The sequence below is a fragment of the Taudactylus pleione genome, unplaced genomic scaffold (genome assembly GCF_031769625.1).
Source record: "Taudactylus pleione unplaced genomic scaffold, aTauple2 ptg000428l, whole genome shotgun sequence".
Lineage (NCBI taxonomy): Eukaryota > Metazoa > Chordata > Amphibia > Anura > Myobatrachidae > Taudactylus > Taudactylus pleione.
In genome coordinates, this window is record NW_028284830.1 from 1920277 (window position 1) to 1992365 (window position 72089).

The 72089-nt window shown below is 46.9% G+C and overlaps 1 protein-coding gene across 1 annotated transcript; it reads right to left on the bottom strand.

The window, feature by feature from the left end:
* Positions 1-21873: 21873 nt before the first annotated feature.
* Positions 21874-39936, bottom strand: LOC148506083 (uncharacterized). Its single transcript, XM_088447287.1, has 12 exons — positions 39894-39936; positions 39421-39477; positions 31164-31526; positions 30738-31055; positions 29388-29576; positions 28638-28721; positions 27487-27689; positions 25860-26046; positions 24907-25196; positions 24559-24604; positions 24222-24449; positions 21874-22007 (listed from the first exon to the last, which is right to left on the bottom strand). The coding sequence occupies exons 1-12, from the start codon at positions 39934-39936 to the stop codon at positions 21874-21876; spliced, it is 2142 nt and encodes a 713-aa protein (XP_088303413.1).
* Positions 39937-72089: the final 32153 nt, after the last annotated feature.

Genomic DNA, 72089 nt, shown 5'->3' on the forward strand with positions numbered 1-72089 from the left:
CCTGCGCATATATCACAAGGGGACAACGGAGAGGGATCCGGAGCACCCCTATCCAGAAGAATTTGCTAAATCGTAGCCCATAGGCTACTATAGGGTAACGCCATCTGGACGTGACGTTAACCTAATGGGGCCAAGCTCAGGAGTGTTTCACAATGTACTAGTAGAAAAGCCAGGGCCACTTGCTTGTGTTTGCCCCCCAGGCTGAAAGTTGCCAGCCAGCCCCTGAGGGCAGTTCTCCCAATTTTAGTAAAGGTTTCCTCAGGTGGTATTACCAGCAAAAACAGCCTTAACACAAATGCTGTAGCCATGGAACAAAGCTTCTTTTTTAAAGTAGTACAGTGTAATACATATTTATGAATTTATTACAGATAAAGGTACTTGAAAAAAAATGCTCAAACCGGTAAAGTCTTTCACTTTCACAATATTTAAAAGTATAACATCTATAACTTCTATAAAAAATGTGTCAGTGGCCGAGAGTTACACTGCCTGTCACCTCCACACTAATACATGGCATGTTATAATCCCATACTAATGCCTGTCACCTCCACACTAATACATGGCACGTTATAATCCCATACTAACGCCTGTCACCTCCACACTAATACATGGCACGTTATAATCCCATACTAATGCCTGTCACCTCCACACTAATACATGGCACGTTATAATCCCATACTAATGCCTGTCACCTCCATACTAATACATGGCACTTTATAATCCCATACTAATGCCTGTCACCTCCATACTAATACATGGCACTTTATAATCCCATACTAGTGACTGTCACCTCCACATTAATACATGGCACTTTGTAATCCCATACTAATGCCTATCACCTCCACATTAATACATGGCACTTTATAATTCCATACTAATGCCTGTCACCTCCACACTAATACATGGCACGTTATAATCCCATACTAATGCCTGTCACCTCCACACTAATACATGGCACGTTATAATCCCATACTAACCACTGTCACCTCCACACTAATACATGGCATGTTATAATCCCATACTAACGACTATAACCTCCATACTAATACATGGCACTTTATAATCCCATACTAATGCCTGTCACCTCCATACTAATACATGGCACTTTATAATCCCATACTAATGCCTGTCACCTCCATACTAATACATGGCACTTTATAATTCCATACTAGTGACTGTCACCTCCACACTAATACATGGCACTTTATAATCCCATACTAATGCCTGTCCCCTCCACATTAATACATGGCACTTTGTAATCCCATACTAATGCCTATCACCTCCACATTAATACATGGCACTTTATAATTCCATACTAGTGACTGTCACCTCCACACTAATACATGGCACTTTATAATCCCATACTAATGCCTATCACCTCCATACTAATACATGGCACTTTGTAATCCCATACTAATGCCTGTCACCTCCATACTAATACATGGCACTTTGTAATCCCATACTAATGCCTGTCACCTCCATACTAATACATGGCACTTTATAATTCCATACTAGTGACTGTCACCTCCACACTAATACATGGCACTTTATAATCCCATACTAATGCCTATCACCTCCACACTAAACTTTCTGACATGGATGATCCCATACAGCTCAGATGGGGTACGACTCCTAAATATGTATCATCTATTCATTCATCTTTTTATCCTACTTCTCTAATGATGTACATTCCAGGAAAGATCACCAACAATGGCATCTTGATAGGATGTTATGAAATGCTTAATTGGGTACCTATATTGGCTGTATTTCACTTACCTAATTCTCTGTGTGCCACCATTGTTCATCTTCATACATAAGGTAAGTTGTACTTCTATAACCCAGCGTATTCAGTGATGTGTGCCTGCACCATCTATATGCTAATAGTACTCCTCATATCCCCCTCACATCTAAATAATGATCACAGCAACTAAACTCTCTTACCTCCAGAACGCATACTGGCGGGGTCCACGCTGTAGTTCCCAATAGAGGAATTACCGTCTCTCAGTGCAGGATATAAAGTGTTCACCATCTGACTGGATGAAGGGGCATCTGAGGCATTTGCAAATGATGTATTCATGCTTGTGATCAGTGATCCCCGACTATAAAGAAGAGGCAACATGACAGGGTCATAATCCCAGTATATATAGTGTAATAAATGTCACAGCAGTGCAGGGTACACATGGTATAAATATCATTACATGATAGAATGGCCTGTATATGCCAGTCATTCTCCTGTCACACTACTGTGCAGCTAAGGAAACCTCTGTCCATAACATCAGTGATCAGATACAATAACCATCGGCTCTAGTACAGTAATTATACACTTACCTAAATCTGATAAACGTTATAGTAATTATTCGAGGAAAATATCTCCTGAAGAACCAGAAGAACTAAAGGAAGAAATAGGCAGAAAGTGTGTCAGTAATCTGATGTACAGTGTAATAATGGTAATAATCCTACATATATATCTGTAATCTTTCATCTGTAAATCCTAACATCATATTTCACCGACAGTCTATTTATACAAGCTTCCCTTAGTTTCCAAAAAAGCTTTACCCATCATATAACTGCAGCCTCAGGATGCACTTTAGCTTTCTACTACAGGTAACACTATAGGAGGGCAACACAGTGGGGGCAACAGCTACACACAGCAGAGACAGCAAAAGTGATGTCACTTGTTCCCATTCATAAATATGGGCTTAGGGCCCGATTCAGAGCCGCTCGTAAGCGGCCGCTCGTCCGTTCTGAGCGATGTTTGTCCAACTGCGCATGCGTACGGTTCGTAATACGCATGCGCGAACCATTCATTGCGGTCTGAAATCGAGTGCTCTCAAAATAGCGAATGCCTGCTAATTTGAGTGACAGAATGAGGCGTTTGTGGGTGGCAACGGGGGAAGGTGCTTGAAAACGGGGAGTGGAGATCGGAACGCAGGCGTGCCAAAAGGTCAAAACGGGCGTTTTAAGGGTGTGCATAATTAACACAGCAGCGTCATCGACCACGTCACTTGGTTGTTTCTTAGCCTGAACTGAACGCAATATTGTGGTAGGAAAATCCAGACCACAAGCACTGCGAGCAGTTCAGATGCCTTTCGATGTACTCGATTAATCTAATAAATAGCGGAGATGACGTAGGATGCGAGCGGCCAGGGGGCGTATTTTTCAAAATTGCGAGCACATGCTTCGTTCGCTCATTGACATAGAGGCGTCAACAGACCGCAAAGAGCGAGCGCTCTATTTAAATAGCTAGCCCCTTTTCAGAACGACCATTCGCATATTGCGTCTGGCTCTGAATCAGGCCCTTAGCCCACAACATGGCTGCCACCATTGCCTGACGTTACATTATCAACTTTTATTTAAAAACACGTGGCTGTTGTTCTCTACTAGTAAAAAAACCTAGTGACAGGATAAGCCACATATGGTCAATATGGTCTGGAAACGCTGGACTGTAGCTAATTTCCCAGAAAGGGCCTGATTCAGAGATGGATGGAAATGCAAAGCCGCACACAAGCGGCCGTACAATTCCGTCCATCTAAAAATTAAAATGCAGAAACAGAAACCTCCTTCCTGCATCTGCCGTCCCAGCGCTGCAAACGAGGTTGCAGGCTAGGGTCACCATGGCGACCATCTATGGCAATGCTTGCTCCGTTGGCCATTGTGTGGAAGGTGAAGCTTACTGCAGCCATGCACCTGCTCTGCCCCCCAAACGCCACAATCATGCTGTGGGAGGAAGGCGCTGCAAGAGAGATCACAGGACCCGTTCTGCACATGCACAGAACCCGAAACATCGAAGATATGCGCTAACCATCGGGTTTGCATACATCTCTTAATCAGGGCCTAACTCTGTAAAACACTTTGCATTAAAGGAGTTTTACATAGCAAAACAAAATGGTTCTGAGTAACAGAGATTATCGCTGTGTGTCTGGTGCATCTATTAGTTTGGATTTTCTGTAGTAACCAGATTTTCATGCTATGTCTGGTTGACCTAAACCTTTATTTACCCCATGAACTATTGATTTTTTTTACTTGTTCCCATGTTACTGTTCCCATCTGTTTATGTACAGTATACTTTACTATGTTCTATGTCATTTTACTAAAAAGTGCAATTGTCTTCTGCTGACAATTACTCATGATCATTATGTATTAGCGGCTGAATTTTCTATGCAATAAAGCATTCATATACATGTAATAAAAAGCTAATGGATACTCACTGCTTCATAAATACGAGGTTGCAGGCTCTTGTATTCATTCGACTGCGTATCCGCGAGAGGCGCAGTGTAATTTTCATTTAAAATTTTTACTCTAAATGGCACGTCAACTGTATTAGGTGTGGTGGTAATTCCAGTTGTACTGACACCAGGTGTGGTGGTGACTGCAGGAGTTGTACTGGCACCAGGTGTGGTGGTGACTGCAGGTGTTGTGCTGGCAAGAGGTGTGATGGTGACTGCAGGTGTTGTGCTGGCACCAGGTGTGGTGGTAACTTCAGGTGTTGTGCTGGAAAGAGGTGTGGTGGGGACTCCAGGTGTTGTGCCGGCAAGAGGTGTGGTGGTGACTGCAAGTGTTGTGCTGGCAAGAGGCGTGGTGGTGTCGGCAGGTGTTGTGCTGGTACCAGGTGTGGTGGTGACTGCAGATGTTGTGCTGGCACCAGTTGTGGTGGTGACTGTAGGGGTTGTGCTGGCACCAGGTGTAGTAGTGACTGCAGGTGTCGTGCTGGCAACAGGTGTGGTGGTGACTGCAGGTGTTGTGCTTGCACCAGGTGTGGTGGTGACTGCAGGTGTTGTGCTAGCAAGAGGTGTGGTGGTGACTGCAGGTGTTGAGCTGGCACCAAGTGTGGTAGTGAATACAGGTGTTGTGCTGGTACCAGGTGTGGTGGTTACCGCAGGTGTTGTGCTGGCACCAGGTGTAGTAGTGACTGCAAGTGTTGTGCTGGGAGCAAGTGTGGTTGTGACTGCAGGTGTTGTGCTGGCACCAGGTGTGGTTGTGACTTCAGGAGTTGTACTGGCACCAAGTGTGGTGGTGACTGCAGGTGTTGTGCTGGCACCAGGTGTAGTAGTGACTGCAAGTGTTGTGCTAGCAGTAGGTGTGGTAGTGACTGCAGGTGTTGTGCTAGGAGCAAGTGTGGTTGTCACTTCAGGGGTTGTGCTGGCACCAGGTGTGGTGGTGACTTCAGGTGTTGTGCTGGCACCAGGTGTGGTGGTGACTGCAGGTGTTGTGCTGGCACCAGGTGTGGTGGTGACTGCAGGTGTTGTGCTGGCACCAGGTGTAGTAGTGACTGCAAGTGTTGTGCTGGGAGCAAGTGTGGTTGTGACTTCAGGAGTTGTACTGGCACCAAGTGTGGTGGAGACTGCAGGTGTTGTGCTGGCACCAGGTGTGGTTGTGACTTCAGGAGTTGTACTGGCACCAAGTGTGGTGGTGACTGCAGGTGTTGTGCTGGCACCAGGTGTAGTAGTGACTGCAGGAGTTGTGCTGGGAACAAGTGTGGTTTTGATTTCAGGAGTTGTACTGGCACCAGGTGTGGTGGTGAATACAGGTGTTGTGCTGGCACCAGGTGTAGTAGTGACTGCAAGTGTTGTGCTGGGAGCAAGTGTGGTTGTGACTTCAGGAGTTGTACTGGCACCAAGTGTGGTGGAGACTGCAGGTGTTGTGCTGGCACCAGGTGTGGTTGTGACTTCAGGAGTTGTACTGGCACCAAGTGTGGTGGTGACTGCAGGTGTTGTGCTGGCACCAGGTGTAGTAGTGACTGCAAGTGTTGTGCTAGCAGCAGGTGTGGTGGTGAATGCAGGTGTTGTGCTAGGAGCAAGTGTGGTTGTCACTTCAGGGGTTGTGCTGGCACCAGGTGTGGTGGTGACTTCAGGTGTTGTGCTAGCACCAGGTGTGGTGATGACTGCAGGTGTTGTGCTGGCACCAGGGGTGGTGGTGACTGCAGGTGTTGTGCTGGCACCAGGTGTGGTGGTCACTGCAGGTATTGTGCTGGCACCAGGTGTGGTGGTGACTGCAGGTGTTGTGCTGGCACCAGGTGTGGTTATGACTTCAGGAGTTGTACTGGCACCAAATGTGGTGGTGACTGCAGGTGTTGTGCTGGCAACAGGTGTAGTAGTGACTGCAAGTGTTGTGCTAGCAGCAGATGTGGTGGTGACTGCAGGTGTTGTGCTAGGAGCAAGTGTGGTTGTCACTTCAGGGGTTGTGCTGGCACCAGGTGTGGTGGTGACTTCAGGTGTTGTGCTGGCACCAGGTGTGGTGGTGACTGCAGGTGTTGTGGTGGCACCAGGTGTGGTGGTGACTGCAGGTGTTGTGCTGGCACCAGGGGTGGTGGTGACTGCAGGTGTTGTGCTGGCACCAGGTGTGGTGGTGACTGCAGGTGTTGTGCTGGCACCAGGTGTGGTGGTGACTGCAGTTGTGCCAGTTGTTATCATCACTGTAGTTGTTGGGACGGTGCTCGTTGATGGCTCAGTGGTTGTTGTATTCTGCGGTACTGTTACATCTAGAGGAAGTAATCAGAATGAATGTGTGTTGAATATGTTTTCATATATTTTAGTATCATCCCATATAAAGTTTTCAATCCCAGACACCTAATCCAATCTCTTTCCCAGAATCACACAGTTTTTGTCTGAAGGTGCATACACACGTAACGATTTTGTAACCAACGATTTTCTGTCAGATTATCTGTCATATTTTCCTTTGAAAAAGTGAACGATTTTTTGATGTGTATTAAACGATTTTTACAACGATGAACTAAAAATGTTCCTTCCATTAATGAAAATCATTATGTTGGACAGTCTGAAATGAACTGCAAACTTCAATCTACAGAAGGGAGCGCGCTTCAACGATATTCGTTCATCGTTATAACTCAAAAACTGAATGATTTTTTGAACGATTGAACGGTAACTACGTCGTTATAGTTAATTGGTTCATATAAACGTGACCTGTGTACGCACCTTTAAGGTGCATACACACGTAACGATTTTGTAACCAACGATTATCTGTCAGATTATATGTCAGATTTTCTGTCAGATTTTACCTTGAAAAGTGAATGATTTTTTGAAGTGTAATGAACGATGTTTACAACGATGAACGAAAATGTTCCTTCCCTTAATGAAAATCGTTATGTTGGACAGTCTGAAATCAACTACAAACTACAAACGGGAGCGCGCTTGAACGATTTTCGTTCATCGTTATAACTTAGAAACTGACCAATTTTTAGAATGATTGAACGTTAACGACGTCGTTATAGTTAAATCGTAGAAAAAATCGTTACGCGTGTACGCACCAATAAAAGTTTAAATTCTGTCTATTACTTATTTTTGTGAGTTTAACCCTTGAAATTGGCATGTTTACATCAGTGGCTGGCTATGCCCTTGTCCGAGCAGCGCATAACCCCCATCCTTGTCCCTTTACTGGTAACCTTGTGATGGCAATGAGGTCCCCCCTCCTCCACAGCGCTATTCGTGAAGATGGTCTATGGATTGCGTACAGAGGCCCTGATTCAGAGCCGGACGCTCTGACAGAGCGCTCGCTCTGAATCAGGGCTGTCCTTCCTAATTTTAGAGTGGCCTACTGGCCACTCACATAGCTGTGGGTGACCACCCACAGCTATAGCGAGCGGCCAAAAAGATGGTCGCCATGGTCAAGACCATCGTGACCATCGAGCTTGCGACGAGACCCTTGTGGTAGGGTCTCGTTGCCGCAAGCCCTGGAGTGCTTTTGGCTCTATCAGAGCCCAGAGCACTCAAACTGACATCACTTGTGATGTCAGTGGGGCCGGCCCCAGACGGTAGGCGTTCCCATGGGAACGCCTTTGTCTGGGCAGCAACGCCCCCGGCATGCCCACCAAAGGGGGTGTGCTGTCACTCACCATCGACAGCACACCCCCTTTGTAGCAAGACCCATAGCGACGGCTTGGCCGTCGCTATCCGGGTCTCGCGCATGCGCACGATGGAGCCCGCTCCCTTGTGCGCATGCGCACTGGGCCAACATCGACCCGCTTGCGAGCTCTCAGCGCTCGCGAGCTGGTCTGAATTAGGCGCAGAATACTAAAGAATCTGGCACTCTAAAGGGGAAAGGGGGAAATCCAAATAGCTGTGGGGTTTACCTTGCTGGTAATTACTTGCACCGGCCAATTTAATTAGCAGGGTTTACCCTAGTGTGTTGATGTCCAAAGATAGACAATTACAGTAATTAACCCATTCAAAGAGCCCTCGTAACTGTGCAGGGCACTGACAACATTGCACAAGGTATAACGGCCTGTTGGCACATGCAGGGGAGGAAAGTGTGGGAACGGGGGGTTGAGGGTGGGGGCATATATTGAGGGGAGGGCCCTCAGAGATATTAGTGTATCAGGACCTAAGATTTCTGTTATACTCCTTATTCCCCTCTTTGAAAATGACCATGTAATAATACTCCGAGAAACCTTATTCAGAAATGTGGGTGCAGATTGGAATCCCAAATATTAAATGGGATGCGGTCATAATACCAACAGCAGGGATTCCAGTGCTTAGAATACCGGTGCCAGAATCCCGACACCTGTCAAGATTCCAGAGCCGGCATCCCGACTGCTCCAGGTGGTACGTTTTTGAGTTAGAGCGAGGGATAGGGTTAGGGGTTAGGCACTAGGGGGAGAATTAGGGTTAGACACTAAGGGGGGAGTGTTAGCTTTAGGGTGCAGGAGGAGGGAGGTTAGGTTTCCTGTAGGCATTAGGGGGAAGGTTAGGTTCTGGCACCGGGGAGGGAGGAGGGGAGGGTTAGGATACTGAACGACAGGTGTTGGTATCCTAACCCTGTGGGGATGCCGTCACCTCCACACTAATATATGTCACTTTATAATCCCATGGTAGCGCCTGTCACCCCCACACTAATACATGGCACTTTATAATCCAATACTAATGCCTGTCACCTCCACACTAATACATGGCACTTTATAATCCCATGGTAGCGCCTGTCACCCCCACACTAATACATGGCACTTTATAATCCAATACTAATGCCTGTCACCTCCACACTAATACATGGCACTTTATAATCCCATGGTAGCGCCTGTCACCCCCACACTAATACATGGCACTTTATAATCCCTTGGGTTTGATGGAGGGGCCTCGGTCCACCCTTCCTCACTCCCTCTTATCTGTCAGCAGCCCAATCTCTCCAGTCAAGCACATGCTGCTGTGTGCTGGGCCGCAGTGTGGCCAGGAAATCTGCAGCTGTTGAGCAGCAGCAGTCTCCACTGCCTTTGGGGTGAGTGTTCACACTGTTTGCGCACCCTCCCTTTGGTTTTGCCGCTGGCTGAGGAGCTCACAGTGCCCCCCACAGTGCCGCAAAGGACAGCTCTGTCGGTAAGACTGCGATGGAGGGACTTCCATAGCTATGACCCAGAAGCCCTTCCGGCGTCCTTCTGCGCATGCCGCGGGGGGTGCTGGGAGGGATTCGATTGGATCCCTCCATCAGCACTCAGCGGAGAGAAGCCCATAGGGTTTTATGGGTAACACTATCAGGAAGATGGCGTTACCCACTGCAACCAAGTCCCAGAGTACATCATATTCCAGGGCTTGGTGCATATAAGAAAAGAAGTCAAACCCGCATTTTCGTGGTTTACCCGCATTTTTCCCCTTTATGCATTAGAGGGTTGTTTCTGGTATTCTGGACCATGTAAACCATAAATTAAACGGTCGTCCATAAGATGTTCTTGGACTGGACTGTGCAGTGACATTTCACTTAGACTTGCTGACATTCTGACCACCCACAGCTATAGCGAGCGGCCAGGAAGATGGTCTTGCGATGAGACCCTTGTGGTAGGGTCTCGTTGCCGCAAGCCCTGGAGTGCTTTTGGCTCTATCAGAGCCAAAAGCACTACCACTGACATCACTTGTGATGTTAGTGGGGCCGGCCCCAGACGGTAGGCGTTCCCATGGGAACGCCTCCGTCTGGCAGCCACGCCCCCGGCACGCCCACCAAAGGGGGCGTGCTGTCACTCACCATTGACAGCACGCCCCCTTTGTAGCGCACTGGGCCAACAGAGCGGGTCTGAATTAGGCCCAGTGTGTGGTGAACAGCTGTTCACATAACGTGCAGTGCATTATGTCAGAATAAGAAATCAGCGGTGAACTGAGGAGCGTGTAACCGGTCAGCTGATCGGGTCCAAGGTGGGAGGTATGGGGAGTTGACGCGCGTTTCGCCAGGTATGGCTTGTTCACAACTAGTCACCTGGTTTCCATGGTCACAGTCTCCTGTATTAATGGTGGCTCAAACCAATGAGCATTCTTCTCAGAGTGATTGACATCTTGTTTAGGCTATCATGGCATAGTGCTGATTTAAACTAGCTATTGGTCAGAACCATTCAATTGCCAAATAAATTGCAATTTTGGTTCCTAGACCTAATTAAGTTTTTTCTCATTACATCATTAAAGGGATATGTGCAATATCATTAATTAATTTTTTCTAATGTTATTGATTACCTATGTTTATTGCGACTGAACAACACTTGTAATATTACCGTGGACTACAGGTCATCCGAATAAGCACATTGTTTGTTTCCTTTTCTATTCATTCTGGCAGCTATAAAAAGGGAGATGTGCTATATCGCTAGTTGAATACCATCGATAAGCTTTATCTGGGATATTTACCTCTTTGGCTGCTAAATATTAGGGACATGTGCAATATTTGTTCTTATTAAGTCCCTTTCACTACCTCATTTAAGGGATATGTGTAATATCATTTGATGGGTGATGATATTAAATTGTTGACTTTAAGACAGGGGTCAGGGAACTTTTTTACCTTTTGCCCCAAAATATATTTATATACACCGATGTTACTCCCTTGATTTAAAGGAAGGAAATCATATAGTAGTGCCCCCATATAATGCCCCTGTAGCAGTGCCCCCATATAATGCCTCTGCAGTAGTGCCCCCATATAATGCCCCTGTAGTAGTGCCCCAATATAATGCCCCTGTAGTAGAGCCCCCACATAATGTCCCTGTAGTGCTGCTTGTACAAAAAAAATACCTTAATCCCCGCTCCTGCATCCGCCGCCGTCCTGTCTGCCCGGCTGCTCCTCGGAACTATGGAAGAGACGTCATGACGTCTCTCCCATAGTGCGCATGGAGAAAGGTGGAAGCTGGAGTTCAGAAGAGAACTCCAGCCTCTGGCTAACGCGGCGCTGCCGGGAAGGAGCCGGGCGCCTGCTGGTAATAACATCTCATCGGGCGTCCGGCTTAGAGCCTCCCTGCGGCACGGCCGGGTATGCATATGAATCATTCTATATTATACAATGATTCATATGCATGCCCAGCTGTGAGTCCATTAACCCCAGGAATTTCATTTTTACCCCATGTGGGGTAATTTACCCCTGTTCCCTGACCACTGCTTTAAGAGATTGATTCATTATGAGACACTAATTTGGTATGAGACACTAATTTGGTATGAGACACTAATTTGGTGTGTGTAATAATCTGTGTCTTCCCCTTTAACCCCCCCCCATTTTTTCCATTCCCCTTTTTTATTCCTGTATCCCGCTCCATTCCCCCTCCCAATTCTATATAAACTTTTATATTCATTCAATAAAAATTGAATCTTGAAAATAAAAAAGAGATTGCTTCATATACATTGAATGTCATCTGATTACTATCCCCAATATTTAATACTATTTTGGTATCTCATCCTATTTGCTGCTATTATTAGGGAAACATGCAATATTGGTTATAATTGAGACATCAATTGGTTTAGTCACCACTTTAATTAAGGGAATTGTGCAATAATATTTCCTTTGCTGCACTTAGCAAATTATATGAGAACTTGTTTATATTCATTTGCACTTTTTTCCCCTTTTTTTGCACATTATTATTGTCAATTTCCTCCAACCTCAGTCATTAATGTTTATAATCTATAATATCACAGAGTTATAATTTGTGACCGGAATTGATAGGAAGTATCCTATTATTTCAAGGTCATTACTTCCTTATTTTATATTTTCGCCTATTATTTCAATTATTGAACATTTGCCATCTGGCACCAATCGTCACACACATATATTTTGCACATCACGTAATACTACTATAGCAGGTATCTAATAAAAGTTATTTTTTATATACTTATATAATCATATCATAGAATCTTTACAAAGAGTGCCCCAAAAAGGGAATTTTCTTTTTTCTTTTGCCTGTGCAATACTGTATATTTATTAGTAATATATTTATTCCCGGGAGCACCAGCAAAAAAATTACATTCTATTAGGAGTTCACTCCAGTGATTTATTTTCATTGTTGGTTCATCTGCATCCAATAATTTGTCACTTTGTTTATACAAATCCTGTGCATTAATCTCTTCCCAGATCCCTCTTCCCTACTTTTTAACCTTAAAATCCCATGCTAGCACATGACATCCTCACACCGGGCGGAATGTATAAGCATTGCTTCCGCGATGCGGTACATCCCCGCTGACTTTGCGTACACAGTGCGGTTCAGCACTGTCCGGTATCGGGCAGCTCTCCCGATAAAAGCTGTCCTTTGCAATGCTGCCGGGCAGAGGTACTGACACCTCTTCATTCACCGAGCTATAACACCACTGAAAAACTCACTGCCAACGCCATACACCCCCTTCCCTGCAATATTTATTTTATCCCATGCACACCATATTATTCACTGGCTCCACACATTAATTCCTCATAATTCTCAAAATGAATCCCCTGTAACCACTGTGCCCCCAGATTAATGGTTGACTCAGATCCCCCCACTTTCCTGTATCCCTGGCTCTGCATCACAACATCCATAAGTATCCAACTAGCAGCGGGGGAAACTGTACACTGGAGTAATTCATCATTGCTCTGGTGCAAGGACTTTCAGGTTTCGGAGTTTGCTGACTATCAGGTGGTCCATTTGGGACCTCTGATGATGAATGGCTCGGTAACCTAAATATGCGGAAATTAGTGTTTTCGCCATTTATCGTTACTGAGCTCTATGGTGCCACTTTCCACATGTGTATAGCTAATTCCTTTGCCATTAAAGTTGCAGCCTAGCGTCTCTGGCTTTTGTTGCGACTGCGTTGCAACCAGGGGCGTAACTAGAACTTTTTGGGCCCCATAGCAACATTTTTAAGCAGCCCCCCTAACTTCGGTCTTACACAATGACCACAGTAGTACCCCTAAAACATTAAATGCCCATTGTAATGGTGCCCCTTATGCAATGCCCACTGTAATGATACCCCTTATGCAGTGCCCCCAGTAGTAATAATACCCCCTGTAGTAATGCCCCCAGTAGTGAGCCCCCTGTAATAAGTCCCCAGTAGTGAGCCCCCTGTAATAAGTCCCCAGTAGTGAGCCCCCTGTAATAAGTCCCCAATAGTGAGCCCCCAGTAGTGAGCCCCCTGTAATGTACCCAGTAGTGAGCCCCCTGTAGCTGCCCCCAGTAGTGAGCCCCCTGTAATGCCCCCAGTAGCTGCCCTCAGTAGTGAGCCTCCTGTAGCTGCCCCCTGTAATGCCCCCAGTAGTGAGCCTCCTGTAGCTGCCCCCAGTAGTGGGCCCCCTGTAGCTGCCCCCAGTAGTGAGCCCCCTGTAGCTGCCCCCAGTAGTGGACCCCTGTAGCTGCCCCCAGTAGTGAGCCCCCTGTAGCAGTAGACCCTCTGTAGCTGCCCCGGCCAGTAGTGAGATCCCAATAGCTTCCCCCAGTAGTGGGCCCCCTGTAGCTACCCCAGCCAGTAGTGAGATCCCAGTAGCTGCCCCCAGTAGTGAGCCCCCTGTAGCTGCCTCCAGTAGTGGGCCCCCTGTAGCTGCCCCGGCCAGTAGTGAGATCCCAGTAGCTGCCCCCAGTAGTGGGCCCCCTGTAGCTGCCCCCAGTAGTGAGCCCCCTGTAGTTGCCCACAGTAGTGAGCCCCTGTAGTTGCCCCCAGTAGTGGGCCCCCTGTAGCTGCCCCCAGTAGTGAGCCCCCTGTAGCTGCCCCCAGTAGTGAGCCCCCTGTAGCTGCCCCCAGTAGTGGGCCCCCTGTAGCTACCCCCAGTAATGGGCCCCCTGTAGCTGCCCCCAGTAGTGAGCCCCCTGTAGTTGCCCCCAGTAGTGAGCCCCTGTAGCTGCCCCCAGTAGTGGGCCCCCTGTAGCTGCCCCCAGTAGTGAGCCCCCTGTAGCTGCCCCCAGTAGTGAGCCCCCTGTAGCTGCCCCCAGTAGTGGGCCCCCTGTAGCTGCCCTGGCCAGTAGTGAGATCCCAGTAGCTAAAATCCCCCCCCCCTGCGCACACACACACACAAATAAAACAAAACAAAAAAACACTTACCTTAAACCAGAGCCTGCAGCCGTCCGTCCACGGCGCCCGCTCCTCGGCACAATGGGAGTGACGTCATGACGTCACTCCCATAGTGCCCTGCGGGACCCGGAAGACGGAGTGAGCTCCATCCTCCGGCTACCGCCGGGGGTTTGAATAGGAGCCGGGCGCCCGCTGGTAACACAATCTCAGCGGGCGCCCAGCAAATGGAAGGTGCAGGGGGGTGGCGGGCCCCTTAAGCCGCCGGGCCCCATAGCAACCGCACCCCCTGCACCCTCCATAGTTACGCAACTGGTTGCAACCAAGAAAACTTATAAAAATATGGTATGCTACACCTCACGTTACCGAGCTCTATGGTGCCACTTTCCACATGTGTAAAGCGAATTCCTTTGCCATTAAAGTTGCAGCCTAGCGTCTCTGGCTTTTGTTGCGACCGCGTTGCAACCAGGAAAACTTATAAAAATATGGTATGCTACACCTCTAGGAGAGCCTCTGCTGGTCGGGCATCTTGCACCATATGGTGTACGGACAAGCAGTAAGTGAGGACACATCTGTATCTCCTAAAAATACGGCAACTTTTCATTCATATTTTCATTCTATTTCTCTGATAATATACACTCCAGGAAAAATCACCAACATCCAGCATATTTATAGGCTATTATGAAATGCTTAATCTGGTACCTGAATTGTCTGTATTGGCAGCAAGTGTGGTGGTGACCGCAGGAGATGTGTTGGCACCAGGTGTGGCGGTGACTGCAGGTGTGCTGGCGACTGCAGGTGTTGTGCTAACAGCAATTGTGGTGGTGACTGCAGGTGTTGTGCTGGCACCAAATGTGGTTGTGCCTAAAGGTGAGGTGCTAGCACCAGGTGTGGTGGTGACTGGAGGTGTTGTGCTAACAGCAAGTGTGGTGGTGCCTGAAGGTGAGGTGCTAGCACCAGGTGTGGTGGTGACTGCAGGTGTTGTGCTAACAGCAATTGTGGTGGTGACTGCAGGTGTTGTGCTGGCACTAAGTGTGGTTGTGCTTAAAGGTGACGTGCTAGCACCAGGTGTGGTGGTGCCTGGAGGTGTTGTGCTGACACCAGGTGTGGTGGTGACTACAGGTGTTGTGCTAGCACCAGGTGTGCTGGTGCCTGAAGGTGATGTGCTAGCACCTGGTGTGGTGGTGACTGCAGGTGTTGTGCTGGCACCAGGTATGGTAGTAACTGGAGGTGTTGTGTTAGCACCAGATGTGGTGGTGACTGGAGGCGTTGTGCTAGTTCCAGGTGTGGTATTGATTGCAGGTGATGTTGTGGCACCAGGTGTGGTGTTGACTGCCGGTGTTGTGCTAGCACCAGGTGTGGTGGTGACTGCAGGTGTTGTGCTAACAGCAATTGTGGTGGTGACTGCAGGTGTTGTGCTGGCACCAAGTGTGGTTGTGGCTGATGTTGAGGTGCTAGCACCAGGTGTGGTGGTGACTGAAGATGTTGTGCTAGCACCAGGTGTGGTGGTGACTGCAGGTGTTGTGCTAACAGCAAGTGTGGTGGTGACTGCAGGTGTTGTGCTGGCAAGAGGTGTAGTGGTGTCTGAAAGTGATGTGCTTGCACCAGGTGTGGTGGTAACTGCAGGTGTTGTGTTAGCACCAGGTGTGGTGGTGACTTCAGGTGTTGTGCTGGCACCAGGTGTTGTGCTGGCACCAGGTGTGGTGGTGACTACAGGTGTTGTGCTGGCACCAGGTGTGATGGTGACGTCAGGTATTGTGCTGGCACCAGGTGTTGTGCTGGCACCAGGTGTGGTGGTGACTGCAGGTGTTGTGCTGGCATGAGGTGTGGTGGTGACTGCAGGTGTTGTGCTGGCACCAGGTGTTGTGCTGGCACCAGGTGTGGTGGTGACTGCAGGTGTTGTGCTGGCAAGAGGTGTAGTGGTGTCTGAAAGTGATGTGCTTGCACTAGGTGTGGTGGTAACTGCAGGTGTTGTGTTAGCACCAGGTGTGGTGGTAACTTCAGGTGTTGTGCTGGCACCAGGTGTTGTGCTGGCATCAGGTGTGGTGGTGACTACAGGTGTTGTGCTGGCACCAGGTGTGATGGTGATGTCAGGTATTGTGCTGGCACCAGGTGTTGTGCTGGCACCAGGTGTGGTGGTGACTGCAGGTGTTGTGCTGGCATGAGGTGTGATGGTGACGTCAGGTATTGTGCTGGCACCAGGTGTTGTGCTGGCACCAGGTGTGGTGGTGACTGCAGGTGTTGTGCTGGCATCAGGTGTGGTGGTGACTGCAGGCATTGTGCTGGCACCAGGTGTTGTGCTGGCACCAGGTATGGTGGTGACTGCAGGTGTTGTGCTGGCACCAGCTGTGGTGGTGACTGCAGGTGTTGTGCTGGCATCAGGTGTGGTGGTGACTGCAGGCATTGTGCTGGCACCAGGTGTTGTGCTGGCACCAGGTATGGTGGTGACTACAGGTGTTGTGCTGGCACCAGCTGTGGTGGTGACTGCAGGTGTTGTGCTGGCACCAGGTGTGGTGGTGACTTCAGGTGTGGTGCTGGCACCAGTCATGGTGGTGACTGTAGGTGTTGTGCTAGCACCAGGTGTGGTGGTGACTGGAGATGTTGTGCTAGCACCAGGTGTGGTGGTGACTGCAGGTGTTGTGCTAACATCAAGTGTGGTGGTGACTGCAGGTGTTGTGCTGGCAAGAGGTGTGGTGGTGTCTGAAAGTGATGTGCTTGCACCAGGTGTGGTGGTAACTGGAGGTGTTGTGTTAGCACCAGGTGTGGTGGTGACTGCATGTGTTGTGCTGGCAACAGGTGTGGTGGTATCTGAAAGTGATGTGCTTGCACCAGGTGTGGTGGTAACTGTTGGTGTTGTGATAGCACCAGGTGTGGTGGAGACTGCAGGTGTTGTGCTGGCACCAGGTGTGGTGGTGACTACAGGTGTTGTGCTGGCAGCAGGTGTGGTGGTGACTGCAGGTGTTGTGTTGGCATCAGGTGTGGTGGTGACTGCAGGTGTTGTGCTGGCACCAGGTGTGGTGGTGACTTCAGGTGTTGTGCTGGCACCAGGTGTTGTGCTGGCACCAGGTGTGGTGGTGACTGCAGGTGTTGTGCTGGCATCAGGTGTGGTGGTGACTGCAGGTGTTGTGCTGGCACCAGGTGTTGTGCTGGCATCAGGTGTGGTGGTGACTGCAGGCGTTGTGCTGGCACCAGGCGTTGTGCTGGCACCAGGTGTTGTGCTGGCACCAGATGTGGTTGTGACTGCAGGTGTTGTGCTGGCAGCAGGTGTGGTGGTGACTGCAGGCGTTGTGCTGGCACCAGGTGTGGTGGTAACTTCAGGTGTGGTGCTGGCACCAGGTGTGGTGGTGACTGCAGGCGTTGTGCTGGCACTAGGTGTTGTGCTGGCACCAGGTGTGGTGGTGACTAAAGGCGTTGTGCTGGCACCAGGTGTGGTGGTGACTGCGGGTGTTGTGCTGGCACCAGGTGTGGAGGTATCTTCAGGTGTGGTGGTAACTGCAGGTGTTGTGCTGGCACCAGGTGTGGTGGTGACTGCAGGTGTTGCGCTGGCACCAGGTGTGGTGGTGACTGCAGGCGTTGTGCTGGCACCAGGTGTGGTGGTGTCTGAAAGTGATGTGCTTGAACCAGGTGTGGTGGTGACTGCAGGTGTTGTGCTGGCATCAGGTGTGGTGGTGACTGCAGGCGTTGTGCTGGCACCAGGTGTTGTGCTGGCACCAGATGTGGAGGTGACTGCAGGTGTTGTGCTGGCACCAGGTGTGGTGGTGTCTGAAAGTGATGTGCTTGAACCAGGTGTGGTGGTGACTGGAGGTGTTGTGCTAGCACCAGGTGTGTTGGTTACTACAGGTGTTGTGCTAACAGCAAGTGTGGTGGTGACTGCAGGTGTTGTGCTAGCACCAGGTGCTGTGGTGACTGCAGGTGTTGTGGTGGCACCAGGTGTGGTGGTGACTGCAGGTGTTTTGCTGGCACCAAGTGTGGTGGTGTCTGAAAGTGATGTGCTTGCATCAGGTGTGGTGGTCACTGGAGATGTTGTGCTAGCACCAGGTGTGGTGGTGACTACAGGCGATGTGCGGGCACCAGGTGTGGTGGTGACTGCAGGTGTGCTGGCAGCAAGTGTGGTGGTGACTGTAGGTGTTGTCGTGGCATCAGGGGTGGTGGTTACTGCAGGTGTTGTGCTAGGTGTGGTGGTGACTGTAGTTGTTGTGCTAGGTGTGGTAGTGACTGCAGGTGAGCTGGTGGAAGGCTCAGTGCTGGTTGAAGTCTCTGTGCTGGTAGATAGAGTTGTGCTAGTTGGAATCATGACTGTAGTTGTCAGGACAGTGCTCCGTGGTGGATGAGTGGTTGTTGTATTTAGCTGTATAGTTTCACCTAGAGAAAAAAATACAATGTGTGTTTGATGTGTTTTCATATATGTTAGAGGCATCCCTAATGTTTCAAACCCCGGAATCTAGTCCTAGGTTTTCCCCAGAATCACACAGTTTTTTTTTTAAACATTTATATTAGTCTTTACTTCTCTTAATAAAGTTATGTGTACATTAGACGATATGTCACCCAATCTGGCATATCGTCCACAGCGGCAGATGTGCACCCACTATGGACGACCATGCCCACTCCCGTCCACCGAGTTTGTTACGTCGGCCAGCTGCCGACGCCAGGCAGGTGGATGGAAATGGTGCCCGACTACCCAATATGTCGTGCAATGTGTTCCGGACACCTGATATGTCGGCCCATTGGGCATCGATGGGTACACACCTCTCTCCATAGTGCGCATGGACAGAGGTGGAAGCTGGAGTTCAGAAGAGAACTCCAGCCTCCGGCTAACGCGGCACTGCAGGGAGGTAGCCGGGCACCCTCTGGTAATAACATCTCAGCGGGCGTCCGGCTTAGAGGCTTCCTGCGGCACGGCCGGGTATGCATATGATTCATTCTATATTATACAATGATTCATATGCATGCCCAGCTGTGAGTCCATTAACCCCAGGAATTTTATTTTTACCACATGTGGGGTAATTTACCCCTGTTCCCTGACCACGGCTTTAAGAGATTATGAGACACTAATTTGGAGTGTGTAATAATCTGTGTCTTCCCCTTTAACCCCCCCATTTTTTCCATCCCCTTTTTTATTCCTGTATCCCGCTCCTTTCCCCCTCCCAATTCTGTATAAACTTTTATGCTCATTCAATAAAAATTGAATCTTGAAAAAAAAAGGAGATTGTTTCATATACATTGAATATCATATGATTACCATCCCCAGTATTTAATACTATTTTGGTATCTCATCCTATTTGCTGCTATTATTAGGGAAACATGCAATATTGGTTATAATTAAGACATCAATTGGTTTATTCACCACCTTAATTAAGGGAATTGTACAATAATATTTCCTTTGCTGCACTTATCAGCAAATTATATGAGAACTTGTTTATATATATACTTGCACTTTTTTTCCCCTTTTTTTGCACATTATTATTGTCAATTTCCTCCAACCTCAGTCATTAATGTTTATAATCTATAATATCACAGAGTTATAATTTGTGACCGGAATTGATAGGAAGTACCCTATTATTTCAAGGTCAATAATTCCTTATTTTATATTTTCGCCTATTATTTCAATTATTGAACATTTGCCATCTGGCACCAATCGTCACACACACATATATTTTGCACATCACGTAATACTACTATAGCAGGTATCTAATAAAAGTTATTTTTTATATACTTATAATCATATCATAGAATCTTTACAAAGAGTGCCCCAAAAAGGGAATTTTCTTTTTTCTTTTGCCTGTGCAATACTGTATATTTATTGGTAATATATTTATTCCCGGGAGCACCAGCAACAAAATTACATTCTATTAGGAGTTCACTCCAGTGATTTATTTTCATTGTTGGTTCATCTACATCCAATAATTTGTCACTTTGTTTATACAAATCCTGTGCATTAATCTCTTCCCAGATCCCTTTTCCCTACCTTTAAACCTTATAATCCCATGCTAGCACCTGACATCCTCCCACCGGGCGGAATGTATTAAGCATTGCTTCCGCGATGCGGTACATCCCCCCTGACTTCGCGTACACAGGGCCTGATTCAGAGCCGGACGCTCTGACCAGAGTGCTCGCTCTGAGGGTCTCATTCAGAGCCGCTCGTAAGCGGCCATTCGCTCGTTCGGAGCGATGTTAGCACATCTGCGCATGCGTACGGTTTGTAATACGCATGCGCGAACCAGTCAGTGCGGCCAAAAATAGTTTGTTCGCTATATAGCGAATACCTGTTATTTTGAGTGACAGGAGGATGCGTATGTGGGTGGTAACAGGGGAAGGTGCTTGAAAACGGGGAGTGGAGATCAGAACGCAGGCGTGCTTAAAGGTCAAAACCGGCGTTTTATGGGTGTGCATAATTAATACAGCAGCGTCATTGACCACGTCACTTGGTTGTTTTAAAGTCAGAACTGCTCGCAATATAGCGGTAGGAAAAACCAGCCACAAGAATAGTGAGCAGTTCATACGCTGTTCGATGTACTCGATTAATCTATTAAATAGCGGACATGACGTATGATGCGAGCGGCCAGGGGGCGTATTTTTCAAAAAAACGACCGCATGTTTTGTTCGCTCGTTCGGACATAGAGGCGGCAACAGACCGCAAAGAGCGAACGGTTCATTTGAATAGCCACCCCCTTTTCCTGAACGACCGTCCGCAAATAGCGTCCGGCTCTGAATCAGGCCCTGAGTCAGGGCCAGCCTACCTAAAATTGTAGTGGCCTCTTGGACGCTCGCATAGCTGTGGGTTACCACCCACAGCTATAGCGAGCGGCCAAAAAGATGGTCGCGATGGTCAAGACCATCGTGACCATCGGGCTTGCGATGAGACCCTTGCAGTAGGGTCTCGTTGCCGCAAGCCCTGGAGTGATTTTGGCTCTATCAGAGCCAAAATCACTACCACTGACATCACTAGTGATGCCAGTGGGGCCGGACCCAGTCGGAAGGCGTTCCCATGGGAACGCCTCCGTCTGGGCAGCCACGCCCCCGGCACGCCCACCAAAGGGGGCGTGCTGTCAATCACCATCGACAGCACGCCCCCTTTGGTGCGAAACCCCGAGCGACGGCTTCCCTGTTGCTCGCCGGGTCTCGTGCATGCGCACGACGGAGCTCCCTCCATCGTGCGCATGCGCACTTGGGCACCATCGACCCGCTTGCGAGAGTACAGCGCGAGCTCTCCCGATAACAGCTGTCCTTTGCGATGCTGCCGGGCAGAGGTACTTCCGGGATGAACACCAAGAACACTGATTGCTCTTCATTCACCGAGCTATAACACCACTGAAAAACTCACTGCCAACGCTATACACCCCCTACCCTGCAATATTTATTTTATCCCATGCACACCATATTAATCACTGGCTCCACACATTAATTCCTCATAATTCTCAAAATGAATCCCCTGTAACCACTGTGCCCCCAGATTAATGGTTGACTCAGATCCCCCCACTTTCCTGTATCCCTGGCTCTGCATTACAACATCCATAAGTATCCAACTAGCAGCGGGTGAAACTGTACACTGGAGTAATTCATCATTGCTCTGGTGCAAGGACTTTCAGGTTTCGGAGTTTGCTGACTATCAGGTGGTCCATTTGGGACCTCTGATGATGAATGGCTCGTTAACCTAAATATGCACAAATTAACATTTCCGCCATTTATCGTTACCGAGCTCTATGGTGCCACTTTCCACATGTGTAAAGCGAATTCCTTTGCCATTAAAGTTGCAGCCTAGCGTCTCTGGCTTTTGTTGCGACCGCGTTGCAACCAGGAAAACTTATAAAAATATGGTATGCTACACCTCTAGGAGAGCCTCTGCTGGTCGGGCATCTTGCACCATATGGTGTACGGACAAGCAGTAAGTGAGGACACATCTGTATCTCCTAAAAATACAGCAACTTTTCAGTAATCTTTTCATTCTATTTCTCTGATAATATACACTCCAGGAAAGATCACCAACATCCAGCATATTTATAGGCTATTATGAAATGCTTAATCTGGTACCTGAATTGGCTGTATTGGCAGCAAGTGTGGTGGTGACTGCAGGCAATGTGTTGGCACCAGGTGTGGTGGTGACTGCAAGTGTGCTAGCACCAGGTGTGGTGGTGACTGCAGGTGTTGTGCTGGCACCAGTTGTGGTGGTGACTGGAGGTGTTGTGCTACCACCAGGTGTGGTGGTGCCTGAAGGTGATGTGCTTGCACCAGGTGTGGTGTTCACTGGAGGTGTTGTGCTAGCACCAGGTGTGGTGGTGACTAAAGGCGATGGGCTGCCACCAGGTGTGGTGGTGAATGCAGGTGTTGTGTTAACACCGGTTGTGGTGGTGACTGTAGGTGTTGTGCTAGCACCAGGTGCAGTGGTGAATGCAGGCGTTGTGCTAGCACCAGGTGTGGTGGTGACTGCAGGTGTTGTGCTGACACCAGGTGTAGTGGTGACTGCAGGTGTTGTGCTGGCACCAGGTGTGGTGGTGTCTGAAAGTGATGTGCTAGCACCAGGTGTGGTGGTGAATGCAGGTGTTGTGCTAGCACCAGTTGTGGTGACTACAGGTGATGTGCTGGCACCAGGTGTGATGGTGATTGGAGGTGTTGTGCTATCACCAGGTGTGGTGGTTACTCCAGGTGTTGTGCTGGCACCAGGTATGGTGGTGTCTGAAAGTGATGTGCTTGCACCAGGTGTGGTGGCGTCTGAAAGTGATGTGCTTGCACCAGGCGGGTTGGTGACTGGAGGTGTTGTGCTAATAGCAATTGTGGTGGTGACTGCAGGTGTTGTGCTGGCACCAAGTGTGGTTGTGCCTGAAGGTGAGGTGCTAGCACCAGGTGTGGTGGTGACTGGAGGCGTTGTGCTAGCACCAGGTGTGGTGGTGAATGCAGGTGTTGTGCTAGCACCAGGTGTGGTGGTCACAGGAGGTGTTGTGCTAGCACCAGGTGTGGTGGTGACTGCAGGTGTTGTGCTAACAGCAAGTGTGGTGGTGACTGCAGGTGTTGTGCTGGCACCAGGTGCGGTGGTGTCTGAAAGTGATGTGCTTGCACCAGGTTTGGTGGTGACTGCAGGTGTTGTGCTAACAGCAAGAGTGGTGGTCACTGGAGGTGTTGTGTTAGCACCAGGTGCAGTGATGACTGCAGGTGTTGTGCTGGCACCAGGTGTGGTGGTGACTGCAGGTGTTGTGCTAGCACCAGGTGTGGTGGTGAATGCAGGTGTTGTTCTAGCACCGGTTGTGGTGACTACAGGTGATGTGCTTGCGCCTGGTTTGGTGGTGACTGCAGGTGTTGTGCTAACAGCAAGTGTGGTGGTGACAGCAGGTTTTGTGCTAACAGCAAGTGCAGTGGTGACTGCAGGTGTTGTGCTAGCACCAGGTGTGGTGGTGACTGCAGGTGTTGTGCTAACAGCAAGTGTGGTGGTGACTGCAGGTGTTGTGCTGGCACCAGGTGTGGTGGTGACTGCAGATGTTGTGCTGGCACCATGTGTGGTCGTGAATGCAGGTGTTGTGTTAGCACCGGTTGTGGTGACTACAGGTGATGTGCTTGCATCAGGTTTGGTGGTGACTGCAGGTGTTGTCCTAACAGCAAGTGTGGTGGTGACTTGGGGTGTTGTGCTAACAGCAAGTGTGGTGATGACAGGGGGTGTTGTGCTAGCACCAGGTGCAGTGGTTACTGCAAGTGTTGTGATGGCACCATGTGTGGTGGTGACTTCAGTTGTTGTGCTGGCACCAGGTGTGGTGGTGTCTGAAATTGATGTGCTTGCACCAGGTGTGGTGCTCACTGGAGGTGTTGTGCTAGCAGCAGGTATGGTGGTGACTAATGGTGATGGGCTGGCACCAGGTGTGGTGGTGAATGCAGGTGTTGTGTTACCACCGGTTGTGGTGACTGCAGGTGTTGTGCTAATAGCAAGTGTGGTGGTGACTGGAGGTGTTGTGCTAGCACCAGGTGCAGAGGTGACTGCAGGTGTTGTGCTGGCACCAGGTGTGGTGGTGACTGCAGTTGCTGTGCTGGCACCAGGTGTGGTGGTGAATGCAGGTGTTGTGTTAGCACTGGTTGTGGTGACGACAGGTGATGTGCTTGCATCAGGTTTGGTGGTGACTGCAGGTGTTGTGCTAGCAGTAAGTGTGGTGGTGACTGCAGGTGTTGTGCTAACAGCAAGTGTGGTGGTGACTGGGGGTGTTGTGCTAGCACCAGGTGCAGTGGTGACTGCAGGAGTTGTGCTGGCACCAGGTGTGGTGGTGTCTGAAATTGATGTTCTGGCACCAGGTGTGGTGGTGACTAAGGGCGATGGGCTGGCACCAGGTGTGGTGGTGAATGCAGGTGTTGTGTTACCACCAGTTGTGCTGACTACAGGTGATGTGCTTGCACCAGGTTTGGTTGTGACTGCAGGTGCTGTGCTGACAGCAAGTGTGGTGGTGACTGGGGGTGTTGTGCTAGCACCAGGTGCAGTGGTGACTGCAGGTGTTGTGCTGGCACCAGGTGTGGTGGTGACTGCAGCTGTTGTGCTAGCACCAGGTGTGGTGGTGATTGCAGCTGTTGTGTTAGCACCGGTTGTGGTGACTACAGGTGATGTGCTTGCACCAGGTTTGGTGGTGACTGCAGGTGTTGTGCTAACAGCAAGTGTGGTGGTGACTGGAGGTGCTGTGCTAGCACCAGGTGCAGTGGTGACTGCAGGTGTTGTGCTGGCACCAGGTGTGGTGGTGACTGCAGGTGTTGTGCTAGCACCAGGTGTGGTGGTGTCTGAAATTGATGTGCTTGCACCAGGTGTGGTGTTCACTGGAGGTGTTGTGCTAGCACCAGGTGTGGTGGTGATTAATGGTGATGGGCTGGCACCAGGTGTGGTAGTGAATGCAGGTGTTGTGTTAGCACCGGTTGTGGTGACTACAGGTGATGTGCTAGCACCAGGTGCAGTGGTGACTGCAGGTGTTGTGCTGGCACCAGGAGTGGTGGTGACTTCAGGTGTTGTGCTAACAGTAAGTGTGGTGGTGACTGCAGGTTTTGTGCTAACAGCAAGTGTGGTGGTGACTGGGTATGTTGTGCTGGCACCAGGTGTGATGGTGACTGCAGGTGTTGTGCTGGCACCAGGTGTGGTGGTGACTGCAGGTGTTGTGCTGGCACCAGGTATGGTGGTGAATGCAGGTGTTGTGTTAGCACCGAGTGTGGTGACGACAGGTGATGTGCTTGCATCAGGTTTGGTGGTGACTGCAGGTGTTGTGCTAGCAGTAAGTGTGGTGGTGACTGCAGGTGTTGTGCTAACAGCAAGTGTGGTGGTGACTGGGGGTGTTGTGCTAGCACCAGGTGCAGTGGTGACTGCTGGTGTTGTGCTGCCACCAGGTGTGGTGGTGACTGCAGGAGTTGTGCTGGCACCAGGTGTGGTGGTGTCTGAAATTGATGTTCTGGCACCAGGTGTGGTGGTGACTAATGGCGATGGGCTGGCTCCAGGTGTGGTGGTGAATGCAGGTGTTGTGTTACCACCGGTTGTGCTGACTACAGGTGATGTGCTTGCACCAGGTTTGGTTGTGACTGCAGGTGCTGTGCTGACAGCAAGTGTGGTGGTGACTGGGGGTGTTGTGCTAGCACCAGGTGCAGTGGTGACTGCAGGTGTTGTGCTGGCACCAGGTGTGGTGGTGACTGCAGCTGTTGTGCTAGCACCAGGTGTGGTGGTGATTGCAGGTGTTGTGTTAGCACCGGTTGTGGTGACTACAGGTGATGTGCTTGCACCAGGTTTGGTGGTGACTGCAGGTGTTGTGCTAATAGCAAGTGTGGTGGTGACTGAAGGTGTTGTGCTAGCACCAGGTGCAGTGGTGACTGCAGGTGTTGTGCTAGCACCAGGTGTGGTGGTGACTGCAGGTGTTGTGCTAACAGCAAGTGTGGTGGTGACTGCAGGTGTTGTGCTGGCACCAGGTGTGGTGGTGACTGCAGATGTTGTGCTGGCACCATGTGTGGTGGTGAATGCAGGTGTTGTGTTAGCACCAGTTGTGGTGACTACAGGTGATGTGCTTGCATCAGGTTTGGTGGTGACTGCAGGTGTTGTCCTAACAGCAAGTGTGGTGGTGACTTGGGGTGTTGTGCTAACAGCAAGTGTGGTGATGACTGGGGGTGTTGTGCTAGCACCAGGTGCAGTGGTGACTGCAAGTGTTGTGCTGGCACCATGTGTGGTGGTGACTTCAGTTGTTGTGCTGGCACCAGGTGTGGTGGTGTCTGAAATTGATGTGCTTGCACCAGGTGTGGTGCTCACTGGAGGTGTTGTGCTAGCAGCAGGTATGGTGGTGCCTAATGGCGATGGGCTGGCACCAGGTGTGGCGGTGAATGCAGGTGTTGTGTTACCACCGGTTGTGGTGACTGCAGGTGTTGTACTAATAGCAAGTGTGGTGGTGACTGGAGGTGTTGTGCTACCACCAGGTGCAGTGGTGACTGCAGGTGTTGTGCTGGCACCAGGTGTGGTGGTGACTGCAGTTGCTGTGCTGGCACCAGGTGTGGTGGTGAATGCAGGTGTTGTGTTAGCACTGGTTGTGGTGACGACAGGTGATGTGCTTGCATCAGGTTTGGTGGTGACTGCAGGTGTTGTGCTAGCAGTAAGTGTGGTGGTGACTGCAGGTGTTGTGCTAACAGCAAGTGTGGTGGTGACTGGGGGTGTTGTGCTAGCACCAGGTGCAGTGGTGACTGCAGGTGTTGTGCTGGCACCAGGTGTGGTGGTGACTGCAGGAGTTGTGCTGGCACCAGGTGTGGTGGTGTCTGAAATTGATGTTCTGGCACCAGGTGTGGTGGTGACTAATGGCGATGGGCTGGCACCAGGTGTGGTGGTGTCTGAAATTGATGTTCTGGCACCAGGTGTGGTGGTGACTAATGGCGATGGGCTGGCACCAGGTGTGGTGGTGAATGCAGGTGTTGTGTTACCACTGGTTGTGCTGACTACAGGTGATGTGCTTGCACCAGGTTTGGTTGTGACTGCAGGTGCTGTGCTGACAGCAAGTGTAGTGGTGACTGGGGGTATTGTGCTAGCACCAGGTGCAGTGGTGACTGCAGGTGTTGTGCTGGCACCAGGTGTGGTGGTGACTGCAGCTGTTTTGCTAGCACCAGGTGTGGTGGTGATTGCAGGTGTTGTGTTAGCACCGGTTGTGGTGACTACAGGTGATGTGCTTGCACCAGGTTTGGTGGTGACTGCAGGTGTTGTGCTAACAGCAAGTGGGGTGGTGGCTGGAGGTGCTGTGCTAGCACCAGGTGCAGTGGTGACTGCAGGTGTTGTGCTGGCACCAGGTGTGGTGGTGACTGCAGGTGTTGTGCTAGCACCAGGTGTGGTGGTGTCTGAAATTGATGTGCTTGCACCAGGTGTGGTGTTCACTGGAGGTGTTGTGCTAGCACCAGGTGTGGTGGTGATTAATGGTGATGGGCTGGCACCAGGTGTGGTAGTGAATGCAGGTGTTGTGTTAGCACCGGTTGTTGTGACTACAGGTGATGTGCTTGCACCAGGTGTGGTGGTGACTGGAGGTGTTGTGCTAGCACCAGGTGCAGTGGTGACTGCAGGTGTTGTGCTGGCACCAGGAGTGGTGGTGACTTCAGGTGTTGTGCTAACAGTAAGTGTGGTGGTGACTGCAGATGCTGTGCTGACAGCAAGTGTGGTGGTGACTGGGGGTGTTGTGCTAGCACCAGGTGCAGTGGTGACTGCAGGAGTTGTGCTGGCACCAGGTGTGGTGGTGTCTGAAATTGATGTTCTGGCACCAGGTGTGGTGGTGACTAATGGCGATGGGCTGGCACCAGGTGTGGTGGTGAATGCAGGTGTTGTGTTACCACCGGTTGTGCTGACTACAGGTGATGTGCTTGCACCAGGTTTGGTTGTGACTGCAGGTGCTGTGCTGACAGCAAGTGTGGTGGTGACTGCAGGTGTTGTGCTGGCACCAGGTATGGTGGTGAATGCAGGTGTTGTGTTAGCACCAAGTGTGGTGACGACAGGTGATGTGCTTGCATCAGGTTTGGTGGTGACTGCAGGTGTTGTGCTAGCAGTAAGTGTGGTGGTGACTGCAGGTGTTGTGCTAACAGCAAGTGTGGTGGTGACTGGGGGTGTTGTGCTAGCACCAGGTGCATTGGTGACTGCAGGTGTTGTGCTGGCACCAGGTGTGGTGGTGACTGCAGGAGTTGTGCTGGCACTAGGTGTGGTGGTGTCTGAAATTGATGTTCTGGCACCAGGTGTGGTGGTGACTAATGGCGATGGGCTGGCACCAGGTGTGGTGGTGAATGCAGGTGTTGTGTTACCACCGGTTGTGCTGACTACAGGTGATGTGCTTGCACCAGGTTTGGTTGTGACTGCAGGTGCTGTGCTGACAGCAAGTGTGGTGGTGACTGGGGGTGTTGTGCTAGCACCAGGTGCAGTGGTGACTGCAGGTGTTGTGCTGGCACCAGGTGTGGTGGTGACTGCAGCTGTTGTGCTAGCACCAGGTGTGGTGGTGATTGCAGGTGTTGTGTTAGCACCGGTTGTGGTGACTACAGGTGATGTGCTTGCACCAGGTTTGGTGGTGACTGCAGGTGTTGTGCTAACAGCAAGTGTGGTGGTGACTGGAGGTGCTGTGCTAGCACCAGGTGCAGTGGTGACTGCAGGTGTTGTGCTGGCACCAGGTGTGGTGGTGACTGCAGGTGTTGTGCTAGCACCAGGTGTGGTGGTGTCTGAAATTGATGTGCTTGCACCAGGTGTGGTGTTCACTGGAGGTGTTGTGCTAGCACCAGGTGTGGTGGTGATTAATGGTGATGGGCTGGCACCAGGTGTGGTAGTGAATGCAGGTGTTGTGTTAGCACCGGTTGTGGTGACTACAGGTGATGTGCTTACACCAGGTGTGGTGGTGACTGGAGGTGTTGTGCTAGCACCAGGTGTGGTGGTGATTGCAGGTGTTGTGTTAGCACCGGTTGTGGTGACTACAGGTGATGTGCTTGCACCAGGTTTGGTGGTGACTGCAGGTGTTGTGCTAACAGCAAGTGTGGTGGTGACTGGAGGTGCTGTGCTAGCACCAGGTGCAGTGGTGACTGCAGGTGTTGTGCTGGCACCAGGTGTGGTGGTGACTGCAGGTGTTGTGCTAGCACCAGGTGTGGTGGTGTCTGAAATTGATGTGCTTGCACCAGGTGTGGTGTTCACTGGAGGTGTTGTGCTAGCACCAGGTGTGGTGGTGATTAATGGTGATGGGCTGGCACCAGGTGTGGTAGTGAATGCAGGTGTTGTGTTAGCACCGGTTGTGGTGACTACAGGTGATGTGCTTACACCAGGTGTGGTGGTGACTGGAGGTGTTGTGCTAGCACCAGGTGCAGTGGTGACTGCAGGTTTTGTGCTGGCACCAGGAGTGGTGGTGACTTCAGGTGTTGTGCTAACAGTAAGTGTGGTGGTGACTGCAGTTTTTGTGCTAACAGCAAGTGTGGTGGTGACTGGGGATGTTGTGCTGGCACCAGGTGTGATGGTGACTGCAGGTGTTGTGCTGGCACCAGGTGTGGTGGTGACTGCAGGTGTTGTGTTAGCACTGGTTGTGGTGACTACAGGTGATGTGCTTACACCAGGTGTGGTGGTGACTGGAGGTGTTGTGCTAGCACCAGGTGTGGTGGTGATTGCAGGTGTTGTGTTAGCACCGGTTGTGGTGACTACAGGTGATGTGCTTGCACCAGGTTTGGTGGTGACTGCAGGTGTTGTGCTAACAGCAAGTGTGGTGGTGACTGGAGGTGCTGTGCTAGCACCAGGTGCAGTGGTGACTGCAGGTGTTGTGCTAACAGTAAGTGTGGTGGTGTCTGAAATTGATGTGCTTGCACCAGGTGTGGTGTTCACTGGAGGTGTTGTGCTAGCACCAGGTGTGGTGGTGATTAATGGTGATGGGCTGGCACCAGGTGTGGTAGTGACTGCAGGTGTTGTGTTAGCACCGGTTGTGGTGACTACAGGTGATGTGCTTGCACCAGGTTTGGTGGTGACTGCAGGTGTTGTGCTAACAGCAAGTGTGGTGGTGACTGCAGGTGTTGTGCTAACAGCAAGTGTGGTGGTGACTGGAGGTGTTGTGCTGGCACCAGGAGTGGTGGTGACTGCAGGTGTTGTGCTAGCACCAGGTGTGGTGGTGTCTGAAATTGATGTGCTTGCACCAGGTGTGGTGTTCACTGGAGGTGTTGTGCTAGCACCAGGTGTGGTGGTGATTAATGGTGATGGGCTGGCACCAGGTATGGTAGTGAATGCAGGTGTTGTGTTAGCACCGGTTGTGGTGACTACAGGTGATGTGCTTACACCAGGTGTGGTGGTGACTGGAGGTGTTGTGCTAGCACCAGGTGCAGTGGTGACTGCAGGTGTTGTGCTGGCACCAGGAGTGGTGGTGACTACAGGTGTTGTGCTAACAGTAAGTGTGGTGGTGACTGCAGTTTTTGTGCTAACAGCAAGTGTGGTGGTGACTGGGGATGTTGTGCTGGCACCAGGTGTGATGGTGACTGCAGGTGTTGTGCTGGCACCAGGTGTGGTGGTGACTGCAGGTGTTGTGCTGGCACCAGGTATGGTGGTGAATGCAGGTGTTGTGTTTGCACCGAGTGTGGTGACTACAGGTGATGTGCTTGCATCAGGTTTGGTGGTGACTGCAGGTGTTGTGCTAACAGCAAGTGTGGTGGTGACTGGAGGTGTTGTGCTAGCACCAGGTGCAGTGGTGACTGCAGGTGTTGTGCTGGCACCAGGTGTGGTGGTGACTACAGGTGTTGTGCTGGCACCAGGTGTGGTGGTGAATGCAGGTGTTGTGTTAGCACCGGTTGTGGTGACTACAGGTGATGTGCTTGCACCAGGTGTGGTTTTGACTGCAGGTGTTGTGCTAACACCAAGTGTGGTGGTGACTGGAGGTGTTGTGCTAGCACCTGGTTTGGTGGTGACTGCAGGTGTTGTGCTGGCACCAGGTGTGGTGGTGACTGCAGGTGTTGTGCTGGCACCAGGTGTGGTGGTGTCTGAAAGTGATGTGCTTGCACCAGGTGTGGTGTTCACTGGAGGTGTTGTGCTAGCACTAGGTGTGGTGGTGACTACAGGCGATGTGCTGGCACCACGTGTGGTGGTGACTGCAGGTGTGCTGGCAGCAAGTGTGGTGGTGACTGTAGGTTTTGTCGTGGCACCAGGGGTGGTGGTGACTGCAGGTGTTGTGCTAGGTGTGGTGGTGACTGCAGGTGTTGTGCTAGGTGTGGTGGTGACTGCAGGAGAGCTGGTGGAAGGCTCAGTGCTGGTTGAAGTCTCTGTGCTGGTAGATAGAGTTGTGCTAGATGGAATCATGACTGTAGTTGTCAGGACAGTGCTCCGTGGTGGATGAGTGGTTGTTGTATTTAGCTGTATAGTTTCACCTAGAGAAAAAAATACAATGTGTGTTTGATGTGTTTTCATATATGTTAGAGGCATCCCTTTTGTTTCAATCCCCGGAATCTAGTCCTACAGTAGGTTTTCCCCAGAATCACACAGTTTTTTTTTTAAACTTTTATATTAATCTTTACTTCTCTTAATAAAGTTATGTGTACATTAGACGATATGTCACCCAATCTGGCATATCGTCCACAGCGGCAGATGTGCACCCTCTATGGACGACCATGCCCACTCCCGTCCTCCGAGTTTGTTACGTCGGCCAGCTGCCGACGCCAGGCAGGTGGATGGAAATGGTGCCCGACTACCCAATATGTCGTGCAATGTGTTCCGGACACCTGATATGTCGGCCCATTGGGCATAGATGGGTACACACCTCTCTCCCATAGTGCGCATGGAGAGAGGTGGAAGCTGGAGTTCAGAAGAGAACTCCAGCCTCCGGCTAACTCGGCACTGCAGGGAGGTAGCCAGGCACCCTCTGGTAATAACATCTCAGCGGGCGTCCGGCTTAGAGCCTTCCTGCGGCACGGCCGGGTATGCATATGAATCATTCTATATTATACAATGATTCATATGCATGCCCAGCTGTGAGTCCATTAACCCCAGGAATTTTATTTTTACCATATGTGGGGTAATTTACCCCTGTTCCCTGACCACGGCTTTAAGAGATTATGAGACACTAATTTGGAGTGTGTAATAATCTGTGTCTTCCCCTTTAACCCCCCCATTTTTTCCATCCCATTTTTTATTCCTGTATCCCGCTCCTTTCCCCCTCCCAATTCTGTATAAACTTTTATGCTCATTCAATAAAAATTGAATCTTGAAAAAAAAAAGAGATTGTTTCATATACATTGAATATCATCTGATTACCATCCCCAGTATTTAATACTATTTTGGTATCTCATCCTATTTGCTGCTATTATTAGGGAAACATGCAATATTGGTTATAATTAAGACATCAATTGGTTTATTCACCACCTTAATTAAGGGAATTGTACAATAATATTTCCTTTGCTGCACTTATCAGCAAATTATATGAGAACTTGTTTATATTCATTTGCACTTTTTTTGCACATTATTATTGTCAATTTCCTCCAACCTCAGTCATTAATGTTTATAATCTATAATATCACAGAGTTATAATTTGTGACCGGAATTGATAGGTAGATAGAGTTGTGCTAGTTGGAATCATGACTGTAGTTGTCAGGACAGTGCTCCGTGGTGGATGAGTGGTTGTTCTATTTAGCTGTATAGTTTCACCTAGAGAAAAAAATACAATGTGTGTTTGATGTGTTTTCATATATGTTAGAGGCATCCCTTATGTTTCAATCCCCGGAATCTAGTCCTACAGTAGGTTTTCCCCAGAATCACACAGTTTTTTTTTAAAACTTTTATATTAATCTTTACTTCTCTTAATAAAGTTATATGTACATTAGACGATATGTCACCCAATCTGGCATATCGTCCACAGCGGCAGATGTGCACCCACTATGGACGACCATGCCCACTCCCGTCCATCGAGTTTGTTATGTCGGCCAGCTGCCGACGCCAGGCAGGTGGATGGAAATGGTGCCCGACTACCCAATATGTCGTGCAATGTGTACCGGACACCTGATATGTCGGCCCATTGGGGGTCGCTGGGTACACACATCGGTAAGTGTGTACCCAGTTTGAGATTAGTCCTTTATGTTAAGATTTGTTTAATGCAAAGATAAAGAACAGTTTGAATTCAGCTCTGGACATCCGGTGTCCGCAGCTCAATGTACAGTGTGTGTGCGCATGCGGGACCCTCTGACTGCTTTTGCCTCTGCACACATTGGGCCTGATTCTGAGTTGGGAGCAAAGCAAAAAAGAGCTAGTAACTTCGCACCTTGGCAAAAACATGCCGCACTGCAGCTGGGGGAGATGTACAATGTGCAGAGAGATTTAGATTTGGGAGGGGCGCGTCCTAACTCAAATCTAAATTGCAGTGTAAAAAAAAAATCTGTCTGGCATTTGTGGGCTACAGCACATGCAAAAACAGCCAGTATTTACCCAGGGCTGACCTGAGCCTAATTTATTTGGTAAGTAAATATATATTTTGGTGCTGGACAATGACAGGGGTGGCATGTGCTGGGGCGTCCTCCAGGTGAATAGTGCAGTCAGTCACACTGCTAAAGGCTCCTTGAGTGGCTCCGCCTCCCAATACATGCCTGAAAGGTCTGAGCAGTGCCAAACCTCCTGTGAACAGCGGCACAGGTGTGCACCAGTCAGAGACGTCAGTGTCCAGAATTGGTGGGGGACAGAGTGATTGACTCACACTGTCACTGACTGCGCCATTGGGCTGCGGCATGTCTGCGTCCTCCAGAGTGCGGCATCCTACATGGCTGATATAATGGTAGGCCGGTCCTGCATTTACTCTGTATGCAGAAAAAGAAAAAACATCGCTGCACCCCTTGCATTGCAATTGTTCTTGCTTTGCTCCCACCTCACATTCAGGCCCATTGTAACCATTGATGTTTGTTTGGTTATGATGATGTTATGGCTACAGATGTGTCCTTAGTGTCTATACGCCATATGTCAAAAGACATCCGGTGTGACTACAGCGCTTTGAGATCAGTAGCGTACTGTATTTGTCTTTCAATTTTGCATTTTAAACACATCGCAGAATCAGCGAAAAGCCGCTCACAGTGTACTAGAGACGCTAGGCTACTACTTTAACCGCACAGCAATTGCATTTACACATTTACAAAGTCGCAGAGTAAGCACAACGGAACTTGGCATCAGGAAAGCTGCGACTATTCGTAATCGAATCAGACCCCTTTTGCTCTGACTCAGACTCAATTGGCACACAGAAGCACAAATGGTGCAAACGAAAGTGGTCTGGGACCAGGGGAATCAGTATGATTTACCGCCGGACCCCTGGCCGGCAGATCAAATCCCGACAGCGGCTGCCCGAATCGGCTGAAAATCCTGTTCGTCCCAGGTAAGTACTTACTAACATAATTCTACCCCCTAACCCTCCCTTAGGGGTGCCTAACCCTAATCCCCCCTCTAAGTCCCCAAACCTAACCCTAACTAAGGCCCCCGGGGGGGTGCCTAACCCTAAGTCCTCCCCGGGGGTGCCTAACCCTAACCGTCCCTCCCCCTAGCCTAACCCTAACCTCCTGGGGGTGTGCCTAACCCTAAGTCCCCCCCAGGAGCCCTATACCTAAACCTCCAGCCCCCCCACCCCCCGCAGCTGTCCACAGCAGCGCCCGGCACCACTGTGATCGGGATGCCGGTCTCCGGTCTCCCGGCGTCGGTAAAATGACAGGCGTCTAGATGTAGACGCGGGTCATTTAACCCTCGCCGGGATTAAGCAGTCGGGAAGCCGGCTGTCGGAATTAGGTCCGCCGGATTCCCAACTGCATTCTGGGACCTTGTACACAAGCTAAACAACTTTGTAACTTCCAGTAGTTTTATTTGTGTACAGAAGACATACATTTTGAGGGAGAAGTTGCTCCGCCGAGTCACATCAGGGGCTATTTGGCGTGATGAGAGGAACAGTGTATGAGGACACATCTCTAGTAGCCATCAAATTGCTTGATTTGATGTTGGAAGCCCAGCAACCATTTGATGCCTTGCTTCCCATGTCCATCTCCACACCAGGTACCTGGCGCCTTCTCCCTGCAGTTTCAGCCCCACTCATGCTGGGGAATTGGCTCCAGTCCAAAATGTCCCTCATGTACTTTCTCTAACTGCCACCCACCGACCAGCAGCATGGCATCTTGGGACTCCTAGGCACTCCTAGGCATTAACTGATTGGCTGTGACCGATGTCAGTCTGGCTGGGTTGTACTCACCACCTATCATACAAGTTACTTGCATGCAGCTAAAGGTACAGACATGTCATAGCCTGCCCCCAAGTCTGTATGCAGAAATCCTACGCCACCGACCTGACCCCTCCATTGCCAAAGCTATCTCACTGCTCTACCTCTCTAGCCCCTCCAAGCAAACAACTAACTCTCTACACTACCCCCTGATTCCTCTGTGCCACCCCTACTTATCTACACTACCCCCTGACCCCTCCATGCCCATCACTACCCCTCTGCACTACCCCTTGACACCTTCATGCCTACCACTTCCTTTCTGCACTACCCCTGACCTCTCCATGCTCACCACTACCCCCTGACTCCTCCATGCCACCACTACACTACCCCCTGACATGCCCATATTAACCTCTCTGTACTATCCCCCGACCCCTCCATGCCCACTACTACCTCTCTGCACCCACTTCCTGACTCCTCCATGCTCGCCACTACCTTGGTACTACCCCCTGACCCTCCATGCCCACCACTACTTCTCTGCACTACCCCCTCACTATGCCACCTCCCTGGGGCTTAGCACAGGCTTACTGTGCGGTGTATTTTCATAGCGACGGGAACTTAACACAGGATATAATTGAATATCTCTGAGCACTTAGCCTGGGAACTAAAAGCCCACAATTATTCCGGCGGCTTACTGAATTCCTCCCTGACTTATACGAAGTACAGTACATTGCTTACAACATGCTCAAGTGTAGGTGAATGTACAGTAATTCAAAGTTCTTTAAAGCCCTCTCCTTTCTCACTCCCAATTACACTTTTGGTCTATTCCAGTTATAATAATAATGAAAAACTAATTAAATACTGTGCAACATTTTGGAGCTGATGCACAGTACTGTAAGGTGCAAAATACAAGGCACAACAAAAATTTGTATTTGTGGCTGTGCCCATATTCAGAGTTCATGTGATCCAGATACATTCTGAATGTTAATAGCAGCTTATGCTCCAGTTTTACACTAAGTACACCATACACAGACTCTTCCAACCCACTTGTGACCACATTCATTTTCCATGTAATAAACAGATTTGTTATTACTAGGTATCACTTAAATTTCTAAAACCTGTCTAAGGGCTCTATTCATTGTGTTAATTATCGGGGTCCGATAATTAACATTCTATCTCATCATTGCTCCAGCGCGGAGACAGCTGATCCCAAAATCAGCTGTCTCCCTGAGTTTTTTCACTGCTCCTTTCAGAGTAGTGAAACTAGTGCGCCTGTGTGACCCACAAGGAGGAGAGGGGCGGAGGGATCCGAAAGGATCCCACTTCGCAAATCCGGCAAACCGAAGGAGCGGTTTGCGGGAGCAAACGCCATCTGAAAATGGCGAAGGCTCCCACAGTCAAGCTCTGAAAATAATATATTTTTGGAGCTTTATGAATTTCTGTCCCCATACTAGTGTATGGGGACAGCGGGCCATTCCCGGGAGAGGAAGGTAAGCAGGAGATATCTGTGATACTAGTGTATGGGGACAGCAGGCCATTCCCAGGAGAGAAAGGAAAGCAGGAGATATCTGTGATACTAGTGTATGGGGACAGCGGGCCATTCCGGGAGAGAAAGGTAAGCAGGAGATATCTGAGATACTAGTGTATGGGGACAGCAGGCCATTCCCGGGAGAGAAAGGTAAGCAGGAGATATCTGTGATACTAGTGTATGGGGACAGTGGGCCATTCCGGGAGAGGAAGGTAAGCAGGAGATATCTGTGATACTAGTGTATGGGAACAGCGGGCCATTCCGGGAGAGGAAGGTAAGCAGGAGATATTTTTGATATTAGTGTATGGGGATGGCGGGTCATTACAGGAGAGAAAGGTAAGCAGGAGATATCTGTGATACTAGTGTATGGGGACAGCGGGCTATTCCGCAAGAGGAAGGTAAGTAGGAGATATCTGTGATACTAGTGTATGGGGACAGCGGGCCATTCCCAGGAGAGAAAGGAAAGCAGGAGATATCTGTGATACTAGTGTATGGGGACAGCGGGCCATTCCGGGAGAGGAAGGTAAGCAGGAGATATCTGTGATACTAATGTATGGGGACAGCAGGCCATTCCCGGGAGAGAAAGGTAAGCAGGAGATATCTGTGATACTAGTGTATGGGGACAGCGGGCCATTCCGGGAGAGGAAGGTAAGCAGGAGATATCTGTGATACTAGTGTATGGGGACAGCAGGCCATTCCCGGGAGAGGAAGGTAAGCAGGAGATATCTATGATACTAGTGTATGGGGACAGCGGGCCATTCCGGGAGAGGAAGGTAAGCAGGAGATATGTTTGATATTAGTGTATGGGGACAGCGGGTCATTACAGGAGAGAAAGGTAAGCAGGAGATATCTGTGATACTAGTGTATGGGGACAGCGGGCTATTCCGCAAGAGGAAGGTAAGTAGGAGATATCTGTGATACTAGTGTATGGGGACAGCGGGCCATTCCGGGAGAGAAAGGTAAGCAGGAGATATCTGTGATACAAGTGTATGGGGACAGCGGGCCATTCCGGGAGAGAAAGATAAGCAGGAGATATCTGTGATACTAGTCTATGGGGACAGTGGGCCATTCCAGGAGAGGAAGGTAAGCAGGAGATATCTGTGATACTAGTGTATGGGGACAGTGGGCCATTCCGGGAGAGGAAGGTAAGCAGGAGATATCTGTGATACTAGTGTATGGGGACAACAGGCCATTCCCGGGAGAGAAAGGTAAGCAGGAGATATCTGTGATACTAGTGTATGGTGACAGCGGGCCAATCTGGGAGAGGAAGGTAAGCAGGAGATATCTGTGATACTAGTGTATGGGGACAGCGGGCTATTCCGCAAGAGGAAGGTAAGTAGGAGATATCTGTGATACTAGTGTATGGGGACAGCAGGCCATTCCCAGGAGAGAAAGGAAAGCAGGAGATATCTGTGATACTAGTGTATGGGGACAGCGGGCCATTCCGGGAGAGGAAGGTAAGCAGGAGATATCTGTGATACTAGTGTATGGGGACAGCAGGCCATTCCCGGGAGAGAAAGGTAAGCAGGAGATATCTGTGATACTAGTGTATGGGGACAGCGGGCCATTCCGGGAGAGGAAGGTAAGCAGGAGATATCTGTGATACTAGTGTATGGGGACAGCAGGCCATTCCCGGGAGAGGAAGGTAAGCAGGAGATATCTATGATACTAGTGTATGGGGACAGCGGGCCATTCCAGGAGAGGAAGGTAAGCAGGAGATATGTTTGATATTAGAGTATGGGGACAGCGGGTCATTACAGGAGAGAAAGGTAAGCAGGAGATATCTGTGATACTAGTGTATGGGGACAGCGGGCTATTCCGCAAGAGGAAGGTAAGTAGGAGATATCTGTGATACTAGTGTATGGGGACAGCGGGCCATTCCGGGAGAGAAAGGTAAGCAGGAGATATCTGTGATACAAGTGTATGGGGACAGCGGGCCATTCCGGGAGAGATAGATAAGCAGGAGATATCTGTGATACTAGTGTATGGGGACAGTGGGCCATTCCAGGAGAGGAAGGTAAGCAGGAGATATCTGTGATACTAGTGTATGGGGACAGTGGGCCATTCCGGGAGAGGAAGGTAAGCAGGAGATATGTGTGATACTAGTGTATGGGGACAGTGGGCCATTCCGGGAGAGGAAGGTAAGCAGGAGATATCTGTGGTATCTCCTGCTTTACCATTGGATGAATTGCCCAAAACCTTAATTTCTACAAAAGCAGGTGAAAATGTTCATTTTCACCTGCATTTGTGGAAATTAAGGGAGAATGAATAGAGCCCTTATACAGGGAATACAAAAATAGATAAAATTGCAGAAGTATGCTCAGAAAACTATCTATGCCTGAGTGACAAAGAAATCATCTAGTAATCACACCTACCCCTGACGACCCACAATAGATATGCTGTTCACAAACACATTTCTCTTCCAGCTCTGATTGTGTTTGCATTTGCCCTGGCTATTCATGGACTCCATCAGAACGCCCCTAATGTGCGCAAGTTACGCTCACTCAACATCAGCTCCTCTATGTCAGATATTGTCCTGGGTGTAAAATACAAGTTCTCCACTTACCTGTAACACTGGTTTGGGCCATTATTGTAGTCTGCGCTATTGTCTCCATGCACAAGGCTGCAAACAAACAAAGAGATAGAAAATATGTGTGTTGTTTATAACTTTATGGCATATATAGTTTGCTTCCCATTTAAAGTCCCTTTTACACCACCAACCTCACTTACCGCCAAGTCTAAGATCGATGGGCTACACAATACCATATTATATATGAAGTGATCAGGGTCAGACTGGCCCACAGGGGGTACAGGGGAAATCTCTGGAGGACCCCACTGCCTCAGGGGCCCGCCACTGCCTCTAGTGGCAGGTTCCAGGCTGTGCACTTGAACTGTAATGGCTGGCCACGTCGCTATGGGGGCTGGCCACATCCTTTGCAGTGACTGGCCATACCTCTTAAACATGGACCCCTAACACTGCATTTATGCAGGGGGCTCTTAGTGCCCCAGCCAAAAACTGGAAGTGATCCTTTGTCTTACCTGCTAAGAGCAGCCACAATCTGATGTGCATTTTCCACTTCATTCTGAGATCAGAGTCTCAGATGGCGTCCTCCAGCGCTCCCAGTATCTAACGGAGTGTAAGAGTGAAGCACTTTATTATTTTACATAGCGCCTTCTCTGCTCATAGCATGCTAAAAATGAGTCACACAACAAGCTAAATAACGGTCATATATACTGTATATATCTATATCTATCTATCGTCATGTCACTCCCGACATTGGCAAGTGTATATGCACTTCTCGATGCCAGAACCCCTGCCGACAACGCATCGCTAACGAGATCGTGCTGGGTACACATCATTAAATGTGTACCCAGCATTAGAGTCAGATGTGAATGGAATATGCAGCTTTTTTGCCTGCAATTTGCATTTTGTCAGTGCATGTGCGCAACTTTTTCCAACTGCAGTCTATGTACTACTAGGGAACTGGAGTGGATTTGTATGTGAGGGGCTGGTTGGAGGGTTCGGGGAAACGGGCGGCATTACGAACCTTTGCCTAGGGTGTCTTGAAACCTTGCACCGGCCCTGCTGGTGCTGGTTATTAGAAAATAGGGAGAACCCCATGTCGGTTTTTACAGGCTGGTTATTTTTATTTTTAGCCTATTTTAAGCATAGAAAGCATGCACAGATCATAATGATCTGTGCATGCTTCTCCCAAACGTGCCAGCCTCAGCCAGGTGTATTGTTTTGGTGCTTTTAAAGTCGAAGTCAATTTTTAGTCGATTTCACATCCGAAGTCATTGAATGAGGGGTTCCTATAGTGGGATATGTGAAAGTACGTTGTTCGAATTTGGTATAAATTCGGTTTTATAGTCAATTATAAAGTCGATTTTGCCTTTAGTAAATGCCTGATTTGCAAAATCACCTTTAAAGACACCAAAAAAGCCAAAATCAATTTTTAGTAACTATTAGATATGTTCGGTTATCCAGAAATCCGAATCCACCCGAATTTCATGAAACCGTACAGATCCGAGTCGCAGTTCTGATCCTCTGAGGAGATCCCGAATCGCGGTTCTGATCTTCCAGCGGTTCAGAATTTGGATTTTAAATCCGAACTTTGGGTTTTGGATTGCAAAATTTACATGATTTTGTTGTTTAGAAAAACTTTTTATCTTTTTTTTTTTAAATCCAGATCCAAAACCAAAACACGGGGGTCAGCACACATCTCTAGTAAATATACCCCCACATCTTTATGTCATACTTGCCTACTTTTGAAAAAGCATTTCAGGGAGATTGTGAGAGCAGCACCTATGAGCGCGTGTTACAGTGGGCGTGTACTGATAAATCTGAGAGGCGTGTCCTAAACCTGACTTACATTCAAATGTAAACCAGCCCAAAAGCATTTAGTAAGATCTGTTTGTTGATGAAAACACACTAATACTTTTCAGAAATTCATAGGGATCATTGTGCCTTATAATAACCAATGCAAGGAAATGACACTAATGATCCCATTTGAATGTATATATCTCTGTTTTTTAATATAACAGCTTCATAACAGGGGTAAGGATGAAATGAGGGAGATTGCTAGACTCTTCAGGGAGACAGGGAGATTGCTACTATTTCAGGGAGTCTCCCTGACAATGAGGGAGAGTTGGCAAGCATGCTTTATGTATAACTACACAACATCCACAACCATCACATAGAAACGTGTCCTTATACAGTGAGTGTCTTTATGGCATATACTGTGCGAGACACACTGGCAAGCTGAGACGCTCCATGACAAGTCGTGTACCGTATTTTTCTTTCATTTTTGCATCTTAGTCACTTTGCAGCGAAAAGCCGCTCATCAGTGGCAAATGCAGGATTTCTAGAGGGGGGTTTCCAAATGCTTGATTTTAGAGCGAGTGTGGCCAGTCCATGAAGAGGGCATAATTAGTACTCAACCAGTTTTAAATATGCGTCATACAAAGTGTATTGTGTATCATAATTCCTGTCTGAGCTGAATGTATTTATTTTAGATGTGGGCACCATTCCAGACTATTGGATCAAGTCCGGGAGTCTGGAGGAGCAGCAGAAGAACCTAGCATTGCCCTAGACATATATGTACATATTGGGCTCTATAGAAGTGCATCCCTAATAGTGCATGTTTTCCAGATCTCCTAGTTGGCGCACAGGTTATTTATTACTGTCTGATACATGTTAAAAGATCCATAGGTGGTGCTAATTATTTCATTTGTGATACTGAGAAGAACATGCAACACTAGCAAAATTCTATTATATTACTATTTCTACTGTGGTCATGTGTGTGCTGGGGAGGGGGGTTTCCAGGCAGATGGAACCCCCCCCCCCTGCGTTTGCCTATGTTCATAGTGTACCAAAGACGCCGGGCTGTGACTATAAGGGGTAAATTTACTAAAGTGAGAGTTTTTAGAAGTGAGTTTTAAAAGTGATATTTCCCATAGCAACCAATCAGATTCTACTTAACATTTAACTAGCACCTTCTAGAAGATAAAAGCTAGAATCTGATTGGTTGCTATGGGAAACATCACTTTTAAAACTCACTTCTAAAAACTCTCACTTTAGTAAATTTACCCCTAACTGTGCAGGAGTCAGTTTTACACACGTACAAAGTCGTAGATGAAGCACAAACTGAGCATGACGTGAGGAAAAGCCGCAGCCACTCATATCAGAGCCCTTTTTACACAGATTCAGACTCAGTCACACACAGATATACAAATGTTGCAAGCCCCAGTGGTCTGTGTATGCCAGCAATGCACCTGAGCTTGCAATTAATTGCCAGAGAAAGCAGCATGCAGAATGGTTGCATTTAATAGTGCACTGGAAAGAGAATTGCATTTATGCAGATATGTAACAATAAGAAATATGCCATATTAAAATCCGTCACCCATACAATGCTATCCTCACTTTGTAATGGAAATATTTGTATTAATATTACCTGTATCTTATTGGGGATGGAGGGAGGTTATTTTCTGGTCATTACGAGGTCTGGCAAAGTAGCATGAACTAACATGTACAGTAGGGCATATATTTTGCCAGATCACTACTTTAACTTGGTTTGTTTAGGAATGATTTCTCTATTTGCATGTGTGTCACTTTACATTGCTATTATGCAAAACATTGGAAGCTGTAGTTCTTGAAAAATGGGACTTTAATCACAGTGATATCACATGTCTCCAATTAATAAAATGATCTGGTAAGATTAGACAACAGGTGATCAGTCACCAATTGTCTCTGCAACAAACTAAGGGGAATATTTACTAAAGTGAGAGTTTTTAGAAGTGGAGATGTTGCCCATATCAACCAGTCAGATTCTAGCGCTTGTCTTCTAGAAAGTGCTAGTTAAAAGTTAAGTAGAATCTGATTGGTTGCTATGGGCAACATCTCCACTTCTAACAACTCTCACTTTTAAAATATACCCCCTATAGTGTTCGTTATACTGTATAACGACGAGGGGAAAACAACCATTAAGTACAGTGAAAGTCGGCCTTCGACTGTAGCGTTCAGTATTAGTATTTACTGTGTCATGTTATGCAGAAACACTGGTCTAATTACAAAATCAAATTGCTGCTGTTGTATGCCGGACCAGGGCCGTAACTAGGGTAGTGCGACCAGTGCCATGGCACAGGGCACCGCAGGGCAGGGGACGCAGTTTGGGCCTGTAAATTTTTCTGTTTTTTATCATTCTCACCAGTAGCTTCCTCTTCTTTTATCCCCAGCATCTCTTGGCATCTCCTACCTCTTTCCTGGCTCTTCCCCATGAGGCCATGGCCCTTATTCAGTGCACTATCTTATGTCCCTATTTAAAAAATGGTGGAGGGGGGCGTCAATGCTCTCTGTGGCACAAAGCTCCAAAAAGTCTAGTTACGGCACTGTGCCAGACACAGTGGCGTCCTCACCTTTAGTTGCACCCGGTGCGGGTGTACAAGCAGGAGCGCGGCGTAGCTGCCCGCGCCGGGGATAGGGGCGTGGCCTCAGGACAAGTGGGCAGGGCCTCACATGGTGGGGGCGGGGCCGCGCACCCGAACCCTGGTTTTAGTGTCTCCGGGGGGTCCAGGAGGTGCGGGCGGCCCCCGGGGACCAGTGTGTTTGTAGTGCTGCCTCCTTCACTGTGACAGGAGCCGAGTGCTGCACGTAATTCTACAGTGCAGCACCCGGCTCCTGTCACCAGAGGGGGAGTCTGCACTTTGGTGTCACCCCTCGACGGGTGACACCAGGGTGCGGCCCGCACCCCCCGCACCCCCCTAGTGACGCCACTGCCCAGACACATTGCTAATATGAAGACCTAGTGCCAGATTAATAGTAGGGCAGCTGGGGCAGTCGCCCAGGGACACCCACATACAGGGGGCAACGCAACCACGCATTGTTAGGTCATCAGTGCGGGAGGAACTATGGCATATGTGAACTGTGGTTTCTGTGTGGCATAATGTGAACTGGGGGGCACTGTAGTGTGCAGTGTGTGTTATACATTTGTGGTGCTGGGATTATTTACACATTATACTTTTTAATAACATCGCCAGCATATCATATTGACAATTTTATTGGTAGGAGTCCCCCACTCAAAATAACAAAGTACAGGATTTAATGGGGACTTTTATTTTCTTTTTTAATTTGTTTATTTTTTAATGCGTCAAAATCAAAATGCTGTCTGACCAAACTACAGAATTGTCCGGAAATGCTCTGCAGAAGTAGCACTAAAGGTGCATACACAGGTAAAGGTTTTCTGTCCAACCATTCAACTAGTTGATTGGTTGGAATCTGGTAAGGTATGAAAGCAAATGACAATCAGCAATTTGCTCCCAAACGCCGGAAAATGGACAAAAACAGTTGTTTGAACAAATTGTTTAGATCAAACATTTAACAAACTTGTCTGTGCGACCATTTTCATCTGTTTTCCGGCATTTAGGAGCAAATTGCTGATCAACAGTTACTCCCATACGTTACCAGATTTTCATTCCAACCAATCAACTAGTTGGATGGTTGGACAGAAAATCTTTAGGTGTGTATGCACTCTTAGGGGCCGTCCCCTTAATCTCTGGTCCCTCTGAGGTTCTAAAAGTCATAAGTGTTTCTTTGTGTCTAAATGCTCCACAATGTAGGACATAGCCAATTATCCATATTAATTGAGTGTCTTCCCTCACACATCTACTGCTAGATTCAGGCAGCAGAACCAGTTCCCAGCAGTGAAATTCCAAACACGTTCATCTTTTGTTACACAATAATGAAATCTTTCCTACAGTAAATGGAAACTACATCGGCCTGCAGGTCAGATCCAACTGCTCTCTGTGCAACATGATCATCATACAGCCCACAGTATGTATCTCAGCCTGACTGATACCGTAGCCATGGCTAACTTATATCTCAGTAGTAACTAGCACAATAAGGGGCCCATGTATTATTTGATGGGTTCTAGACCTATGGGGGCTGCTTCTCCGATTGAAAACAGAGAAATGACAGCTGTTATGTCCTAAATCTGCTGTGGAAACCCCTGTAATACATTCAGGGGACACTTACATTTTGCAGGTACCCCAATGTAAACTGGCATTTTGGGGGGATTTCTCGCAAAATGTGTTTAATAAATATGCCCCCAAATCTAAACATGTAATGTATGGGATCTGTATAGAGAACCAGGGCCGTTACTAGGGTACTACGACCAATGCCATGGCACAGGGCAACGCAGAGCAGGGGGTACTGTTTGGGCCTGTCACTTTTCCTGTTTATTATCATTCTCACTTGTAGTTTCCTCTTCTTTTATCCCCAGCATCTCCTATCTCTTCCCTGGCCCTTCCCCATGAGGTCATGGCCCTTTTTCAGGTGCACTATCTTATGTCCCTATTTAAAAATGGGGGGGCGCCAATGCTCTCTCTGGCGCAGGGCACCAAAAAGTCTAGTTACGGCTCTGTAGAGAACCTTTACATCTACTGTACCTAATTATCGATCTGTCTGTCTTTCTAACATCTAACTATCTAATATCTATCTACCTGTCTGTCTAATATCTACCTATTTGTTTGTCTGTCTAATAACTATCTGCTGTATATATCTACCTATATGTCTGTCTAATATCTATCTATCTAATATATATGTACCTATCTGTTTGTCTGTCTACTATATATATAGTTACCTATCTGTCTATCTACTATCTATCTATCTCATATCTAGTCTATCTATCTATCTATCTATCTATCTATCTATCTATCTATCTATCTATCTATCTATCTATCTATCTATCTATCTCATATCTATCTATCTATCTATCTATCTATCTATCTATCTATCTATCTATCTATCTCATATCTACTCTATCTATCTATCTATCTATCTATCTATCTATCCATCTATCTGTCTAACATCTAACTATATATCTAATATCTACCTATCTGTCTAATATCTATATAATATCTACCTATTTGTTTGTCTAATAACTATCTACTGTACCTATCTACCTATATGTCTGTCTACTATATATCTAATATATATGTACCTATCTGTCTACTATCTATCTATCTATCTATCTATCTATCTATCTATCTATCTATCTATCTATCTATCTATCTATCTATCTGTCTCTCATAACTATCTATCTATCTATCTATCTATCTCAGATCTATCTCTATCTCAAGTCTATATATCTATCTATCTCATATATATCTATATCATAGCTATCTATCTATCTATCTATCTATCTATCTATCTATCTATCCATCTATCTATCTATCTATCTATCTATCTATCTATCTATCTGTCTGTCTGTCTATCTATCTCATATCTATTTATCTCATATCTATCTGTATCTCATATCTATCTATCTATCTATCTATCTATCTATCTATCTATCTATCTATCTATCTCTCTCTCTCTCTCTCTCTCTCTCTCTCTCTCTCTATCTATCTATCTATATATCTATCTATCTCATTTCTATCTGTCTGTCTCATACATACCTATCTATATATCTATTTATCTCATATCTATCTCATTTCTATTTGTCTATCTACTATTTATCTATATATCTACAGTACCTATCTGTCTGTCTAATATGTATTTATCTCATATCTATCTGTCTGTCTATCTATATATCTATAGAGATATTTTTGACATGAATAAACCTACACGTTTCTTTATTCGGCTTAAAAAGTTAGCCTATGTTGTTCAACTACAGTCCCAGCATGTACTGCAATAGTATCAGAGATTTCCTACAGTTTACCTCTGCTCACTACTTCCAAACAAATCCAGAGTAACATGTATCAGTAATTACAGGGTACAGTAATTAATTCATTATTGGGTGTTTCGTAACAATTGTCAGACATAAATCATTTTCTGATTGATATAACTACAACTCGTGAATTAACCCATCAACTCCCTGTGTTTATCCAGGGGAAGGCAAAACACCACCACCAGCGAGCCGGCTGCCAATATAACCTCAAAGTGGGAATTATTCCAACTGGGGAAACGTGACCTATTCCCTGGATCTTGTACGTTATTTACTAATCACAGCTACCGGTGACATTTATTGCTCAAAAAAACATTCAATTCATTTATAAGTACAGTTTGTGAAACTGCTGTAAATTCAGAGCAACTAAAACTGTTTTGATTATGTGGAAACTGTAAAACAGGAGATAATCCATTCTATGCCAGTTTAGCTATCAATCATGACTTTTGGGGAGATGTATCAAAACTTTGAGAGAGATAAAGAGAAGAAGTTGCTCATAGCAATCATACCAATCAGCTTCTAGCTATCATTTGTCTAGCACAGTCTATAAAATGACAGTTATTATAACCTAATTGGTTGCTATGGGAAACTTCTCCACTTTATTTGATACATCTCCCCCTTTACGAGCTATATGGGTCATATGCACAAGACTTGCAAATCATCTTATTTGCAGAAAGAATGCGGCATCAAAATAGACAAAAACAAGTTGCACGGCACAGTTCAATATCCTCTTAGGCACTTTGTACACAAGAATCACTGAAACGCAACAACTGTAAAAAGCGAACACCAATATTTGGCCTAGCTTATAGCAGGGCTCCCCAGAAATCTCAAACACCATTTCCACATTTTGCCAACATCCTTAATCTTTGAATCCATTGGTCATTTTGCGGCCTCTGATGAAGATCGACCACCTAAGGTCATGTTGTGTTGCAAATGGCCCCAGGGGAATCCGAAATATTTTTCAAAAAAACAATCCCATCAAGATTTGAATTCTCCATCCTCACCTGTGTGGGTCCAGTTCCTGTATTATCCTCTCAGCTAATGAAGAGAAATGTGGGGCCCAGCAGGTGAGAATGGCTTTTATAAAAGAGGCAGGGCCAGATACTTCAGGTACCTGTAAGGAACAGCATTCCCTTTTTACTGCTTATACATCACACAGGGATGTTGGTACAGCTCATTTAATTATATCAGTAATCATCAATGTAAAATACAACTGAAATATGTGAAGAATGAGAGGAAGAATCGCAGAGAATGATGGGCGAGGCCGGGGTCAGATCACAAAAATAGTAACAGGGACTGGGACAAGTACAATTATGAAAGCACTGTGCACGAGTTATGCAGGAGGTAAGAGAGTGCTGGCTCGTCACACCTGGAGGAAGTATCAGCCCTGTGGCTGAAATCAGGTAACCAAGGTCATTTGATGACAGGTGCAAGTTATGAATGGGAAAACCAATGGTTAATGACAGTTCAGTGAGAGAGAGAGCTCTTAACATTTTAAAGTGAAAGCACTGTTTTTACAAGCTTACAACAATGTATCAGGAAGGATGTTTCAAAGCAGTGATGTACGCTCAGGTGAGGCAGAGCTTTTCCTGTCTAATGCTGGCCATACACGGTGCAATTTTCAGTTGGTAAGATGTGTTGTACGATTGCCCTTGAAATTCTACATACGATGTAGTCAAATGGTGTACGATTGGTCTGTTATGATCATACGATAAGATGTGCACATGTGTATCACATTGTACACAGTAGATCGTAATCTTAGATCTTTTGCAGTAAGATCTAAGATCCAGCTATACGACTGCGGGGACACGCATCGGCATCGTAAACACACAGAATCAACACGCGATGTGCACGATTGATCGAAATTGTACACATCGTGCAAATAATCACACCGTGTATGGGCTGCTTTACTTAGGTATACTCCAGAGTTTTGACTATAAAAATTATAAGAAAAATGTGTAGAAAATATTATATATATATATATTCTTTGTTGTATTATTCTAATCATTTTTATAGTCAAAACTCTGGAGTAAAAAGTGTATGGCAGGTGAGGCACTGCCTCCCCTGTCTACCTTTTCCGCACATCCCTGATCAAAACACACCAAATTTCCAGCACTATATACTGCTGCACCTTTGTATAATGCCCACATGAACCCTCTGGTTCATATACTGTATGTGCAGTGTCGGACTGGGATAAGAAGGGCCCACCGGGGGGGAATGCAGTTCTAGGGGACCATGCTTAAGGGGAGTGGTCTTCCACCAGTGGGGGTGTGGCCAACCACCACAGATTAATAGCTCACCATTAGACAAATCTTGGTGTAGTTACTATTGAAGGGAACCAAGCCCCCATGTTGATCAGTGGTCCTGCTCCACCTTGTGACTGACCATCTAGTAGAGTAACAATCTATATTTTGAGGTCTGGAACCTGACACCTAGAGGAGGAGGGTGGACCCACAGGCAGTGGGGCCCACCGGGGATTTCCTCTGTACCCCTGTGGGCCAGTCCAACCCTGTGTATGTGTTACTCAGTCTCTGATACTAGCCAGTGTCTCCCCAACCATTTACCTCACTGCACTTTACTGTTTCAAAGTGCACTATTATATGCTATTTTAATAGAACAAATTTTATGAAACTTCATAAAAAGAAAGCGCTATTGATTGGCATGAATAGATATTCAATTTATTATAATAAAAACAATTGAAAATATTCCATAATTAAAACCAATAATTCATATACTTTTCTACAGATGAACAAATCGGCAATTACTTCCAACAATTGATATAAAATAACCATCCAGTTACTATTTTCCTTGTTAACACTTCCTGGGTATAAGAAATTTATAATATGTATTCCAAAGATGTAAACAACATGCTTGTTAAATGACACTCAGATGTTAATAAAACGCCTTTATATTTTCTATAGTCTTTTAGTGGATATAAACTGATACATCCTTTTTTCCAACCTGTTGGTTGCGGATTATATTGCTTTACAACCTCTGTATTTGTTAATACAGGTATCATGTGATCTCCAATAAAATCCTTGCGATAGCTGTACATAGACTCAGGCCCTGATTCAGAGCCGGACGCTCTGACAGAGCGCTCGCTCTGAATCAGGGCCGGCCTTCTTGTTTTTTAGAGCGGCCTCCTGGCCGCTCGCATAGCTGTGGGTGACCACCCACAGCTATAGCGAGCGGCCAGGAAGATGGTCGCGATGGTCAAGACCATCGCGACCATCGGTCTTGCGACAAGACCCTTGTGGTAGGGTCTCGTTGCCACAAGCCCCAGAGAGATTTCGGCTCTCACAGAGCCGAAATCTTTCCCACTGACATCACTTGTGATGTCAGTGGGGCCGCCCCAAACGGAGGCGTTCACATGGGAACGCCTCCGTTTGGGCAGCCACTCCCCCGGCCTGCCCACCAAAGGGGGCGTGCTGTCGCTCAACATCGACAGCACTCCCCCTTTGGTACGAGACCCGGAGCGACGGTTTGCCCGCGCACTGGGCCACCATCGAACCCACTTGCGAGCGCATAGCGCTCGCGAGCGGGTCTGAATCAGGCCCTCAGTCCAGTATATTATTCTACAACCTTTTATATTCAGCCATGTAGATATTGCACATTGTCTAAAAAAGTTCTTTACAATGGCTGAATAGGAGCACAATCCATAGTCCCAGTAAAATGGATTTTAATTACTTCTACCTCTCCTGCTGTTGATTGGTATGACGGATCGCACAGCTAGTCTGGAGATGGTTAACAGGCGTTTTTGTTTTCTCCTGCGTCTGGTCACCTGTCAAACGGTCCAACTGCACAGTTTCCAAGGATAGTGGGGATAGATTAACACGTTTCTCCGCCTATTTAAATAATGAGCGGCTTCCTCAGTTATCTTGTTTGCTATTTTAAAAGCTCCATGAATTGTATGGGTTTTATTCATCCCAGGTTTGCAGAAAATTGCATCTGATATAGTGCACGGTTTAGGACAGGATGCAAGTTTGGAAACTGGATGTCATGCAAAAAGACGATTGCATCTGATTTAATGTTTTGCAATGTGTCTATTGATGACCAATACGTATATATATATATGCACGCTTCCTTGAAGGCATATCTTTGTGCGTTCCATCGGCCTGGAGTAGGTTTGCTTGTTGTTGTTGATCAGAATGCATCAGAGTGCTATATAAATAGGGGTATATTTAGTTACTAAAGTGAGAGTTTTTAGAAGTGAAGTTTAGAAGAGATGTTGCCCATAGCAACCAATCAGATTCTACTAAACAAGTGGAATGAAAATCACTCCATTAAGGATGCGCTCTGTAATGGGTGAATCAGGACACAGATATAAATCAAATAGTTTTATTTCACACTAAAAAGAAAGATATGTAAATCTTCATTAAAATTGTGTGCACATAAATACATCCAATAGAATAAAAAACTCCCGCTCCCGCCGGGCCCTAGACGAGCGCCTAGGATGCCTAGCAGGAAATCCGGCCCTGGCTGTAACAACACATCGCTCGCGCCATACACCCTCAACGATCCTGCGTACTACAGCATAATGTATCGTTACATACTGGCTGTGCAGCACAGCAGATGGGACGATACAATGAACGACGGCCGGCAATGACGGACGGAGTGTATACACTACACGATGTGTACGATACATCATTCCGATCCGTGTCAGAATGCTATATAGTAAGATACATCGTATAGAGTGTACCCAGTTGTAGTGTAGGTGTTATGATAAATTCAGGACGTAGGTAAAGCAGGCTTGTGTCCCCTCCGGGAGAGAGCAGCCAGTATCAATCTCTACATGGTATAAAATAAAGTTCATCGTTGTGATATATCTTTATCGGTTAAGGCAGCGCAAGCCAAGAAAGCGCTCTGACGTCCGTTTATAAGAGACTTTCTTCACTAAAATTATCACTGCTCGGCTCCCTATATTAATGTGTCATACACCTAAACCTTACTCAACAAATGCTCTATAGAATAGTGAGAACTGCAAAATCTGTCCAGTGGTTCTCGAGATTAGCCCGAACACACAGACAGACGCCTACCAGGGATTTATTTTATACTATGTATAGATTGAATATATATATATATATATATATTCAGAGTCGGACTGGCCCACAGGTGTACAGGGGAAATCCCCAGTGGGCCTCACCGTCTGAGAACCCCTGCCCCTCCTCTAGGAGTCATTTTCCAGACTGTGCCCTGAATTGTACATTGTTACTCTAATACGGGATCTGTTACCTTGTGGAGCAGGACCACTAAAAAATATTGGTTCTTGGTTTTCTTCTATTGAAACTACACCAATATTTGCCTAATGGTTAGCCAAGCAACTGTGGGGGCTGACCACATCCCCTCTGGTGAATGACCACAGCCCTTAAGCATGGGCCCTTACTACTGCATTCCCCGGTGGGCCCTTTATGCCCCAGTCCAATACTGTATATATATATATATATATATGCAGGGGAATCAGCGGCACTCACGGGTCTTATTAGAAAGACTCTTTTTAAAAGTCTGAGCGACTGAAACGTTGAACGAACGGTGTTATTCTTCCTAATAAGACCTGTGAGTGCTGCTGATTCCCCTGCATATACTTTGAGTATTCATTTACTATTGATGGCACCAGTGCTATTATATTTTGGTCACTGTGGAGTACTAGCTTTAGACACGTATATATATATATATATATATATATATACATATATATATATATATACTGTGTATATAGATAAATACAGTTGCATTAACTTATTAACTTAAATAGATATAATTGCTATAATAGGATTGAGGCCCTCTAGGACTATTACCATAGTAAAATGAATTAACTTTAATTATAAAGACCAATCACTTAGTAATAAGGAATGCAGCAAGGCGTGTGCTAATATTCTGGCTTGGAAATGAATATTTATGTGGCCAGGATACATTACCTGTGACTTATGAGGATTATCAGACATTCCTTGCTGTTAAACAACCTAAATTGTTTTAGTTACATAAATAGGATACAGCAAAGTGAATGCATGGTCCTCGGAAACAACTAGTGTCAACTGTTAAAGTCAAATAATTAAAAGTTATTACTTTAAGGTACTATAAGGTATTTAACACCTCTGTATCGAAACTAACAACTTTAGGAAAGGGTTTCACACATCCCTTGGTCATCTTGACCCATATGTCGCAGTATGCAGTAGTGTACTCGCCATACTTCGTATTCATTATATACCTTGCCGACCCGGTCGGCCCATTCACAAGCAGCATCTCATCGACCATCCCCAGCGACTGCTTAGCACCCATTTGGGACAAAGCTTTGCTACTTTCGCTAGAGATTTCGACCGGTGGACAAATTAAAACCAGCTGCGTCCACTCACTTCTACCCACTGTATACAAAAGACCGCTAAGCATTTTCTGCCAATTTTATACAATGAGGAAACAAAATCCAGCCTATGCTATACTTCTGCTTTCCAGACAAATTATACCAAGCTTTGCCTGCCGCTTCCTACTTTGAGTTACTCTCCACTGGTAGCATCTAAGTATTCCTTAGCCTTGCCAGTGATTTCCTCCACCACAACCAATTCCACAATCACAGTTTCACACCACTGTGCGGTCCGATCGGTTTCTCGCCCAGTTATACTGCTTCAGCTTGCCCTATCCGCCTCTTGGACACCTTAGCTGGCCCTGTCTATTTTGAACAGTTCAATAAGTAAAAACCTCTCAGTTTTTCTTTTTCCTTATCACATCACAAGCATACGTTCACATTCATATACCTTTGTTTTCTGCGCAGAAAAATACTTTCCTCTTGGTAGTACCTATTCAAAGGTGTTCTACTAAAATTTTTAAACATGCGGCAGTAATACAGGGAAGGTGCATACGTTATTTGCGAATCGCTTATTGCAGCGCAAAAGTGACAATACGAGAAATTGACTTTTCTCTTTTGTCCGTAAGTCCTAGCCAGCGCCCTTAGATCCCCCGAAAAAGGGATATTCGATTTCACAACACTGAGTATTAAACAGTTTTTTAAAAACACATTGCGTTTTTACCCGTATGTGATGCGCATCATCCACGCTTTGTTGAGGAATCGAAATCCGGTAGCATCGAATGATTTCCGATAGCGTGACCTCACAGCTGACGAGCCCCCATCTATTGATACCTAATAGTTGCTATTTAGCGCTGCAAGTCGCTTAAGAAAGAATTGCTTTCCAGTCCAATCGTGTGGTTCCAAAGCACAAAAAGTTATTTATGTAAACAGGGAAAGATTAAACAATTAGAATAAAAAGCAATAAAATGTATATAAGTACAGCCAATACATATGCATGTGCTACTGGTCCCAGTATGCAGTATTTCAATCCTGAAATTGAATGTGCTGTCAGATAATAATATGTGAATAGGCTATGTCATGTATAATAATAATTATTGTAAATGTTCCGTGAAACATCATATATAATGTAGTCTCAATTTCCCCAAAACTTCCTTTATAGGTTCGATGAGTTCCCACATCCTACCAATGATCCCCTATAGATCCGCAGATGGCATATAAGGGTTGTTTTACCCTTCCTGAAATGCATTATTGATGGTTCAATGACCAATCTGTGTCACACCGTTTAGAACATTGAATAATAAATTATTATGCATCACTGGAAAGGTTAAGATTAGAAGGTGATAGATTTATGTTTGTTATAAAAGTGTGGACTATTAAAGTCAAATAATTGGTTATGATCGCTGTACAATAATTATTTAATGATCTAGTCGTCTATGGGCTGATAAAGAGTAAATCAGACGCTACTCTGCGTCGGCGCAATCCGATGTGCACAAATGCGTATCAAGGTTTAGTCAGTGTATGGGAAACAGGTTTTGTATGTCTATAACTAATAATTAAAATGCACACAGATACTGGTATGCACAGAAGACAGAAGAGTGTTTTAAATGCAGAGTTAAAGACCATTGTCAGAAGACTGAATATCTTTAGCAATTGTATGCCTTTTGTTCAATGCTACTGTAGTTAAGAGGAACTGACATTTACACTCCAAATAAGCAGAGGAAAACCTATGATGAGCTATCAGACTTTATGACTCCAGCAAACACCTGCTGGTCACCTCTGAGCAGAACAACTTTATTGTCTATGATACCTTGGAATTTGGTACAGGCAAACATAATATTAAATATGTCAGTTAATGGATAAAGTTAGGGATATTAATCCATTACACATACACTGATGCACATAACACACACACATAAACATATATACAATGTAATATGTACTTAAACGAGATCTAAGGTTTAGAATATAAGGGACATGTCATGTTTGGTATCATACTAAATCCCTGTTCATTTGCAGACCTCCGTTCCTATTGGCAAAGAAGTTAGTTATGGATGATAGGGATTTATTGCATAGATTGTTATTATTAGTATGCAGTGTTGTAGCTAGTTGTTCGGCGGGAAACTACACAATGTGACCGTTTGAGGACTGAGCCATCCCCCTGATGACACCGTATGAACTAACCAATGACCAGATGCAAGAACCAATGGAAACCTGCCAACTTGTCCCTTTGCTCTCTCTGTAACCTGTACCGAATATATGCTGTGAGCTGTTCTCAGTGTTCAGTCATTTCTCCATTTCTTTGGGTGACGGTGACCGCAGGGTTCAGGATTGAAATACTGCATACTGGGACCAGTAGCACATGCGTATGTATTGGCTGTACTTACATACATCTTATTGCTTTTTATTCTAATTGTTAAATCTTTCCCTGTTTACACAAATAACTTTTTGTGCTTTGGAACCACACGATTGGACTGGAAAGCAATTCTTTCTTAAGTGACTTGAAGCGCTAAATAGCGACTATTAGGAATCAATACAACGTACACTATCAACGTATAAAATCGGATTAAATAGAAAGGTCACACGCTTGTCATATGTAGTAGGGATGGGGATTGAAAGTTATCCTTGCGATGGTGAGGATCCAATGTTTCTTCACCATTGATAATTTTGTATTCCAATGGTGGCAGGGGCTTGTTTTGATTGGCTCCTGCAGCCCGCCTCCAATAGATCAGCTTCTAGCTGACTGATGCCACCAAACAGGCAGACCTTAGCGTTCTCCTGCTCTGAGACACATCAGAGCATTTCTGGATGGCCTGTTGTGATGATGACGGACTCTGACACCACTGACTGGCTCAGCTCAGAATCTAACGAGTATAAACGGAGGTGGAATAATCCTGGTATTATGTATGAAGGACTTGTTATATGGACTATCTAAGGAGATTTATACATTAGTGTGGAAATTATCATCTATATGGTGATTATTATATGTTGAGTGCTAACTTGTGTATTGGGAGAGCGCTGTTAATTGGTGTATCCACTTGATTTTGTTACATGATTTTGGAGTATTTGGTGTTTACTCACCTACAGCTGCACTTCTTATTTCATTGCGCACCTGTCTGTCATCTTGTGTTTTATTGTCAACGGTAACAAAACATCAATAACCTTAGACCATTGGTCACAGAACATCGATGTTTTCTTTCGATGTCCAATACCTTTCACACTGCCCTCACTGACATTATGTTAATTGGTGTATCCACTTGATTTTGTTTTGTTAGCGTTGGAAAAAAAACATTGGTATTAACGATGTTGTCTTGCAATGTCCCATCCCTAATATGTTGTTTTATTTTTACTGGTGTGGCTTAAAGGGGGAGCTTTATCAAGCCTTTGAGAAAGATAAAGTACCAACCAATCAGCTCCTAACTGTCATTTAATACACTGTGGTTGAAAAATGAATGTGATTGGTTTGGCACATTGTCTCTATACACTTTATCTCTCTCAAAGGTTTGATACATCGCCCCCTTGCCAATCTTTACCACCTTAAGAAACTCATTGATGTTAAAGTAGGCATGGCCTGCTTATTGATTTAAATAAACAGACAGACAGGTAGACAGAGAGGTCAGGTTATGAGAGTCTGATTTCCGACTGCTGCAAATGTCGTGCAGCACGAGACCTATGGTCTAGACTAAGCAGAGAATGAGATCGGCAATTAGTTAATATTGAAGCCTATTCTTTCAGTTTTCTTACTCCATGCAATCACATTAAAGGGAATACTTACAAACTTCTGTATACAGGTGATGCTTGTGTCCATCTTGCCTTTGTGCAGTCCTTTCAACTGCGTCTGCTTGGTGCCGGAGGGAATGTGGTCAGGAAGGCACTCTGGGGCAGATGTATGAAGCTCTGGGAAGTGATAAACTGGAGAGTGATAAACGACCAACCAATCAGCTCCCAACTGTCATTTTCAAACACAGCCTGTAACATGACAGTTAGGAGCTGAGTGGCTGGCCATTTATCACTCTGCACTTTATCACTTTCCAGAGCTTCATACATCTGCCCCCTCGTTACATATTTGGTGGAGTTGGCCAAAGTTAACGAAATACCGGCAAGAAATTCATATCCTCATAATGGTGTCCATTTATCAAAGTAAATATTATGTATCCACTGAGGGAACCTACGGGGGACCGCAGCAGTTATTGGAGATATCTGCTGCGATCTCCCGTTTTCATTCTCAAAAAATGCTTTAATGCCGCATTTGCCCCGGTAGTTAAAGCCCAGTAGCCTATGGCTGCATACAGTAGATTTCTTTAGGAGAGAGAACTTCCCAGTGATGTCAGCTTGCACCCGCACTGACAGATGCCTATGCTCAGGGCTGGCCCTAGCCCAAATTTTTTGGTAAGCGAGTATATTTTTTGGCACCCCCCCCTCTGCAGTGCCCCTTTTACAGTGCTCCCGGTAGTGGTCCCCTCTGTGCAGTGCCCCTTGTGCCCCCAATAGTAAGCCCCTTATATAGTGCCCCCAGTAGTAGTCCCCCATGCAGTGCCCCCAATAGTGGTAGCCCTTATGCAGAGCCCTTTAAACAGTGGCCCCAGTTGTAGTCCCCCCCCATGCAGTACCCCCAGTATTGCCCTTTATATAGTTCCCTCAGTAGTTGTCCCCCCCTTTGTAGTTCCTCTAGTAGTAGTCCCCCCTTGTAGTGCCCCCAGTAGTAATCCCCTCTTTTAGTGCCCCCAGCAGTAGTCCCCCCTTGTAGTGCCCCAGTAGTAGTCCCCCCTTGTAGTGCCCCCAGTAGTAATTCTACCTTGTAGTGCCCCCAGTAGTAGTCCCCCCAGTAGAGACACACATAATAAAAATAAAAAAAAACACTTACCTGAAACCCCGCTCCTGCTCCTAGTCCCGCCGCCGCTATCAGCTCCTCCATCCATCCTCCCGGGCCTCTTTGCATCATGGGAGAGACGTCATGATGTCTCTCCCATTACACACTGCGGGAGCCGGAAGATGGCTCCGGCAGTGGGCGCAGCAGCCGATGAGAGTCTGACAGACTCTCATTGGCTGCTAATCAAAACAAACACAGCTGCCAGCGCCGGCGGCTGTGAGTTTGGCACTGTGTAGTGCTGACCGAACTCCGTCCGGTCAGCGCTACACACGCGGTACAGCTGTGTCACAGAGACACAGTCTGCACCGCGGCCCGCATGGTACGCAGCTGAGGCGCCCTCCACTATGTGGCGCCCTACTCAGCTGCGTACCATGCGTAATGGTAGAACCGGCCCTGCCTATGCTATCACTTTACATCTTACTGATCACCGAGACGGGCTTCTTTCGGAACCCCTGTCCCAACAGCACAGGTATGATACATTCCGGTGATCAAAGATTCCATATTGCCGCAAATTGCAGCGATAAGGAATCTTTGATATCGGGGGCAGACAGTAATTAATATTAAGTATGCCCCTTACTCTGTTTCGAGCGTCCAGTTCCCTATCTGACCAACCTATATTCTTCTCCTGCGTTCTATATCGCACGTACCCAAACAGAGAACCGCATTAATTAAATACACATTAAGTGCTTCCAACAGGAAAGAGATTTGAGATAACCAGGAATTTCCTCCACTTTAGGTTATTGACAAAATCTGTCCGGTACAGCACATAGCATCCATAGCGAGCATTTTACATGGCCGCCCTAATAAACCATTATTCCTGGTCTGCTCTGAATTATTTGGAGACATAACACACTTCAATGTCATCTTCTTCATGTTAAGCTGGGTACTCACCGGAGCGATATTTTGCCGATATGTCTTCTCCAGGCCAAAATGAAACGACACATAGGCCGGATCGCTCAGAGTGCGTACGGCCAATCTATGTGCGCTCCAGCGGTTGTTAGCGAATCGCGATATCTTCCGATCGGCTGTGCATGCGGCCCTGTGCAAGGATTTCAAGGACTTAATGAGGGATCGTTCCGTTCTTCATTACATCTTTCTGATGTGTGCCGCGGGTATATTATATGCCGGCCGCCATATCATCCGGATAGAAATTGTCTAGTGTGTACCCATCATTAGAAATACTCTGGAACTCTGACGCTCTCTTTATCTCTCTCTTCATCTCTCATTTTTTTTTTGTGTTGTCTTCCTGACCTCACTTTGGGGGAGGTGTTGCCCATAGCAACCAATCAGATTGCCATGATAATTGAGGTACTAGATTCTTTAGAAGATTTGATAAATCTCCCCCTTTGTCCCTTACTAACATCCAGTTTTTTACACAACTAATTTTATATATGTTTAATCTGTTTATAAGCCATTTATTATTTCTAAGCCGTGGTTTGATTGTATTGGTGTATTGTCTGTAGTAATGTCTTGATTCTGATTGTATCATACATGACTGACCCTCTTACCCTTTCTGTAAGCTTGTTAAGAATATTAAGTAAACTAATTTAACTCTTTAAGCTACTACTTTTTATACTAATGAAACACTTTTTAACACTTTAGGGCCGGGTTCAATTAGCCGTGATAAAACTAATACTTATAGCCAGAGAAGTTTCCGCCAATTTTGGTGCGATCTTTTCACATTTTTTCGCAATGTGCGCTCCCATTTTTTGCCCTATCCAATTGCAAAACAGGTGAAAACGCATTTGTGCGATAATTGCGTATGGCGAAACTAGCGAAAAGTACAGCACATTTTGGGGAAATCAGCCTGTACCCCATAAAAAGCCTAACTTATAGGAAATCAATATAGAAGTGTATTACTAGCCCTAAAAAATTATTCTGGGTTCTTAAATTGTGTGAAATGGCTGTTATATGCATATATGCATAAGTGTGTAAAATTGATAAAAAGCTATATTTTTGGGAGAAAATAATTACTGCAGTAAAATTGGAGGTACATTAAAATCATACTTGCCTACCCTCCCGATTTGGTCGGGAGCCTCCCGAAAATCGGGTGCCGCTCCCGACCTCCCGGGATGGCAGGCAATCCTCCCGGCCCCGGCGATGTGTCCGCAACCCCCCGCACCTTTAAGTACAAACCCCGGCAGCAGGGGGGCCGGTGACGCGATTCGCGCTGAATCACGTCATCGTGGCTCCACCTCCGGCTGCACAATGCCATTAATCACGGCATTGTAAAGAGGGGGCGGAGCCATGATGACGCAATCACGATGTCACGCCCCCATGCTCCGCCCTCAACGCTGCGTCATGTGCTGGGCCCCGCCCCCTTTGGCCGCATCACGCCCCCAGCCCTGTAAGCCCGACAGCTCCCTCCCGGAAGGAGGGAGCCAAATGTCGGCAAGCATGATTAGAATAGGTGCTAGTATATTTATGTCCCCACATTATTAATAAAAATAGAGATTTTGCACACTTTTTACCGGTTTATGTGTATGGAGTTTTCGCACATGCGAACACTTCGGGAATTGGACAGTGCGATAAGCACTTATGTGCGAAAAGTTCGCACCTGCAAACGCTTTTCGCCGAAACGCGACATTCGCACCTAATTGAATTCCCCCTTTAAACTGCAACTTCTTACTAAAGTAGTAAACTTACTAATGGATCACTTTTCTGTATCTTCCCTTTCCTTCCTAATGTAACACTTTTCAGTGTCAGGATAGAGGGTACTTCCATGGTGCCTGCTCAGTCCTTCCCTGCTTGGCTGACTGCCTGACTCTGACTGACTGACCTGAGAGAGCTCCCCCACGTGTTTCCCGCCTTTTTACACTGCAGCTGCCGCTGTGCCAATGTGACAGCTGCTGAGTCGAATGGAGCCTCACACACAGGGTTCCGCACTATAGATAGACAGTAAAAAGGTCGATTACAGCACTACCGCAGGACTTGGGAAACGACAGTAGCATGCTAACCAGCCAACCAGCAAGCCAGTCATCCATTCAGCACCAGAAATTACATTGTTACATTGTTTGGAGGTGTTTGTTTAAATTATACCCCTTTTACACCAAAATCCCGGGTCCGACCCTGGAATTTGAACACTGGTCAATCCCGGGTCGAACTCGGCTTCAGACCCCGTTTACACTGAAACTCGACCCAGGTTATTCCCGGGTTTGCCCCGTTTACACTGAACACGCGTAATCCCTGCTTTTCCCTGCTTCTCCCTATAGATGTCATTAAAAATGGTCTTTTTTAAGGGCTGACAAAGATGAGGTCACAAAAGGCAACAAAAGAGAGGGGTGGGGACTGCTTACAGCATTGCAGCAATGATGGCAGACGGAGCACATGTGGGTATTCCCGATGTCCTCACTGTTTTCAGCTTTCTGTTGATTTCAGCAACAGAGAATTGGATGCAGCTTTTTATGATGTGGCACCTTGTGCAGGGTTAGAGGAGGAGAGCGCAATTCTTGGCTGAGAGGGCCAGATTTCGACGGCAATATTTGCGCAGGAGGAGAGCACTGATATCAGCCAACATCATCACCATGATGAGATTGACCACGATGAGAAATAGAAGAATGTGGGCCAGAGACCCATGACCCAGAGACCCATGGAGAAGCTTTCATGCTGACTGTAGAAGCTTTCCAAGTGGAGCAGTGGCTGGAACACTTTCGGATGTCGTGTGCCACCTTTTATTATATATTGGAATTACTGGCACCAGCACTGATGATGCAGACCACCAACTACCGAAAGCCCATCACCCCAATCAGGAGATTAGCCATTGCACTCTGGTGGTATGCTACCCCCGGAGAGTACCGCACACTCTCCTGTCTATCTGGTGTTGGGATTGGCACAGTCTGCAAGATCATTTACCAGGTGACGCGGGCACCAGGTGACGCGGATACCCTGTACCAGCGCTTTATCTCCTTGCCAGAAGGACAGCGCCTAGATGAAACCATCCAAGGCTTCCTCAGGTGTGGGTATCCGCAGTGTGCTGGTGCCATAGACGGGACCCACATTCCCATCATCGTCCCCCATGAAAACCCTGTGGATTATTATAATCGAAAAGGGTGGCATTCCACTATTCTTGAAGCTGTTGTGGACCACCGATACTGGTAAGTAAATCTGTACGAATTATTCTTTCATATCTACTTTTATTTTATGTTTTTTGTTGGTAGAATACTCATTTTTTTCTTTTTTAGTTTTACAGATGTTTTCATAGGCTGGCCTGGACGGGCACATGATGCCAGAGTACTAGCCAACTCTGACTTGTACAGCATAGCAGAGGAAAAGCGGGGTGGATGGCATTTCCCTAGAGAGGTAAGAATATATGGTCCTTTTACTCTTTATGTCCACTATACTTATGTGCTTTAGCAAAATATTATGTGTGTAATGGTGCGGAATGCATGATATTCCAAAGTATTTGTCAACATATTGTGCTGTAAAATACATGAAATTTCTGAAACCTACTTGACCAGCATGTGAATACATATATAGTGACCATATTTTTTTTTTACAGAAATCGGTGACCGTAGATGGGGTGGAGGTCCCAGTCCACATCATTGGCGATGCGGCATATCCGTTGAAGCATTGGCTAATTAAGGGTTATACACAACATGTACAGTTGTCCCTGGAAAAGGTCACCTACACTCACAGCCTTAGCTCTGCCCGGATGGCTGTGGAAAATGCTTTCGGACGTTTAAAAGGACGTTGGCGCTGTCTCATGAAGAGGAATGATGTGGACCTAAAAATCATGCCCCATGTAGTAGCAGCCTGCTGCATACTTCATAATATTTGTGAAATTCAAAAGGACCACTTCCTTCCAGAGTGGAATGTGCAGGACACTGAGGTGGGGGGCATTACAAGTGATGCAGTAAGCTACGTGGGGGAGCATGAGGACAGCGCCGAGCTCATCCGGGTCACCATTGCAACAAAACTTCACTTATTGGTTTAAAATAAAAAGCTAAATTTCAAATTCCAAACATGTTTTTGGTTTATTTGGTTGAATTTTTTTTTTTTTTTACTTTAACCATGTGCATATATTGTGTTTTTTAATAGAACAGTTTTAACATAATCTCAGATTATTGCAAAAGTATAAAAACAGTGTAAACATATGTCAAGCATCATATGCCCAGTATAAAAGAAAAGTGCCTTATCCCTGCAGTCAAAACAATACACTGTAAAAGTGATAAAAAAATGAAAAGTGCCTTCACCCAAAAAAACCATTATAATTTTAGCCACACAATATAAAAAACAAAACTAAAATAGCAAATGTTCCGGTTGGTACAACGATAAAATATTTAAAATGGCTATGTTTACGGCAATTGCCTATACACTGTATACTGTAGTGACTCTTGGTTTGTTTGTGTTGTGTTTGCCTCATAAATGACTGCTGCATTTGCCTTTCGGACTCTAGAAACCGATCCAATCTAGCATCCTCCTGCCTCTGAATATCGGCATCCAATTCACGGAGATGCTCCACGATCACAGAAGTCATCGCTCTAGCCGCTTGCTCCGACCTGTTGAGCTTCTTCTTTTTGGGTGGCACATTGTAGACTGCAAAGGGGAGGAACAAAAAATATATATATAATATGCACTGAGCCGACGTAAAGATAGCATTGGTGTTTGCGTCCATGTGCTTGTGGCCTTCTATCTACCTGCACGCTAGCAGCACTCTGCAACAGTTACCATTTGGATTTAAGTGAATGTAGTGTGTGTGTAATGTGGGTGTTTTTATTTTTTTAAATATTTACTATTAGCGCGTAGCGGAGGGGTCTTTTTAGGGGGCGCAGTCTCTGAGCTTGTCTCAACTACCTCATCTATGGTGGAAGCGATACTGTCAGCATTCACAGATGAATTCATCCCACTACCTTCTCCAGGTTCATCGGTCAGTAGGAGCTGTGATGTTGGTCTGCTTTGCGAGGACGGCAGAGTAACCTGTGTAGCCGGTACCTCTTGACTGTCCTCCTGCTGGCTGGAGCAGGATGGCGCAATTGAGGAGGACAGTGCTATGGGGTTTGAAAGCGCTGTATATCCAAAAGCACTGTAGCACAATTGGTAATGCACCCATTCCTTGCGGCCTGCACCACTTTTGTTGCGGTTATGATCGTGCACTTTAGTGAACTGCTTACGCAAGGCCTTCAATTTATTGACCACTTGCTGCTGCGTGCGTTTTATCCCTCGGGACTCCAGCATCTGGGCTATATTGTGGTACACTACTGCATCTTTAACTGTGCCGGTCATCTGGCGTTTAATTTCTTCCTCCGCCCTGATGAGCAGTAGCTCTCTGATATCGGCATCGGTCCAGTTCGTGGCAGCACACATGCTGCTGTAGGAACAGGGTGTGGCTCAGGCTGCTGTTATGGCTGTGTATCAGCCTGCGTTTGGAGCTGCTGGTCAGGCTGTGGTGCAGGCTGCAGTTCTGACTGTGGCAGCCTGTGTATCAGCCTGCGTTTTGTGGGAGTTGGTCAGGCTGTGGTGCAGGCTCTGTGCAGGTTTGGCATGCAAGTAATGGCTGCGTGTGCGTCTCTCTGCGGGGCCCTGACAAATGACATCATCTGCCAGCGCCCCAGAAGCTCCAATCAGCTAATAGCAGAATATAGCCGGGTCAAATAATCCGGGTAGCACCCGTTCACACTGCCGCATGACACTGGAACAACCCGTTTTCAACCCTGCTCTCAACCCGAGTAAGATTGCCCGGTAAATCGACCCGGGTTATTTTTTTGGGAGCCGTTCACACAGAGCCTCAACCCGGATCGACCTGGCAATAACCCGGGTTATTTGTTTGGTTTAAAAGGGGTATTAGAGATGTGCGCGGACCTCTGTGTTTTGTTTTTTTTTGGCTATGGCAAAACCAACCTCAATTGTTTTGGTTCAGATTTGGTTATGGATGTCAAACAACAATAATTGTGGAGTTTGTATATTCTCCCTGTGCTTGCGTGGGTTTCCTCCGGGTACTCCGGTTTCCTCCTACACTCCAAAAATATACTGCTAGGTTAATTGGGTCCCAAAAATTAACCCTGGTGTGTATGTGTGTGAGAGCATGTGATAGGGAACATAGAGTGTAAGCTCTGCTGGGGCAGGGACAGATGTCAATGGCCAAATATTCTCTGTAAAGCGCTGCGGAATATGTGTGCGCTATATAAATAACTGGTAATAAATAAATAAATATTAATGTACAATGTTCCCATATTCAGAGTGGTTGTCAGGGAAGTTAGCTGGCTCATTTAGAGTGCCTCTATTTGTAATACCATCAGTACTAGATGCAGGCGCGCACGGAGGGGGGTATCTGAGTACCCAGAAACCCCCCTGCCCGTCGATCACTAAGTGTAGTGCAGACCGCAATGAGTGTGGTCTGCAGTACACACTGCCGCCGGCACCGGGTAGTACGCTCGTACTACCCGGAAGCGGTGTGTTTATTTTAGCAACCAATGAGTATCAGACAGACTCTCACTGGCTGCTGCGTCCACGGTGGAAGCTGGCTGGAGCTCACTCGTGAGCTCCGCCTTCTGGCTCCCTCCGCAGCGGGTGATGGGAGAGCCGGGAAGAGTGGACAGCGGTGGTCGCGGCAGGAGTAGGGAATCAGGGAAGTTGTGTTTTTTTTTCTGTGTGTGTGTGTGTAAAGGGCACAGACACTGGCACTGCATTGGGGGTGGTCACTACTGTGGGCACTGTATAGGGGTGGGGCCCACTACTGGGGGCACTGCATAGGGGGTGGTTGCTACTGGGGGCACTGAATAGGTGGGTGGCCCATTCTGGGGGCACTGAATAGGGGGACTACTACTTGGGACACTATATAAGGGACACTACTGTGGGGGGACTACTACTGGGGGCAGGGGCACTATATAAGGAGCACTACTGGAGGGACTACTACTGGGGACACTACATAAGGGGCACTACTGGGGGACTACTACTGGGGGCGCTATATAAGGAGCTCTACTGGGGGCACTATATAAGGGGGGACTACTACTGGGGGCACTATATAAGGGGCACTGCATGGGGGATTACTACTGGGGCACTGCATAGGGAGGACTACTACTGGGGGCACTATATAAGGAGCACTACTGGGGGCACTATATAAGGGGGGACTACTACTGGGGGCACTATATAAGGGGCACTACTGGGGGCACTATATAAGGGGGAACTACTACTGGGGGCACTATATAAGGGGCACTGCATGGGGGACTACTACTGGGGGCACTGCATAGGGGGGACCACTACTGGGGCACTATATAAGGGGTACTACTGGGGGCATGCAATGGGGGGACCACTACTGGGGGGAGCGTGGTCTTTACTAAATCATGCTGGCTGTATTTATTTGCCTGCTACATTCATGTTTTTTAGTGATAGAGGTGTGTGTGTATGTGTCAGTCAGTGAGTGTACCCCGTCATAGGCTGAGTGGTATATTTTACTGTAGTGATCCTAAATCCTGTGTAAGCTGTTTCTGTCTGTCTATCTGTCTGTCTATCTATTTATTTGTGGCTAGATGTTTTTTCATTGGTTCGGTAACCAAGGATTTGGAAACTCCCCTTTCGAATTCCTGCGTTTGCCACTGAGATGTAGTACTAATGGTATTACGGATAGAGGCACTCATTAATATTGTTGTGTGACTGCTGGAGTACTGTGTCTCCTCATTAATAAGCAAACAACAATTTACATATCTCAGCTCCTCTCATCCATCCAATATACCCAGACAATTTAGGTGTAATAAACGGATATTGTAATACCACATCACACTCACCACCAAACATGTGAGCACTGAGTGCATCCCATACCTATCATACTGTCAGTGCCCATTATGGGGTCTTTGTGCAGCGTGCAAACACCGACAAACGACCATGTACAAATATATACAGTGGGAGGGAGTGACAAAGTGACCCGAGGAGGACCTGGCCAGCTGAAAGCAGGTAAGTATCACCCGCTATATGCCACCTGAGAGTGGCGTATAGTAACACCATCAAATTCCGATAAATACATAATTTTCGTAAGTTGATGAATAGCCTAATTTCTACATCCCCATACTAATGTACTAATGTATGGGTAGTGTGGAAATTAACGCAGGCGGACTTAACCAGGACATATCAGTGATATCTCCTGTGTTAAGTGTGTTAATGAATACTAAACTAACGGTAATTAGGGAAAATGTCCTTAAAACCGTTATTTTAGTGTTGATGAATAGGCCCCTCAATGTTATTTTTCTGTCTCTGAAAATAGATGCCATTCTACTGCAACCATGTTAGAGGCAGAAGCGAGCGAGAGGATAAATACCACACTGTGCATTAATACCAGCTTCTGTGCCCAGTGTTGCTACATGTTTCATATAGGCAAGTAACTAAGTAGTGTGATGGAGGATAAATTGCTGGATTTGCAAATAAACCTCCCTCGCTTATCTTGGTCAGGGAGACGGATGGTCTGGCACCAGTGTTGCTTGATTAAATGGGCAGATGGGTCGCTGAATACAATAGATATTGCACAATCAGCCAAACCAGCTCCATGCCCCATTCCTTGGTCTTTTTTATTTAATTTTTTTTGTTAGTTTCTTACACCGCAATTTTTACAATTCCTTGTTACCTGATGCATGGAAAGTGCACCCAAACTGCAACAGTGCTTAACACACCGTCTGCCGCCAGCAGTCAATGCTGCTAGAAGAAGTTGGAGGAAGTAACACTGGCCCTGATTCAGAGGCACTCGCAAAAAGCGAGCGCTCGCTCTAAATCAGGGCGGGCTCTTGTTTATTTAGTTGCGGCCTCCTGGCCGCTCGCATAGTTGTGGGTTTCCACCCACAGCTTATGCGAGCGGCCAGGTGATGGTCGCGATGGTCAAGACCATCGCGACCATCGGGCTTGCAACGAGACCCTTGCGGTAGGGTCTCGTTGCCGCAAACCCCAGTGGACTTCCTGCTCTAATAGAGCAGGAAGTCCACCTACTGACATCACGAGTGATGTCAGTAGGGCCACCCACAAACGGCAGGCGTTCCTGCAGGAACGCCTCCATTTGCCTAGCCATCCCCCCGCCCCGCCTTCAAACGAGCGCTGGATGCGAGCGCCGGAGCGAGTGCTTTTTGCGCTCGATCCAGGGCTTGCTCACGCACTGCCTAACAATCGACCCGCTTGCGACCACAGGGCCTGATTCAGAGCCGCTCGTAAGCGGCCGCTCGTTCGCTCCGAGCGATGTTCGCACATCTGCGCATACATATGGGTCGTAATGCGCATGCGCCAACCAGTCATTGCGGTCGGAAATCGTGCACTCGCAAAACAGCGAGGGCCTGCTAATTTGAGTGACAGAATGAGGCGTTTGTGGGTGGTAACAGGGGAAGGTGCTTGAAAACGGGGAGTGGAGATCCGAACGCAGGCGTGCCAATCGGTCAAAACGGGCATTTAATGGGTGTGCATAATTAACAAAGCAGCGTCATCGACCACGTCACATGGTTGTCTTTTAGCCTGAACTGCTCGCAGTGATTGCGGGAAGTAAAACCTACCACAAGCACTGCGAGCAGTTCAGACGCCTTTCGATGTACTCGATTAAGCTAATAAATAGCGGAGATGATGTATGATGCGAACGGCCAGGGGGTGTCTTTACAAAATAGCGAGCGCATGTTTAGTTCGCTTGCTCAGACATAGAGGCGTCAACAGACTGCAAAGAGCGAGCACTCAATTTAAATAGCCGACCCCTTTTTCTGAATGACCGTCTGCAAATAGCGTCTGGTTCTGAATCAGGCCCACTGTTTCCAAAATGTCTCGATTCTGGTGCCACAGTCCAGGCGTTGGGTGAACATGGGCAGTTTTATTTAAAAAAAAAATCACAGCAGAGATATAATTGAGACATCAGCTGTTTCGTACATCACAGATAAGAGAGAAATTAATTTAATCCAGTGGTTCCCAAACTGGGTGCCGCGGGGCCCTTGCAGAGGTGCCACGGGCTGGTGGTCCAGGACTAAATCAAATTATTTATGGGCAACGTAACAGGCAAAACCAGAGCTGATGGCTGGCAGTCATAAAATATGTGGACAAAACAGAAGTGCAACCCCATCTACCACCACATAACTGAACCCAAGGATGACAGGTAGGTGCAATTTACCTAATTTAATATTTGTTTCTGAATTTCTCAATTAAAAATAAATAAAAAAAATGGCATAGGGATGCCTTGAAAAAAATGCTGATACGGCAATTGAAGAAAGTTTGGGAACCACTGATTTAATCTATACAAGTCAGTGACTTTTGGAAGAACTATCTTGGAAACATGCCATGAACTCATGAGCGGCTAACACACTCTTAAGTTATTTTCTATGGGAAGCAGGTAAATAATTTTGCTCTCTTACAGATGGGTGCAGCTTACATCTTGTTGAATGTTTGCTACACTATTGCCTACATTCCACATGTCATAGTTATGCAGTAAAAAATGTCATGTAAACATGTATAATTTATGAATATCATAATACTGTCATATTAACCATTAGGCAATGTTGTATCCTAGTCAGGCAAAATAGATGCAGGAGATCTGAACATAAGATATTTATAGAAATTAGAAAAATTTGCCACATATTGAGCTTTTTATGGCATAAATGGTAACTTTGGCAATACAACATTTAAGCCCTACTTTTACCGTATCTCGCCATTTTGCAAAATTCCATTTTGTCAAAGGCGTTAGGAGCATACATTTGCTTTGAGAAAATATTAAGAGATTACCAGCAATAACTAGGTTAACCGCTTTTGCTATCCTATGCTATCCTTGCTTTCACAGGGGGAGCTTAGGGTGTCATTCAGACCCGCTCGCGAGTGGCAGGACGCTCGCAAGCGGGTCGATGTTCCCCACTGCGCATGCGCACGACGGAGGGAGCTCCGTCGTGCGCATGCGCGAGACCCGGCGAGCGACGGGCTCATCATCGCTCCGAGTCTCACACCAAAGGGGGCGTGCTGTCGATGTTGATTGACAGCACGCCCCCTTTGGTGGGCGTGCCGGGGGCGTGCCTGCCAGACGGAGGCGTTCCCATGGGAACGCCTACCGTCTCAAGCCGGCCCCACTGACATCACTAGTGATGTCAGTGGGAGTGATTTTGGCTCTGATAGAGATCAGGAAGTTACCTACGCTTGCGATCATTTCCTGGGCCCATTTCCCTAGGCCTGAGAACCATGCATACATACATATATTACTTAATGTTATTAGGGGATGGCACAAGGCGGTTCTTAATCCATCAATAATGTGCCTTTAGGAGGGGACATAAAACTACCATTATACGCACACCGCGGACCTTGGGAGATCATGTGAAAGATGTGGGGATGCACCAGTCCTATAAAGGAAGTTTTGATGGGGAATTAGGGACTTACATTATTTGAGGTGTTTTTAAAATAACATTTTGATAATACTTTTTATGCACATCTAAATATAATACATTATATGATGGTATTCCCAAGTTCAGGGTTGTAATGCAGTTCTATATTTACCTCAGTATTCATATTGTCATTACTGACCATCATAATTTCGTTCCTTTGTTTTACCTTATTCTTACATTTTTCACACTTCAACACAATAGGAGCACACTGGACACATATGCCAATTGCTATGATGATGACCAGAATAAGGATCAGGAAGTTACCTACGCTTGCGATCATTTCCTGGGCCCATTTCCCTAGGCCTGAGAACCATTTTACAGGGTTCAACCATGACACCCATTCCGCTACCTTTTCCTCTACTTCAGCCAAAGAAGCATTATGGTTCTTCCGAAATTCCCATTTCAGCTGCAGAATTTCATCCATCTTTCGATCTATTACCTCTTTGGGATCGCTGGTATCATTGATGACATAGGTGCAACACTTCACTCCAAATTGGGTGGCCAAGGTTACGCAATATCCTCCAGTGACAGCGGTTAAATAATTTAACACTAGTCTGTGTTGCACCAGTTCTTTCTTGTACGCTTGCAATTCCCTACCTGTATACCTGAAGGTGTCATCATACATCTCGGTGATATTATCTATCAATTTAGCAAGATCTTGGATATATCTAAAATTTAGCGTACCCTGAGCGATCCTGGTGGGATCCAATGCAACTAAAACTTGAAAGCCAGTTGTCTCACTAATTAACTGAGTGGCTTTATGTATGTCACCAGGTATCATATTTATTTGGTCTCTGTGTTCATACTGTGTGTGTAGATATGTGTAAGGGTCATAATTTCTGGAAGCAGTCTTCCCAAATAACATAACAATTATGGTACTAAGATTGGTCAGACACTCCCCTGATTTGTCATAGCACTCCTCCTCCTGACTCCACTCCATCAGCACTGCCATCAGCTCCCATCTCCTCTATCGGTCCTCCATCACAGAAACTGGGTATCCCCAAACAAACCAAGATGACGGAAACTCTGGTAGAAGAATACAAAAGTGAACACAGCAGAACAATCCCTTGATGCGACACTGATCTACAGTTTTCTTTTAGCTCAGGTTTCTCACTGTCACCTTTTTAATCCTCCCGGCACAAGCTCACGATTGACAGGTCCACGTTATCGGCCTTGTCTCCGCCTTGTATTTCCACCGGTTGGTTAACCTCCCTATAGTGAGTGGAATGGACCACGTATCTTCCCCAGCCACCCTTTGAGGATGTGGTACTTTTTCAACAACTTCAGATACGGAACTTTCCACCAATCAGTCAGGCAACCTGAACATAAGAAATTATTGGATCATAACGGATTCTCCAGGTTTAACATCATGAGAGTTTGCTTCAGTCATGTTAGTTAATAACATTTTAAATTTCAGTTGTTCTTACACATCTTCGTGAGACACTGCACAGTAACCTCATTATCATATTTTCACATGAGGCTGCCTGTTAAACAGTATCTCAAAGGGGGACGGGTAGACATATGGTCTGGGATGATCTT

Coding starts and splice junctions, on each gene's coding strand:
- LOC148506083 (XM_088447287.1), bottom strand. CDS start 39,936: ATGAAGTGGAAAATGCACATCAGATTGTGGCTGCTCTTAGCAG. Junction 29,577..30,737: donor ACCTGTAGTCACCACACTCG/GTGCAAACACAA, acceptor CAAAAACTGCAG/TCACCACCACACTTACTGTT. Junction 24,605..24,906: donor GCACAACACCTGCAGTCACC/ACCACACCTGGT, acceptor ACTTGCTGTCAG/CACAGCACCTGCAGTCACAA.